This window comes from Miscanthus floridulus, chromosome 2 (genome assembly GCF_019320115.1).
Source record: "Miscanthus floridulus cultivar M001 chromosome 2, ASM1932011v1, whole genome shotgun sequence".
NCBI lineage: Eukaryota > Viridiplantae > Streptophyta > Magnoliopsida > Poales > Poaceae > Miscanthus > Miscanthus floridulus.
The window spans coordinates 152,631,536-152,701,606 of NC_089581.1; the positions used below are offsets into that span (position 1 = coordinate 152,631,536).

General features: G+C 47.3%; 5 protein-coding genes across 5 annotated transcripts; 2 read left to right on the forward strand and 3 right to left on the reverse strand.

The window, feature by feature from the left end:
- Positions 1-4,659: 4,659 nt before the first annotated feature.
- On the reverse strand, positions 4,660-8,344 carry LOC136533242 (probable sugar phosphate/phosphate translocator At3g11320). The gene is made up of 4 exons (XM_066525810.1): positions 7,520-8,344; positions 6,230-6,333; positions 5,885-6,113; positions 4,660-5,223 (listed from the first exon to the last, which is right to left on the reverse strand). The coding sequence occupies exons 1-4, from the start codon at positions 8,009-8,011 to the stop codon at positions 5,071-5,073; spliced, it is 978 nt and encodes a 325-aa protein (XP_066381907.1). The 5' UTR covers positions 8,012-8,344; the 3' UTR covers positions 4,660-5,070.
- A 2,281-nt stretch (positions 8,345-10,625) lies between these two features.
- Positions 10,626-15,212, reverse strand: LOC136533222 (arogenate dehydratase 2-like). The gene is made up of 12 exons (XM_066525795.1): positions 14,798-15,212; positions 14,643-14,704; positions 14,435-14,527; positions 13,555-13,755; positions 13,377-13,460; positions 13,102-13,197; positions 12,941-13,018; positions 12,763-12,852; positions 12,620-12,675; positions 12,408-12,489; positions 12,258-12,344; positions 10,626-10,998 (listed from the first exon to the last, which is right to left on the reverse strand). The coding sequence occupies exons 1-11, from the start codon at positions 15,081-15,083 to the stop codon at positions 12,285-12,287; spliced, it is 1,188 nt and encodes a 395-aa protein (XP_066381892.1). The 5' UTR covers positions 15,084-15,212; the 3' UTR covers positions 10,626-10,998; positions 12,258-12,284.
- Positions 15,213-17,576: 2,364 nt separating this feature from the next.
- LOC136533231 (mitogen-activated protein kinase 5) lies at positions 17,577-21,047 on the forward strand. The gene is made up of 6 exons (XM_066525805.1): positions 17,577-17,921; positions 18,268-18,397; positions 18,522-18,659; positions 18,775-19,107; positions 19,193-19,379; positions 20,351-21,047. The coding sequence occupies exons 1-6, from the start codon at positions 17,755-17,757 to the stop codon at positions 20,521-20,523; spliced, it is 1,128 nt and encodes a 375-aa protein (XP_066381902.1). The 5' UTR covers positions 17,577-17,754; the 3' UTR covers positions 20,524-21,047.
- A 3,297-nt stretch (positions 21,048-24,344) lies between these two features.
- On the reverse strand, positions 24,345-27,706 carry LOC136533252 (L-ascorbate peroxidase 1, cytosolic). Its single transcript, XM_066525816.1, has 9 exons — positions 27,492-27,706; positions 27,209-27,383; positions 27,043-27,108; positions 25,473-25,521; positions 25,242-25,327; positions 25,080-25,159; positions 24,815-24,917; positions 24,686-24,744; positions 24,345-24,610 (listed from the first exon to the last, which is right to left on the reverse strand). The coding sequence occupies exons 1-9, from the start codon at positions 27,608-27,610 to the stop codon at positions 24,595-24,597; spliced, it is 753 nt and encodes a 250-aa protein (XP_066381913.1). The 5' UTR covers positions 27,611-27,706; the 3' UTR covers positions 24,345-24,594.
- Positions 27,707-32,358: 4,652 nt separating this feature from the next.
- LOC136540151 (uncharacterized) lies at positions 32,359-50,838 on the forward strand. The gene is made up of 5 exons (XM_066532146.1): positions 32,359-32,693; positions 38,414-38,560; positions 42,181-43,378; positions 49,222-49,368; positions 50,413-50,838. Exons 3-5 carry the CDS (start codon positions 42,181-42,183, stop codon positions 50,472-50,474), a joined length of 1,407 nt encoding a protein of 468 aa, XP_066388243.1. The 5' UTR covers positions 32,359-32,693; positions 38,414-38,560; the 3' UTR covers positions 50,475-50,838.
- The last annotated feature ends 19,233 nt before the right edge of the window (positions 50,839-70,071 follow it).

Below are 70,071 nucleotides of genomic sequence, written 5' to 3' on the forward strand. Positions count from 1 at the left end.
AAGTTGAAGGTCTTGACTTTGGAGAAACATATGCCCTGGTTGCTAAATTGGAAGCAATTAGAATCTTGCTAGCCTATGCTTGTGCTCACAACATCAAGCTCTATCAAATGAATGTTAAGAGTGCATTTCTCCATGGCTACATCAATGAAGAAGTATATGTTGAACAACCTCCCTGTTTTGAAGATAATAAGAAACCCAACCATGTATACAAGTTGAAGAAAGCTTTGTGTGGCTTGAAGCAAGCACCTAGGGCATGGTATGAGAGATTGATGGGTTTCCTACTCTCTAAAGGGTTCACAATGAGCAAGGTTGACACCACTCTTTTTATTAAGAAGATTGGAAAAGATCTATTTGTATTACAAATCTATATTGATGACATCATATTTGGATCAACCAATCAAGATTTTTGTGATGAGTTTAGAAAGATGATGGCTAATGAGTTTGAGATGTCCATGATTGAAGAGTTGAGTTACTTCCTTGGTCTTCAAATCAAGCAATTGAAGAATGGTACATTTGTGAGTCAAGGCAAGTACATCAAGGACATGATCAAGAAGTTTGACATGAGTGATAGCAAATTCATTAGCACACCAATGGGAACAAATGGTAACTTAGAAAGTGATGCTAGTAGCAACATGGTGGATCAAAAATTATATCGGTCTATGATTAGAAGCCTACTCTATGTGACCACATCAAGGCCGGATGTCATGTTTAGTGTATGTATGTGTGCAAAATTTCAAGCCTCATCAAGAGAAAGTCATTTGAAGGCTACAAAGAGAATATTGAGGTACTTGAAGCTTACACCAAATGTTGGTTTGTGGTATCCTAAAGGAGCAAAGTTTGAGCTAGTTGGTTACTCTGACTCGGATTATGCGGAATGCAATATTGAAAGGAAGAGCACTTCGGGCACATGTCAATTGTTGGGAAGATCACTTATTTTATGGTTATCAAAAAAGTAAAATAGTGTTGCATTATCAACCGCCGAAGCCGAATACATATTCGCCGGTAGTTGTTGTGCACAAATACTTTGGATAAAGGCCACTTTGAATGATTTTGGAATCAAGTTTAAAAAGTGCCATTGCTATGTGACAACGAGAGTGCAATCGAGTTGACCAACAATCTGGTTCAACATGCAAGAACAAAGCATAATGATGTCCGCCACCATTTCATAAGAGATCGTCAACAAAAAGGAGACATTTGCATTGAGAGTGTAGGCACCGAAGATCAACTTGCCGATATATTCACCAAGTCATTGGATGAGAAAAGGTTTTGCAAGCTAAGGAATGAGTTGAACATATTGGATTTCTCAAATATGTGTTGATGCACCCCCCACTTATATAACATGCCTCTCCTTCGAGCAATCTAAGGTAAAAATTGATTGGCATGACATACATCCTTGCTAAGAACATATTTAGTGCATCTAGTCATCTCTCCATTTTATTAGGCCCATTCATGAAAATCAAATGATTTTGATGTTTATATGGTATCCCTATGGCTTTTATGCTTGACTTGATCTAGTGGTAGCATATAACATGTTTATGGGCTTGTAAACCTAGTGTTTGATCTAGAAAATAAGCTCTAAGTGTTTAACTTAACATGGTACAAGATAACCCTTATTTAGAGGTGTGAAGAAGCTTGTTCTTGGATCAAACCGAGTTAAATATCTTTGGCAAATGATCTAGATTGGACCAAATTTGAGAAAATGATCCTCACCCCATTGATTGACATTGATAATCTCAACCTATCTATAATTTAAGTCTTTATGGTCATTGATGACAAAGGGGGAGAGAAACAAAGATATAAGTAATAGGAGGAGAATTAACAAAAATATTAGTATATGGGGAGAAAGACAAAAGATATAATAGTGTACTAAGATGGTGAAAAGACAACAAATGGAAGAATTTGACATAGGGGGAGAGATATGACAAAGGAATAGAATCAATTAAAATTTTGAGCATACAAGTAGGGGGAGCAAGCTCATGAACTTGTATGATGCATTTGAATGTGCATTTCATATATTTACTTACATGACACAAGTTTTAAATTTTAATACTCATGCTTGTGTGGTGTATGCTAGTTGTAAGATTGAATGATGAAATGAATTCACTAGATAACTTTCATTTCCAAGTGTTTCCAAGTGGTATAGAGCTAACCATGGTGCTAAGGATGGTATAATGGTGCACTCCGATTGGTATCATGCTTCAAAGGTCCATCTTTTATACCTTAGCATCATTTGGTAGACATTGTCTCCTATATTTCCTATCTAAGCATATGTGCAAGCTACAATCCAAACTCTTAGCACATATGTAGGGGGAGCAATTGCTACCATATGGAGTTCATGAAACTTGTCCATATCCTTTTACATATGGTAAATATGCTTGGGCAAGCAACATGGATTCAATTGAATTTCAATTCATATCTTTGTGAAAGGGTTGCCATCAATTACCAAAAAGGGAGAGATTGAAAGCTCTAGTTTGGTTTTGATGAATTGATGAAACTCTAAGTGCTAACCTAGTTTATCAAGTGATTATGAGATAGGTAGCACACTCCAAGTAGTAAAGCAAATAAAGATAATAAAATGATGATGATGATCCTATGGTGATGATCAAGTGCTTGGACTTGGAAAGAAGAAAGAGAAAAATAAAAAGCTCAAGGCAAAGGTATAAATTGTAGGAGCTATTTTGTTTTGGTGGTCAAGACATTTAGAGAGTGTGATCACATTTACGATTGATAGCCGTACTATTAAGAGGGGTGAAACTCGTATCGAAATGCGGTTATCAAAGTGCCACTAGATGCTCTAACTCATTGCATATGCATTTAGGATCTAGTGGAATGCTAACACCCTTGAAAATGTTTGTGAAAATATGCTAACACATGTGCACAAGGTGATACACTTGGTGGTCGACACATTTAAGCAAGGGTGAAGAAGTTAGAGATGAAAAGGAGTTAGTCTTGCTGGTCACTGAGTGACCGGACGCTGATCTCAGAGGGACCGACGCGTCCGGTCAAGTGTGACAGCATAGATGCTAGCGTCGATCATCGACCGGACGCTGGGTCTTGGACTGACCGGACGCTGTGAACAGTTTAAGTACGAAGGTTGCACAAGTCATTATGATCACCTGCGGTTATTGTGGAAGCTGCCCTGATCATATAGACGAAAATAGTATATCCGTGTGATATGATATGCGTATTTCATTTACTGTCTGCTTAATTTGCAATTCAGCTACTTAAAACTAAAAGTCTGTGTACTTTATGTCATTGTCCTTTCATGAGAATCAATGTGAGATTCAGAGTTAGTTTTGTATCAAGTAGCAGTGGTAGACTTTTTCGGACATACTAGTGGAAATACAAATATCCTACTATTAATTTACTTTCAACTGAGTGTGGTGGTTGTTTGTCCGTAAATGCAAGACCAATCTTTTAACAGGTATGGAATTCAGATGTCTCAAATGTGACATGAGTTGCATCCCTGTCATTATTTGTGGTCAAGGAAGGTGAATGCAGGAGTTGCAGAATGGTTGCTAAGTCAGGGTCATGTATCTGGAGACAGTGATGCCCATGGCTAACCCTGGTAACGGACCATATTTCTCAGATATTGTTGGTGTCATATTGGCAGTCATTTGATGAGGCAAAATAGCTGTCAACAAAAGCCAGCTAATCGAGCTTCAGTGTCACGGTAGCCTGTTCGCTTGTTGGTTTCAGCCAGGGCTTATCAGCCAGCCAACAGTGTTTTTCTCTCACAACAAACCAGCACCAGCCGGGCTTATCAGCCCAGAAACCAACCAGCGATCATGTTATATAGGTCCTGGAACCTGGATCAAAGTCTGGTACAGGTGGTCTTCAGAACAAAAGAAAATGGAAGTTACAATAGCAGACGAACAGAAGAGGCAATTTCCCAAGAGCTAAACGTATTAACCAATGCTGGCAGTGTGAGCCGCAGTTCCTCTTTCATTTCCTTGGACTGCTTGAACAATTTTCACAACAATACATAAGCCGATACCGTGCATTATCAGAAAAAACAAGAAACGTAAATACATGGGGAACGAGTTGCACGGCTTCCAATGGAGCAAAAATTGTAATGTCCAAATATGGTACAGTTGGTAGTGTTCAGTGTTCACGCTGGAAACCTTCTAATCATGCAATTACGATACTCACACAGGAGAAGAAACAGTGCGAATCTTTGCTGCAAGGAGCTTATGAAGATAGCATCAAGACCAGAAAGGATTTTTTTTTTTTGAACATGTAGACCAGAAAGGATTTTGAGCAGCTAGAAGTGGAGAATCCAGTAAGGCATGGTTGTTTAAGCAAGCGAACAGGTGGAGGGAGGGACCAGAGCTCAAAATGGTTGAGGAGATTTTGAGTTGAGGAAAAAACTGGGACGAAGCAGTGAAGTCCGACCCTTGACTTGATCTTAGGCAATGCGGGTGGAAGGTTTATGAGTACTGTTAGGGCTCATTGTTTCGTTCTTGAGAATGTAATCGGTTCAATGCTTTTTGTTGCTGGTGTCTGGATGATATAAGCGGTACAGTCTTGTTTTTCTACGACTGAGGATACTCACCATCAACAGCCTGCACAGTTGGATGCAAATTTGAACCAACAATATAGACATCACATTGGCAGTCATTTGATGAGGCAACATAGCTGTCACCAAAGGCCAGGTAATCGAGCTTAAATCCAGTGTCACAATATATTAATTAGGACCTGGAACCTGGATCAAAGTCTTGGTACAGGTGGTCTTCAGAACAAAAGAAAATGGAAGTTACAATAGCAGATGAATAGAAGAGGCAATTTCCCAAGAGCTAAACGTATTAACCAATGCTGGCAGTGTGAGCCACAGTTCTCTAACACAAAAAAATTATATTCTATCCATCAACGCCATTAAACAAAATGCCTCCCACATCCCAAGGTAATACTACAGGTATTATTGGACTTCTATCCTCGATGTCCAATTGCTGAGGCAGTATGGCTTAGGATATGTTGTGATCGCCACCGAATTAATTTCTCATCATATATTAGCTCTAGGTGCTGACAGGACAAAGAAATGATTGCCATATTTACTGTCTTCTAGGGTGTTCATGGCTTGTTGCTGCGCTTTTTGGATTCGCTGTAAAGAATAACACCAATAACCGTGAGAGTGTAACCGAGCATTCCTGTTATGGACACAGGATTCTTGAATATCATGATCGAGACGACAACTGCCACAGCACCCTTTGCATTTCCGAGAACCTGGAGAGACATGGATGTCAATAATTGAAGGATTTAAGTCAAATTCTTAAAACAGACAAGGTATGGTAAGATGGCAAACAAACTACTATCATATCAAGTGGTCAATAAACCAAGATATGGCAATCTCATGAGTCATGATTATGCATCTAAAGGAGAAAGATGTGTAGAAAGCTTTACACTTAAGACAGCAAGGTATATATGTTACTTTTTCCAAACCTGTAGGTAAATATGTTACTTTTTTTCAAACCGATTACAGAACATTTTACATTCAATTCTGACATGCCTCTGATCGATAAAATTTCCAATTTCAATAAAAAACATCAAAGGTGTTTCCTATTAGTGCAGCAAATCTATATTGTAGTCAATCACAGACCCCATTTGTGTATGTTTAAAATTAAAAGTCACTGTTACATACTTCAAAGTTCAAACCATACACTTGTACAGGACAAGAGCAGCGTGTTTCTAGCTCAGCAAAATACAGTGGGTTAGAAAGGTCGAATATTAGTGGACACTTGGAATGAAGTAGTAGATCTTAATAGTTAATACCATTATCCAACACATCTTAAATATAGTGCGCATAACAGAAAAAACAAGAAAAGCCAAGTGTTAAACTACATCATGCACACAAAACTGAATTGATGGGTCAGAAAGCACGTGGTACCTGTAGAGTCAGTGCGCTAGTATGCTTTGTCACCAAGAAATTGGTCAAATTGACAAAATATGCCAAGCAAGAATTGAACAATAGCAACCAAACAATCGTGAAATCCTTCTTTGCAAGCTGAATTGTAATGCCGACAACATTATCCTCCATAAAGATAGTTGCAGGAAGCAAGAAAATAACAGCAATTGGGGCCATGTACAATAGCAGATTCATAGAATTAAGCTTCTCCCTGCAAGACATCAGAACAGAGAAACACTCAGCATCCACACAAATGCAAAGTAGTAAATGAATCCAAGGTAATGTGTACAGAGTACTGAATACATATAAAAGGGAAGACAAAGTTACCCCTCAGAAGACAGAAGAATTCCTTGCAATACTGTCTTCAACGCCCTTGCTGCAGTTGCTCCTATGCACATGATGAAGCCAAACAGATGAAAGCTCGGCTCACCCTGTAAGTTCGATTTGCATGCTCCATATCAGTTAGTATTAGAAACTTAAGAGGTCCAACAACAACTTTAGTCAGTAGGCATTCAAAGCTCTAGGTTCTCCACTTGAATGACATCAGGGATATATGCTAGTTGATGTGAAACAAATACCTCCTAAAGATTCCTCATAGCAGCCATGAATAGCAACAACTTGTTAGATGAGATGCTACACGTTAACATAAGATTCCCACACCCCACTATTATTGGTAAACGCCTCCAGTGGTCATTGGACACTTTGCTAGCCTAGTATGTCTTATATATTGCACAATAGAGCTATAACACAGTGCTGTGTATAGTCTTATCATAAAAAACACAGTGCTGTGTATAGTATGCATAATAATGCAAGAGAATCAACTTATTAATGGCACAATTAACGGCCCCATGCATGTTCAACGAATGTATAGAAAATCAATCATGTCAGTTTCTAAAGGTAAGCCAATACTTTGATATTAAAGAATGGATATTTTACAATTCAATTTCAAAATATGGATTACTTTCTAGAAAACAAATTTGAAAGTTTTACTTGCAAATCCACAGTTTCCAGAGAAGGTTTTTGCAGAGAAAGATAGCTATCGCTGTTAAATGATTGGTTAACTAACTGGATCCTGCGATGAAGTTTGGTTAACTAGCTGATCACATAGATAGTGAGCAGCTGTTATGCCAGTTGATCACTTGGCCCTATCAGATAGCCAACGTCTGAGGTGACATGTATAGGCAGCGTGACACGCTGTGAATGGTTTCCATCGGATAATCCCAAAATTCTATTCCCAACGAAGGGATGGGCATCCAATGAAGTGAGGGGCCAGATGCCGGGTGATTTGCAAAAATGGGACTCGAAACATCGGTTGTTTGCAGATTTGACACTGGACCCACATTCATATGCACAGATGGACCCAATTGTCTTCCACCCGAATGTCATCATAAGGAGTCAATCTTTCTGAGTGTCATTTTTGCATTTTTTTCCCAGATGCCTGGCAGCCATTTTAGTCCAATTACAGCTAGATGACAGATCCACCTGTTGTCTTCAGCTCCGTCCCACTCCTCCCGAGTTCCGAGCTAGCCAAACCCGGATTCCGCTCAGATCCAATCCCGACTCCAACAGATCTACTGAGAAAACAGAGACGGAGGCGGAGCACAGGCAGTAACTTACGCCGCTGGCGATGATGACTCCAGTGACGACGGGCACGAGGGTGAGGTAGGTGACCCACGACTCGCGCTTGACGGTCATGATGTAGGCGAAGATGGCGGTGAAGAAGGGCGTGGTGGCGCCGACCGCCTGGTTGAAGGAGACGGGGAGGTACCGGAGCGAGACGTTCCCGGAGACGACGGAGCCGCAGAAGACGAGGCTGAGCGCGGCGATCTTGGCGAGCTGGACGCGGGAGCGCACGAGCTGCATGGGCACGACGCGCAGCCAGGCGATGGCGGCGTAGGAGAGCAGGGCGCAGGCGGACATGTGGCACATGGTGAGGAAGATTGGGTACTTGAAGCCGTAGTTGCTGAGGAGGTACTTGTTGAGCAGGAGCACGCCGATGTTGGAGGAGTACCAGGCGGTGACCAGCCCCACTGTGAAGAGGCGGCCGTTCCCCGCCGCGGGACCCCCCGCGCCGCCGGGGGACGGCGAGGCGCCGCCCTTGGCCATCATGGCTCCTCGGTCGTCGCCGCCGCCGCTGCCGGCCGCACACGAACTCGCGCGCGCGCGGGCGCGCGGGGAGATCTGGGGAGGAGGTGGGAATGGGGGTGCGGGCGGTGGGTTGGGCGGGTCGCGGTTGAATTGGTGGTGGCGGGTTTGGCTTGGGCTTGGCTTTGGCACGGGAGGGAGGCGTCTGCGTGACTGCGTCAGCCTGCGTTTATGGGAGCGGGGAGGAGACGCCCCCGTCGTGTCCGCCTGTCGGTGGAGACAACGGAGGGGAGATGATCTTTTCCGCCTTCTCTTTCCGATGTGCTTTTTTCGTTAATCCAGAATTCCAGACCAGAGCTTGGTTTTCTGTTTCTTTTATTTATTAATCATTTCATTTATATTCGCCGGGGACTCGAGCATTTAGCTGTTTCTTTTCTTTCAGACTGGCAATGCAACCATACCATTATCTATGGATTGAGCTAGCCAGTCACCGTAGAGATAACGTTGTGGATATAAATTCATTTTCAGATTGTACCTTATATAGATGGGCTAGAATTTTATTTCCAATCTATGCATGAATTTGTCAACCTAATAAGTGGAGACTAAGATAAACGCCCTATAAGTCTGGAGCATATTATGTATCATGAATCATATATTTCCTCGTCTCTTTCTTCTACTATACTATACGTAAGATCACTTCAAATTTGTGCGTTGAAGCTTGTTTTTGGCAAAAATAGTCGCCACCAATACTAGGATAAGTACAAGCATCTAAATTTAATACCAGTAGCCTCCTAGCGATCATTATTATTCCTAACGAACTGCTACGACTACAAGATGTACGAGTGCGTTTGGTCAGAACTCAGAAGTTTGGCAAGGAGGCGCAAATTGGCAGACATTGGAAATTCGTTCGGCAGCCGAGCATGACAGCACCGGCTCACGAACCCAACCCAACTCCGCACCCCGCTGATCGGGTCTTGTTTGCACAAATTACGCTTTGCTCAGTACTATACCAACCTGCCTAATTCGTGGACCCTGCCGACTCGGTCACCCGGTTCGGTGACACGGATACGGTTGCCTCGCCTCGTCCCGCACGAGCAGAGCAACGCGCCAAATTTTGCTGGAGCAGAAGACAAAACGCTACGCCGAATACGACCCGACGTCCCGACGACCCCACGACGAGGCGACGGTGCGCCGTGTCGCGTCACTCGCGGTTTCCGCGTGCCAGACATCTGGAGGGAGGAAAGCCAGGAAGGTGCCTTGCTCCACTCGTCTCATGCGAGTTAACACTCAACAGCGACGTACTGACGTGTGCGAGACACCGAGGCCGTTCCACTTGTTACTATACTGTAGTGACCTGCGGTGATAGGCTGCCACATTCGTCGTTCCGATTTCCAACTGTACATGACAAGGAGAAACAGCAAGAAATTATGGGTAAAGACCGGTCAGATTTCGGCATCATAAAAAGCGATACATAAAAAGCTTAAGCGATGAGAAGAGGCCCGGGTGAGTACCGAGAAGAGGCATATACCTAGTGCTCCCTGTTCCGGAGGAATGGGTTCTCTTCTTCCTACTCAACGCCTTTTTTCTGTGTGAAGTGGACAAGTGGGGTCAGCTCCAGGCTCGGATCAACCTCATCAATCAAAGCGAGCGAGAGGGAAAAGGCTAAATATGCTTTCATCTCACGATAATCAGCCGGGAAAGAGAGCACGAACTGCACGCAAACGGGAACCCATCATGGGAGACCATTTCCTCACGAGATCCAACGAAACCAGGTCATCAGGCCACGTGCACCAGCCCGTGCTCGAACTGCCGAACCTTTGGCCGAGCTTCTTCCGACTCTAAGCTTCGGATCTGCACGTTCTCTTTATATTCGGTGCCGTGCTGTGCTGTGCTGATGCCTCGTCATTGAACGACATGTCACACGCGGGCACCGGCCGACACTAGAATACAGTCACTAGGAAACCGGTAAGTCCTGACATACGGAGCATATTCTTTGACCTCCTGTAAAAATAACCAACCGGGAATCAACCGCACATGGTACATCATGGGCAGGAGCATGACAATATACTAAGCGAGGAGCACATGTGGTATGCTCGAATGTTTCTTCCAGAAAAATGCCTCCGGAGGAATATTCTCCGCTCTGCATCAACACTAGATAATTACTACAGCACTAGTTACATTACATAAGTAGCAGCCGCTAAGTTGCAGTTAGCTAGACAGCTACTCGGCAGCTTGAACAATCGAATTTGACCTGGCACAAATCACGGCAATCAAAGAGCACCAAATTCCGTTTAATCAACAGAAAAATCGGCAGCTTGAACAACCGAATTTGACCTGGCACAAATCACGGCAATCAAGGAGCACCAAATTCCGTTTCATCAACAGAAAAAATATAAGGAGCACCAAATTATTTTCTTCTACACAAGGAAAGTTTGCCAGGTTTGGCCACGTTGACCACCACCAGATGCATAGAGCACGTCATGACACAGCAAATAAGATTTTTGAGGAACGTCCGAATGGACATGGAAACATCAGTTATTATACTGTCCTAAAAAAGACAAATGTTCTTAGACACTGTCCCATTATTCCACTGTAACTGTATTTTAACAACCTGCATGACACAGATACTCCAACATGAAAACATATAAACCTTATTTAAGTATTTCCGAATATTCAACCCTTTGGTCTCCCATTATTATCGAACAAAAAAAAACTTTGGTCTCCATAGTTTAAAAGTGCTTTTCAAGCTCCCACATAATAGGATATTGAAGAAGACTAGACTGCTATTTCAGGTATCCTCGTTGCATCGGAAGTCAGAAGAACCATTACCAGCAAAACATCAAATTTTCTTCCAAGATAACAACCAATGTAAGCCTCAAATCCACCCTTCTCTACCGCTCTAATGTAGATCCTTTTTCTCTGTAAAAGTTAGCATCAGCTTAATACAGTTCCTTCACTTTTCAATCTGCTCAGGAAACCAACTCTAACCATTTCGCCCATTCCTGCTAATCCTGGATCAGAAGACATTTGAGAACTAATTAGATCCTTGAGAAAATAAATAAATAATGTACTAACTACTATTGGTTTAGAAGGGAAATTACTAGTATGTCATACAACTTTCCATATCCATAATTTTCTAGTACTTTATCCTACAAATACTAGTCATTCACTTCTTCTAGTTAGTTTCCTAATAGTTTAATAGAAGTTTTTATAGGATTCTTTCAGTAAACTCAAAATGACTATGTATAAGAAAGCAAAGATGGCAAGTCCTCTAAGATGTGAATTTGACGGTGGCAACTAAAAGTCGTCTGCACAACAATCCTCTTTTTATCGCTCACGTAGTCCATCGACAGCAACCAGGACCATCAAGTCAGCCCAGTTCGCTCAATATCAGCCCATGATGCCCTGCCTGCTCCTTTTTCATCCTCACATTGCTCGAGTCTCCATCCTTCAATTGCCAAGGTTTCGAGATCCACCGCTTGACTCCTGGATTCTTTTTCTCTATGCGATTCTTCTTCATTGGTTAGAACATTCGGTTTTATGCCTAGAACAACCCATTTTTTAACGTGGAATGATATTTTGTTGATTAGAACAATCCAATTTAATACCTAAAACAATTCATCTTTTACATGGAACAACTTTTTTTTTTGGTTAGAACAATTTGATTTCATACCTGAAAGTCTGGAACAATTTTCTTTTCAATGTGTAACAATTTTATAGTTGTTCAGAAGAATTTGATTCTGGAACAGTTCTTTTCAATGTGGAACAATGTTTTTATTGGTTAGAAGAATTGAATTCTATGTGCAACAATTCTCGCTTTCAATGTGGATTTTTTTAACTGGTTAGAACAATTTGACCTTATACCAAAATTTTGCTATGGACCGAGGCACACAAGTCCGCCGATGGCACCGAGAAGGAAACTGGGGTGCAACGTTGTTGTGTTGCTAGTGTCAGTGGGGATGATAGGAAGGAACATGTGAAGAATGTTTGGCATGGGAGTTCAGTATTCAACTTCTACTCAACCCAAGCAAACTCAGGAAAAGATATGCACCCACAAATGTCTTCGAAGGTGCACCAAATCAAACTGTGCATTACATTTTATAACAGAATAGGCACATCACTCAAGTGAGTTGCCTAACTCCAACCGCATTTAAGTAGTCTTATATAATGACATTTTGCCCATTTAAACTGAAAAGGAATGTTCTTCGTTCCTGCACCATACCATATAGTAACAAAGCGCCAAAAGTAGACACTGATATTCATTACTCACCAGCATGTAATCTGCAGTACTTTCTATCTAAGGTTCATTCACATCTGTAGGATAGCTTCCGAGGACTCTTAAAAAGGTTGCAAACTCCTGAAATAAAGCAACATGAGCACAGTTTACAATCACCAGATTGTACTAACAAAGAAAGAGCACCTTCAGATTTCCAAGAGCATTCTGGGTCTTTGGATCAGCCATTGATGCTTCAAGGTCAACGTAAAAGAGGTAATCAAAGTTCCTGATGCAATCCAGAATCGAATGGGTAAGGAAGATATAAACACTTGAACAGCAAAGTAATGCTCATATTAATGTAAAACTGCAGCAAGTGAAATTGAATAACTTAGAAGGCCACAGGTTTAGCATCTAACTTTAAGAGTGAGGAACAGTCTCGAAGAGGCCTTTCTTTGTGTGGACGACTTTCGATCTGCGCATCCATTAAAAAACAGAGCAAATATAGTGAATCATTTCTACACAATGCATGAAACTGACAAGACAAAGTAGTTGGGTAGACCTTTGTGAGGTTTATTTCCCTCATTGCGAATACAGCAAGCGCCTTGAAGAGCTGTCCAGGTCCTTCTTCTAGTGAAAAGACTATGCTTGTCTGAAAAATTGACCATACAACTGATCAGCTGCAGTAACGATGAGGACAAGGTGTGACAATGGAAAAGAGTTTGCACAAAGATGGGTACCTTAAATGGTTTATCAGTGCGAGGTATGATGGGTTCTCGAGCTAGCATCATAAAACGGGTGACATTATCTTTGTCATCCTAAAGAAATTGACAGGCTAATGTTCAGAACAAAGAACAGAACGTTTTATCTATTTTACTATTTTAGCATGAAGTCGCTGTACCTGAATATTCTCAGCAAGAACATCCAATCCATAGAGTTTAGCAGCCAATGAACTAGCAATAGCACCAGTGTCCTGGAGCATATGTTCTGCAACAATCTAGGAAAGAAAAGTCATGCCATTGCTATGGTTAAAAACAGAGAGTTAACAAAATGGATAACTGAAGTCACAATCTATCCAAAAATAACAAAAGAAAAAGAGTTGCTAAAAGAGCGAAGAAAAAAAGATATCTGAATTAGAAGGTGAATGCTCTAGTTGAACAAAAAACCTCAGTCTACCTTTGCTGCACCAGCAGTGTCATCAACAGCCTCTCTATGCTCAATTCCTAGTCCTGTTAATGTGTGCTCACATTGCGCAAGAGCCTATCAATTAAAAAAATGATATGGTTGTAAGATTACCTCCGATGAAAATAAACAGTAATGAGAGAAGTAAAGACAGATCAACCAAGCAGTTGACCTGGGGATGACTCATAGCACTTTTAAGGTTTTCAATCTTCACGCCAGGATTGGCTAACAAGCAATGGCGAACCGCAAGGCGAACTTCTCCAACAATGTGCAAACTATGCCGAAGCAAAAGATCATAGTTCCGATGTATGCTACCTCCCAATGAATTCTCAAGTGGCAGTACTGCCCTATCAGCTACCCAGTTTTCAACAGCCTGTCAAAGAAGAACATGAGAAAAAAAATTGTCACATCGATTCGCTAACTAGAGAAGTGTGTTTTTAAGACAAAAAACATAAACCTCTCTGAAAAATAGTTTTAGAAGAGAAATAAAGATTATGTTCTCTTCTATTAATGCAATGATACGAAGCTCACCTGTGTTTTTGAGAAAAAAAATATTACCCTACTGCTACCCGATAGGCGATAGGCGATAGGCGATAGCCGAAAAGAGGTGCTTCCCTTATAGTCAAAAAATATTCTAGGAAATTGACGTGACAAGTAAATTAGCCTAATCTATCTCAATTCTCAAAGAACACAACTACACAAGAGCAGATGTATGACATTTTGACATTTCTGCAAGTAAAATTAAATCCGTATGAACAATACCTCCCCACCCCCTCCCCCCAAAAAAACGGCATGAACAACATTCACTGGCTAGAACTTGTTTTTCCTAACAGAACACATTGTATGCATATTATGTGCTAGTGATTGATTATTTCTACAGATTAGTGTGTCAAACAAAAGCAATATGGAGCCAGTCCAATTCAGTGTCGGTACTTCTCAACATATTTCATCAAACAAAACATTTAACCATTTGTAATTAGATATCCTTCCAAAATGGCAACATGAGTCAAGTAAAGTAACTATGGTGTGCTCAACAGGAAACACCCTGCTACCTGAAATGCAGTGTCAAAGTGCTCACAGGGCACAGTCTCACAATTCGGGTACGCCTTCTTTGCTGCCGCTTCGCTGTACGCCCCAGCGCAACCCTGAATTAAACACCATAACCAAATTCCCATAAAATTATCCGAAACACACAACACAAGCACAGTCGTAAGGAAACTGAAACAACAACCCGTGAGACGCGTTTCGTCGAGCACCTACCTGGTAAGCAACCTTGAGCCCCTTCCCGTCCGCCTCCATGACGTCCGCGCTAGTGAGTGGCCCTTAACACAGGAAAAAAAAAGAGCAGAGCACAGATTAGCACCAGGTGATCCGAAATTAGCTAACGCAAGGGCCGCCGCGAACGCATGACTTACGAGGCAGCCAGTGGGGATCGCGGGCGCCGGGGACGGTGGGGGCGGAGACAGGCGCGGGCGGGCGACGCAACCCGTTCACGTCCACAGACTCGACGCCGTCTGACACCGTTAACCCAGGCGGCGATGCGGGAGAGATGGAGATGGAATTAGGGTTGGGGTTGTCACCGTCGGCGGCGCTGCATTTGAGGGAAAGGCGGCGGGGTGGCGAGAACGGGGTGGCGTTGGCGTTGGCGGAGCGGGCTCGGACGGGGAGGAAGGGGATCCGGAGGCAGGCCGTGGGCGCCATTGCCGCCGCCGCGCGAAGGGCGCGAGGGTCTTGATGACACCCCCACCTGTTCCGCAGTTCACACGAGACGAGAGGACGCGGAGCAGAGTCGTGCAGATTTTTCCACCCTTTGCCGGGACGAAGATGTTTTCGTTCTCGGGTTCTCACGCCGACAGCATCCGGTCCGGACCGGAGGCTGCCGGCTGCGTGTACCGTGTACGTAACAACCGACCGAGCATGGGAGAAGTGGGCTGTCCATCAATGTGGCCCACAAGAAAATGGTTACAGGCTTTAGGCTTACAGCCCAGAATGTTCTCAACACGAGCCAGTCAGTCTAGCCCATCACAGCAATTCAGGCTTGTCCTAGCTTTGCAGCCCATTCACATGTGCTGGCTTTGCTCAAAAAAAAAAAAAAAAAAAATCACATGTGCTGGCCTCGTCGTCATCACGGCAAACAATGCTGCACCTATCGCCAACTCTTGTCAGCTCGTCGATTCCAAAAGAAAAATGATACCTATCCCCCACGTCTTGATTTCGAAATCATATGGAACGAATGATACCTGCCAAAAGAAAAATGCGAAACGATAGATAGGATGTCCGAAACTTCAGTAATCTGTCTCTCCCACACAGAAAGATTGAGACCTGCAAAATAATAGGAACCGGAGATACTTTGCTCAACTCGCGCATCACGCGGCGATGCTTCCTGGCAGAATAATAGAAAGATCATGGCCTCGGTTTCTAAGCCCCCCTTGTCCAATCGCCCGGGCAACACTGTACTGCTAGCAGTACACATCAGTTAGTTGTTGGGGGGTTCCTCATCCATTCGGCTATTTTTCTGCCCAAAAAAATGGCACTTGCACCCTCAGCTTGTACAGTAAATAAGTGTTCAATCCTGCATCGAGCCGCCAAAGCCTCTACCTTGTCTTATGCAAGGGGCTCCTGATTAACGGTAAGCGTATCCTGTTCGGCACTAATTAAGGAATATCAAGCTTGTCGATCAACATTTTGGCTCACATCGTGAAACTGGTGGTTGCGAGTAGCAGTTCATTTCCAATCAATGTTATCGATGTGATCCTGATATCTAATTTAATCGTCATGATTGAGTGTGTAATTATTCTGATTTCTGAAAGCGCGTAGCAGCTTAGATGGATTCGACGAATCAGAGCACGGCCTTTCCGACCATTTTCACCATTGGATGACAGAGTGGATATGTCATGTCTGTCGCTTCAAACCATTTTTTGTAGGTGCCGTGGAGACGGGCACCTCCACTCTTTCTCTGAACTGTTCCGACCACTCGATCGAGCTCTCCACTGTCCCACGACAACAGCATACAGCTGTGCTGATACGATCGTGAATTATTACGGTTGACTGGTTTGGTGTGAGAGAAAAATACTGTTCTGATTGAAAATTTATGATCATTTATGACCCAGCCAATAGCTGATAGTTGACATCGCCCTCTCGGTGATCACATCCATTTCTCCGTGAGAAAAGATAATGGCGCTGGTCACGACTCACGACAATGGTTAATTCCAGGAAGTTTCAATCCATGTGTGTCTGTACCCGTTTTCTATGAGTCTAGTCTTTCTCTTCCTCACTCTTATTTTCATCTCCGTGCTTTCTCATTGGTATTTCCACAACTTCGTACGATCGTATCAACGTACGTACATACACGCGCTACGCAAGAAGAAAAGCCATACTAATCGCTCATGACGGGGCGCCCGAGAGACGGGTCCGGCCGTCCGGGACCCACCCCCCCACCGAGCGAGAGCCCCGGCCGAGTTCAACGACCCGCTGCGTGGACTCGGGGGTCGGGAGTCGACACGCAGGATTTCCGAGTCCCCCCATTCCATTTCCACGCGTCGCCATTGTGGACGACGACGCGGGCGGTCAACAGCCACCGCGCCGGGCACGGCCGGCCACGCATGCAGGGTTGCAGACCGCATCATCCAGCTCGGGCCCAACGGCCAACACCACTCTCCCCGTCCCCGTTCAATCCAGCGCCCGCGCCAGCAAAACAACGCGTCGGCGGCTATGGGCCAATTGCCCATCCGGCAATCCCTGCCGCCCGCCCGCCGCGCGCCGAGCCCCCTGAGTCCCTGACACGGTGGCCCACTGTCGCAGCAGAGCGCCCCTGCCCCCAACCAGCCGAACCGCGTGCCACGCCGGTTATCCGATCGGGTTGGTGCGCGTCCTCGTTTGACCGGTTAAACGCCCTGCCCGCCGTCGGATCCGAGCAGCTCTCCCATCAGCGCCGTCCGTCGCAGAGCAGTGGGCCGTGGCCGTGCCGTGCGTCACGCTCCCGCTCTCCCATCAGCCTTTATTGATCGTATTATGTTTATTAGTCATTAATTAATGTTTTTTTCTTATAATAAAATAGCGTCAGCTGACTTATAAGCCAGCCCAAGCTTCTCGTTACCATCCTCAGCTGGAGTCCGGCCCGGTCGGGTGCTGAGCATTAGCGGCAGGCACCAGGCAGCGAACAGCAGCCCCCCACCTTTTTATAAAAACCCTCGCCTGCGCTTCCTCTTTTGACAAATCGGTCGCGAGGGGAGAAAGATAAAGTCAAATTGCCGGATTTGCTTTGCTGCTTGCACCTGTGACCTTGTCAGGAGTGAGAGCCGGTCTTCCTCTTCTCCGTCGTCGAGGGGAATAAGCCAGTCAGCCAAGGCTTCTTCCCCGGGGGAAGACGACGATGAGCGGAGGAGGCATGGACGGAGCTCCGGTCGCCGAGTTCCGGCCGACGGTGACGCACGGCGGCCGGTTCCTGCAGTACAGCATCTTCGGCAACCTGTTCGAGATCACGCACAAGTACCAGCCCCCCATCATGCCCATCGGCCGCGGCGCCTACGGGATCGTCTGGTACGTTCTGTTCGAGCTTGAGCCATGGCTGATTGCTTGCGAACTGCAAAAGATGATTGCCAAGTGTTAGGATTACTACTAGTAGTTTAATGGATGATGGTCATGGATTGATTGGACTTGGACCAGCAATAGATTCTTCTTATTTTAAATCTGTATAGATAGAGTATAGCAGTTGAGCTAGCGGTTTGGTTAATTTAGCTATCTACTAGTAGTGCAGTGGTTGGTGAGTTCTCGAATCGAATGAACACCCTAGCTACCTCACCTTTTAGGAAAGTATTTTTATGAAATTATTACGGGTGGTTGATTATAATTCTGAAGAAAAAAAAACTGTACGGTTCGCGCGCAGCTCGGTGATGAACTTTGAGACGAGAGAGATGGTGGCAATCAAGAAGATCGCCAACGCCTTCGACAACCACATGGACGCCAAGCGCACGCTCCGGGAGATCAAGCTGCTGAGGCACCTCGACCACGAGAACGTAAGCCAGCACACATGGCCGGTTTAATTGGCGTTTCACTTAAGCGCAGCATGCTCTGAATCTGACGCCGATTGCTGCTCCCATTTGGGTTTGGGGGATGACTGACTGACACATGGATGAACAGATCGTAGGCATCAGGGACGTGATCCCGCCGCCGATCCCGCAGGCGTTCAGCGACGTGTACATCGGCACGGAGCTCATGGACACGGACCTCCACCACATCATCCGCTCCAACCAGGAGCTCTCGGAGGAGCACTGCCAGGTAAGTGATCATTAGCAGAAGAAACATGGCGTCGCCATCAGCTTTGCCGCCTGTGATAGATCCGGCCGACGACTGGCTAATATGATCTCGGTACGTGTCGTCTCGCCGGGCGCAGTACTTCCTGTACCAGATCCTTCGCGGGCTCAAGTACATCCACTCCGCCAACGTGATCCACCGCGACCTCAAGCCCAGCAACCTGCTGCTGAACGCCAACTGCGACCTCAAGATCTGCGACTTCGGGCTGGCGCGCCCCTCCTCCGAGAGCGACATGATGACGGAGTACGTGGTGACCCGGTGGTACCGCGCCCCAGAGCTGCTGCTCAACTCCACCGACTACTCCTCCGCCATCGACGTCTGGTCCGTCGGCTGCATCTTCATGGAGCTCATCAACCGCCAGCCGCTCTTCCCCGGCCGCGACCACATGCACCAGATGCGCCTCATCACCGAGGTACCGCCATCCGATTCCTTTGGCTGCGTTCCTTTCCTAGTAGGAACAAGTGCGTGACGCCTTCTGGTCATCGCCGGCCGGGCAGGTGATCGGGACGCCGACGGACGATGAGCTCGGGTTCATCCGGAACGAGGACGCGCGGAAGTACATGCGCCACCTCCCGCAGTTCCCGCGGCGGCCGTTAGCGAGCCTGTTCCCGAAGGTGCAGTCCGTCGCGGCGCTGGACCTCATCGAGCGGATGCTCACCTTCAACCCGCTGCAGAGGATCACAGGTCAGTCCAGTGGGCCTACAACTACCAGCTTGTTTTTAATTTCTTTTGACCATGTGCAACCGGTGCGTGCGGCTGCTGAATCCTCGACTCCGCACGTGTGCTTTTCCTGTCCTCGTGCCGTGTTGACGGTTGACTATCGTATTAACGTCGGTAGTCACTAGTTCTAGCATGTGGGGGCAGTCGCGATGCCGTGTACGTAGTAGTGTACATTTCCAGAGAGGAGTTGAGTAGACCTGCCAGTATGGCGCCACACCTTCGTCGGTCTAAAAAAGAGGCATGCCATGCGCTTGGTTTGTCCGCCCAATTCTGGGTGTTGGACTGGTCTGGTCAGGAGTATATGCAAAATCTTTTTTTTTTGTCTCAGGTAGAAACTTTTACTCACTGATCGTTATCCCAATCCCCATCGTTATCCAAACATGGCTTAACTTCGTGACACTTTATTAAAACAAAAATTACACTCTCTGTAACTACTTGTTTCTCCTTCTGCATTTCTAAATTCTTATTGTGCATCCAGGTCACCAAAGTTGTACTCGCTGTGGAGCTTTCTCCATATGCATACAAAATCTTGGTGTTACTACCTCCTACCTTTGCATTCTTTTGGGGGCTGTTGCTTTGACCCATCCTGGGCTTTGTAGCCTCCTCCATATCGCTTTTGCCGAAGTGACGATGACGGCTATTGTACATACAAAACTAAACATGTTTTATAAGATGGGGAAAAACAAAGGCTACAGATAATCTTAAATATTGGATTCCTCTACTGGCAGGCAGCTGTCTTGACTAGCGGAGTTTACTTCAGAGACTCCCCTTCCCCTAAACGTTTCATAGATTAGCAGAGTTTTTATTTATTTCTTATCCTTCGTTGGTTTTAGACTATTATATAACAGTATATAGTTATACAATGACTGTAAGAGCTCAGGAATGACTGCTTTCATTCTCTCAGATTTCTCACCCGAATCTGTTTTGCCATGCAGTTGAAGAGGCGCTGGAGCACCCGTACCTGGAGCGATTACACGACATCGCCGACGAGCCCATCTGCACGGAGCCATTCTCGTTCGACTTCGAGCAGCAGGCTCTATCAGAAGACCAAATGAAGCAGCTGATATTCGACGAGGCCATCGAAATGAACCCCAATTTCCGATATTAGATTGGATATATATCTAGACGTATGGTTCCTCTTTTATGCACAATGTTTGTACATAGGCGTAAGTAAGATTGAAGAGCCGGGGCTGCGGCCCCTCCAGTTTCCTAAAAAAAAGAAAGATTGAAGAGCTGGGGTAGACTGAACATTGCATTTGTTTGTTTGTTGATGTTCGAGCCCACCACCCTCTCTGTAAGGCTGTGTACTCTGTTGCCGCAGGATTCAGGCGTTTCTGTAATGAGTTGTACCAAGAATAAGAGGTTTGGACTATGGGTCATGTTTCTCGGGCATACAGAATCACAATTTTGTCTGCCAAGCAGCTAGAGCAGCTTCTTACCGAGTCATGCAGCTGTTCAGATTCAGAGCACAGGTCTTGTTTGTAGTAGTAGCTAACTTTTGCAAGCAGTAATCTAATACGGCCGAACTACTCGTCAGTTCCAAACTATAAGTCCCTATAAATTTATTCTAAGTTATAAACACTTGTCCATCTTTAAACAAAATTATAGGAAATAATATTAATATTAATGTCCCTTATAAATGTTTCGAAATGGATGTTATTCTCTATTTGATTAGTGATGCTATATGAAAATAAGTGCAGTTTGAAAAAGGGGATGCTATATGAAAAGAAGTGCAGTTTGAAAAAGGAAACGGAATGGTCAAACCGGAACGGCTAGAGGAACGAATTTACAATAATACAATATCAAATAAATGCAAAAAATTATTTCATGGTGTATCTAATCTAATGACTTTAGTTTGATATTTTACAACTTTGGATATTTTTTATAAATTTGATCAAACCTAAAAAAGTTTGATGTAAAACAAAACTAAAACACCTTACAAATTACAACCCAGGGAGCAGTAACTCAAATTGTTTTGTCGCGTGATGAGACTCAAATTTCAAAAAATAGAAAATCCTTCAATACGATGTCGGATGAAGATAATTTTTATATGTAAATTGTAGACCTCGATGAGATCTACAACTTTATAGTTTTAATTTTTTTCATTTGAGGACAGTAAGATGCTCGAAAAAATAATATAAAATTTCAGCACCATATTTTGTCGCGTGATGAGACTCAAATTTCAAAAAATAGAAAACCCTTCAATACGATGTTGGATGAAGATAATTTTTATATGTAAATTGTAGACCTCGATGAGATCTACAACTTTGTAGTTTTGAGTTTTTTCATTTGAGGACGTTAAGATGCTCGAAAAAATAATATAAAATTTCGGCGTTCCCAAAAATATCAAAAGTTATTATTCACCCACGAAACCGTCCAGAAGATTGCAAGTTGAACTTTTTCGAGAGTTGGAGGGCCAAAGTTGTCCGGTTTTGAAGTTCGAAGTTGAAATCCGGACTTTGGTGAAAGTTGGAGGGTGTAAATTGGACTTTACCCGCAAAACTATGATGATGCCAGTATCTAGACAACAAACACAACTAAATTGTGAAGTTTAAATAATTTTGTCAGAACTCTAGCTAAATAGCATTGGTAGCCCCACAACAGTAGCCGTTATAGAGATAGCAGCCCTCAACCGCTACAAGCTAGCGGGCCAAAGATAGCATGCTAGAACTCAGCGCCCGCGATTGTTGTTGTTGGGGTGCTATTCACTACGTGGAGAGGATGGTTATAATGACAATGTGAATCATTCCAATGATAATAAAATTCCTAAAATAGTTATTTGAACCATGATAAAAAGGTGATGGGATGATTAATGATATCATTCATATATTGTTTTGATTTGATGTTATGTCATTAAATGCAATAATTAACTAAAATCTTATACATAATTTAAGCAAACATTATATTAATCCTTGGTGTATGCTCTAAATTTTGACTATTTTTTATTCCACTATTAGAATTTAGTCCACTTTAGCTAACACTAATCCATTATGAAGACATTGCCGCACTATTTATTACTCTCTCCGTTCCAAATTATAAGATATTTTGACTTTTTTAGATTCATAATTTTTGCTACACATCTAGATATATATTATGTCTAGATACACAATAAAAGCTATGAATCTAGAAATACTAAGACGTCTTATAATTTGAGACTCGAGGAAGTACCTTGGTTGGAACATGATATAAATTCCACAAACTTAATGAGTTAGAAGAATCACTGGAATATAAATTCCATCAACTTTAATGGGTCAGTTGAATCACTGGCCACCATGTTCTTCACAGCGTTCGCCACTCTGTTACAGATTTACAGCTTATCAACATAATGACTCAGCTGAATCACAGGTCACCTGGTCCTTCACAGCATGTCAGCATGCGTCACTCTATTACAACATGCTGTGCAGTACACCGAGAAAGACGAAAAATCTAAACTAACTAAATTCTAAATCTCATACATAAACAAATTCTTAGGGATCATCGGGTAGGGATCTAGATTCTAGACTCTGTGAAAAAGAACTTGTCAACGTGATAGATAGACTTCGTCTTACAGAAAAGATAAGAAAAAGCGAAGCGGGAAGGGTCACAAGGAGCTTATTTTGGGCTCTGTTCCCGAGGCATAATCAGATAGATAGAGAGGTGTCAGGCTAGCTTTCAAACAATGTCAGCAGAAAACATCTATATAAATTCTCACACGCCCCCATTTTCGTGGTCTTTTTTCTTGAGAGAAACGTCTCTATAGAAACGTTTCTTCGAAGATATAGAATTATTTATTTGCTAAAATTCGTTTTACTAGTTGGCTAGGGCTGAAAAATAAGACAAAATACTGTTCCGGCTGATTGTTGTGAGAGATTTCTGTCTGAAAGAACTGTTCACATGAACAGTCCTTTGCTGGGAAGATGCGTTTATGTCAGTTGTCTCTGAGAGAATAAACACCTCGAGCAGGTAGGAAATTTAAGGAATTGAAAACCAGAATCACTGCAAAACCAGCATCAGGGCGTTTCCAGCCTACAAGCAGAAATGGAGAAACGTTTCACGCATGAAAACCGTGCGCCACAAATGCATTCGGCAGCGTTTCGATCGATTCGCCGATTTGATTCGCCGATTTGATGAGGCAGAAAGGATCCTGCTTTGCCAAACGCACCCGATAATGCACCACCCCCAGCTCCGCCGACACGCGACCTGTGCCCATCGACTACACAACTTTGATCGCAGAGGCAAAGATCGACTACACAACTCTGATTGTTGAAGGAGCTGGCCTCGCTGAAGGTGCCTACCCAGCCGGCAAAGCCGAGACGCGTGATGCAATGGAAGCGGCCGGAAGAAGGTTGGTTTAAGGTCAATACCGACGCAGCTTTTGTTTCAAACACATGCACTGGTAGCGCTGGAGTGGTCATCCGCGATCATTTGAGGCGGGTGCAATCGGCGGCGGCACGGTGGTATGACGACGTGACGATCGAGGCCATGGCGTCAAAGGAAGGGCCGGAGCTAGCGGCAGAGAATGGCTATGATCAAGTATTCCAAGTATTCCCGGAGGTTGATTGGAGCTAGCGACAGAGTTAGGCTTGAGTTTTGTTGATTTTCGAGTTGAGTGTGTAGGGATGCCAACTCGGTAGCCCATTGCTGTGCAAGCATGATGTCAGCGATAGAGCGCTCTCATCTCTTTTTTTTTTTTTTGGCTTACTACATCCTAGATTGGTTGTCGGGAGGTTAATGATTAATGAAAGCTCTGTGATGCTAAAATAAAAACTCTGATCGTTAAGCAAAGCAAGCGTATTAGCCGCCCAGAGAAATATGGAAAATATAACTCCCGTACAGATCGGACTTAAATTGTTCGCCCTACACACACAACCAAAGGATCAGAACACGCAGCGCATGCACAGCCTTTTAAACCACAACCTGTGAACCGAACCAACGGAAACCAAAGCGACGTAACAAGAAAATACTGCAGCCATAAGATCATAGATCTACCAGTTTCAGTTGCATACAGCATCAGAGTCTAGGCTATCGGACAAAGGGTCCCCATTCAACCATAGACAAAGTTCCATGAACAGCCTAAGGGCTCAATAGCGACAAATTTATTACAGAGAAGACACTTGATAATCTGCCGGTTCACACTGATGCAAAAGGTCACACGATTCCATGCAGGCAGCAGTTTGTATCACTCCTGGATAGGGGCCACTTAAGCATCAGCAAACCTGCATTCCAGAAGAGTAAACGATCAGATTTGTTCCACTGACCAAGTACAAATTGTGCAAACAGTGGTTACTCACCCCAGTTCGGAGAGCTTGAGGTGGGCCTCTTTGTAGTCTTCAAAGAATGCCTTCTCATCCTACAAGGCACACAATAATCAGTACTAGTCTCCCTACAGATCTCCTTACTAACAATGACGGAGGGCATACCGCAGCATATTTCTCCACAAGAGGGCGGAAGGCAGGGTCGCTCAGCAGGGCTTTGTCACTTGGGAGCTGAAGAAGGCCCTCCTTGTCACCACTCAGAAGTTCCCTACGGAAATAGTTCAGGAGGTACGGGATAGCTATTAATTTCTAGTATAGCATTCAGCTGCCCAGGAATGACATAACAAAGGTACACAAATTCTAAATATTTCTTAACTGAATGCAGTTGCTTTTCAATAGTCAATAGTAAATAAACAAGACAAGGACTCACTTGAAGTAAGAGTTGTCAAAGACCAAAGGGTTTGTAGTCCAGGCCCCCTCGAAACCAGACCGCTCTTTGTGGCACCTTCCCTAAGAAAACCTCAAAGAAAACTAAATCAGTGCAAGCATACATATTACATTCCTGAAGGAAACAAAGTGGCCAGTAACAAACCAAGGTGTGGCCACCAGAGAGGGCAACAATGTCCTGATCGCTCAAACCCATCTGCTTGCCAAACACTTGCCTCAGGTGGTCAGAACCTGATTAAAAAAAAGCAGCGAGCAAGGAATAAGAGTCGTTCCATGTGTGTCAATAAAAGAGACATCAAAGCCTTGAAGGACACATGGTGAGTATAGCCAATCAATTCAGCATTCATGACAATCATAGTGAAGATTAGAGATCTACCCTTAGTGGCATCAGGAAGGCGGCCCTCCGGTGGGGGCTGTGGCTTGTCCTGAAAAAGACAAGGAAAGATGTAGATACTCAAGTTCTTACAGTGACAAACACTGATGACCAAAAAGGCATGGAACAAATAATACTATCAGCCGGTCATGCCTATCTCTATAGTTATAAGAAATACAAGAGAAAAGGGAAGCGAACAATTTTATCACCAAATGTTAACTAATTGTCACCCAACACATTGTAATGACAAATCAAGGGAAAATAGTATCAGCTTTGGACACCTTGCAGAAAGTTTATGGTCTATGTGTATAATTTGACAACATATCAACAGGGACCATATGTGTGCATAATCTGCATAATGCACATCACCATCAGGATAAAGCAACCAGAACTATCTAGACAGCATGAAAATTAAGTGCATCCAAGGCCTCGTTTAGTTGCTCGCCCAGAATCGGCGCTGCCAAAATTAGGCTCACTGTAGCGTTTTGTTTTTATTTGGTAATAATTGTCCAATCGTTGACTAATTAGGCTCAAAACGTTCGTCTCGCAAAGTACAACCAAACTGTGCAATTAGTTTTTGATTTCGTCAACATTTAGTACTCCATGCATGTACCGTAAGTTTGATGTGACGGAGAATCTTCTTTTTGCATAGTGCGAAAGTTTGGATTTTGGGGTGAACTAAACATGGCCCAAGAACACAAGTGGACCTCCACAACAAAGAGAGAAAGACCTATGATATGGTATTGCATTGCCCAACACATATATGTATAACAGGACAAGGGCAAACTGGCTTGGCAACACTATCATACCTCATCACATGACCTACCTACTCAACACAATATATGCGCAGGATGACAAGAATCCAACAGGTAGTGTGAAATAAGTATATACCTCATCACATGACCTACCTACTCACGACCGATTATTTTTCCCATCTAAGTCCAGCATTTCAACAGTACTTTGCAAAAGGAAGGCTATATGGACATTCTCCAATTGCAAACCAGCAAAAAAGAACCACTGATGTCAGAAACAGCTTCTAAACATAAATTTTGATAAGTTATTAGTGAGAGTCCATACTCATCATACGAAAAAGTAGGAAACAAGCATTATAGTTACTAATATTTCTCCTATCACGTCTACAAGGGACAAGGAATGAATGCGTACAAAACAATCATGAACTATACTGCACACATACTGAAAGATGTGCCTCATATATTTGACGGAACGAACTCTACAGTAAACCGCTAAATTATTTTTGCAGCACATTGACGAACACAACAGGAAACCTAAACTAGTGGCCACGTCAAGCCGAAACAATGAACCCACAGAGCAGAAAGATGCGTGGACACAGATCTCAAAATAAAGGTTACCTGCAGCATGCCAGGAATAAATGGTTTGTAAGAGGTATCTACGAAACAGATGATAAAACGCAAATAGATCGGTGGTACTAGTTGGAGTAAACAACCACGATCTCACTAAACGAGATCGCACCCATCTCCTCGGAGATTTCGAAACAAGAGCTTAAACCCTGGCTAAACCCCAAAGACAGTAAAAAATGGATGAAAAATCTGACCTCCCTGCCGGGGTGGAAGGGGATCTGAGGCCCACCGGTGACCTCCACGGCCACAACTCCCGCAAGCTGCAAAAGGAGCAGAGGGAGAAAGGTACGCTGTCAAAACGCGGATCCGTTCGGGCAGATCGAATCATCCAACCAGATCGATGCGAGATCGGGGACTGACCTGGTAGAAATCGGCGTAAGAGAGGATGGGGAACTCCTCCTTGATGGGCTCGAGCAGCCGCACCGCGATGTCCAGCCCCGCGTTGGCGCCGTGCGCCAGCTCCGCCGGGTTCTTCATCGTGCCGAAGGGACCGCCGGTCCTCGTCGACACGTCGAACGTCCCCGCGGAGTGCCACCTGCGCGATCAAACGAGATCCCTAGATCAGACGACCAGAAAAGTTCCCCAACAGAGATCTAGAAATGCTCGCGCAGGGGCGACGGGAGGTAGGTGGATGGAGGCTTACGCGAGGCGGAGCATGAGGGGGGCGCAGCTCTTCTCGGCGATGAGGGCGCGGAGCTTTTGCCTGGCCTTCTCGACGGCCTCGCTGTACTCGGCGCTCACGGTCGGGTAGTTCTTCGCCATGGCTGCGAGCAGAGAGCTTCGAATCGCAGAATGCGATGGGATACGACGCGGCAGAGGGAGGATCACAACTCACAAGAGATGCTGGGGGCAAATGGCCGCCACGCTCCCCGGAGGTTTATATTGCGACGACCGAGAGGGCGGAGGATTGCTAGGAGAAAGGGAAGCTTCTCGTAGGATGCATTCGTGGCCGTCAATCCAAGCGATCGTGCGGCCGGAAAGGATGTACATTTGGACGTGCATGATTGGTCCGTGTGGCCTGCCCACGCTGCTATTAGGGCTCAACGGATTTCACTAATTTACCCTTGCAAAGTTGCTAGGAGAGGAGAATGCAGTGATGATATTTTGGTCATTTCGTCTGTGGCCCCGCCCTCTGTCTTGCGGATTAAACGGCGACGGTTCACGGCTTCACGGACGCGCGGGCCACGTGAGGCGCGCGGTCGGTGGCCCTGGCCGGCTGAAATAGTGGTCCCGTTCGCTTGTGTGAAAAAAAGAAACCAAAACGCTGTAGCGGCTGGTTTTGTAAAAGAGAAATACTGTAGCGGCTGAAAGATGAACTGTAGCACGTGAGGGGAACAAGCCGAACCAGCCGGCTGGTCTGAAACTTTCAGACCAGCCGAACGCGCCCAGTAACGCCGGCCACTATTCTCGAGCAGAGTGCCACCGGCCTGATCCATCCTATCCCCACGCACTGGCCCTGTTTGGATACTCTAGCTCCGCTAGAGGTTAGAGCTAGTTTCTAGCTTTAGACTAGCCCTAAACTAACTCTAGCTCAAGAGGTGTTTGTATGCAAGGGTTAGATTAACAATAAATGTACTTTTCTAATTATTTGGCTCATTTAAACCATCTTTGCAGCCGGATTTGGTATGGTAGGCTCTTGTGTGGCCTCCTCCCGCACACTGACCTGTGGGCGCTGGAGACCCACTTGGAGGCGCGAAATCCGCCGTCCACACGTTCTACCAAACACAAGCAAATTGCAGCCGCGCAGCGCTATCAGAAACGCCCCCTGCAGCGTCTCAGGCATGGCAGGGGGCCCCGCGAACCGCTGGAAAGCAACTGCAGCCTTCACGGCTCCTGTCTGTCACTCTAGTATGTAGCGGCATGAACCACGCATGCTTACATTGTTCTGGCAGCCCGAGGAGCAGCCCGTACGTGCCCGGCAACGCGAGGTGAAAACTGTGAACCCAGCGGATTTCTGGTCGCTCGGCTAGGACGGCCGGTCACCGCGAAAAAGCGTCGCGAAGGCGTCCGTTGGTGCACTCGGCGTGGGAAGCGATGGGGGGATGGGAGTCGCGAGGATCCGGTGCGGGTGGAGTAATAAAAAAAATAAGAGTTTCCAGTGGACCCCACCAGAACTAGCCCAAATAATCACCTCTTTTGGGGGATAGTTTTTTTTAGGTAGGCTAGTTGTAAATAATCCACTCTAGCTCTCTTGTTTAAATACTTTTGGGCTAGTTGAACTCAAACTAGCACAAACTAGCTTTAGCCCCTGGATCCGAACAGGGCCACTATTCAATGTCCAGCCTCCACCGCGCGCAAGCGGCAATTGGTTGTCCTTGCAATGTTTACTGGCGAATGGTACACCGTGCACCTTGCCGTGAACGTGTTGGAAACGATCAGACGACCAGCAATGGGTCCACCAGACCACTGGCACAGATTCGTTTCTCCAAAGCCATGTTTAGGCCTTGTTTAGATGACACCCAAATTCCAAGTTTTTTCACTCTCTCTCCATCACATCAATTTTTAGCCGCTTGCATGGAGTATTAAATGTAGGTAAAAAAAATAACTAATTACACAGTTTAGTTGGAAATCACGAGATGAATCTTTTGAGCCTAGTTGGTCCACGATTGGACAATATTTGTCAAATAAGACGAAAATGGTACTATTCATCGGGTTGAAATTTTTTCACGATCTAAACGAGGCCTTAGATTGCAAAAAATTTCAAACCGATGAATAGTAGCACTTTCGTCTTATTTGATAAATATTGTCCAATCGTGGACCAACTAAGCTCAAAAGATTCATCTCATGATTTCTAACTAAACTGTGTAATTAGTTATTTTTTTGCATACATTTAATGCTCCATGAAAACGGCTAAAAATTGATGTAATAAAAAAAGAGTGAAAAAACTTAGAATCTAGAGGTGATCTAAACAAGGCCCTCCTTCAGAAGTTTCGGTCCAAGTTTTCATCCCCTCGTGATCCTTTTCTCACGGTCACAAGTCACAGCTCAGAAGCTTATTCTCATTTCTGGTTTGTTTAAATTCAGGGAGTAAAGTTTCATATCAGGTAAATATTATATGGGAATGTTTGATAGTAATAATAAAATAAATTATAGAAGTCCTCAGTAATCTGCGAGACAAATTTATTAAGCCTAATTAATCCATCATCAGCACATGTTTAATGTAACACTACATTGTCGAATCATGGTCTACTTAGGCTTCAAAAATTCGTCTCGTAAATTAGTCGTAATCTGTGCAATTAATTATTTTTAGTCTATATTTAATACTCAATGCATGTGTCAAACATCCGATGTGATAGAGAGTAAATTTTAGCAGAAAAAACTAAACAAGGCCTTAATTTTTTTTATTCCAACAAATGGGACGAGCAAGAAATGCTTGCAACAACTCTTCAGAAGTTTCTTTCCATCTATGCTCGCTGCAACTTCCACCGGCTACCTTCAATTCATTCATACTACAGTAGTCCGTAGTTATTGGCTACAGCAAACAACAAAACTGCAACGGCAGCCAGCAGGAACTGCAGCCGAACGCGCCCCATCTGCTGCAGCGGCCGAGAACCGAAAGCCAAAACCGAAGTGCACGATCAGCCATTGCGGCAGCCAGATTGTTTTGGTGCCCATACATACATCACGACTCTGAAAACCTGGGCAGCCTGATTGTTTTTCCTGAGCAGAACGCGGTGCCCATACATACATCACGTTTGAAAACCCTGGCAGCCTGATCTGAATCTGAACGTTTGGTCGTACAGGCTAGGCAGTTCGTGAAATTTGAGAATTTGGCTACTGTAACACTTTCGTTTTTATTTGGTAATTAGTGTTCAATCATGGACTAATTAGGCTCAAAACGTTCGTCTCACGATTTTCAACCAAACTGTGCAATTAGTTTTTTTCGTCTACATTTAATGCTCCATGCACGTATCACAAGATTCGATGTGATGGCTACTGTAGCATTTTTTTATGAAACTTTTTGGGAACTAAACAAGCACTTATAAGAGCAAGGCTAATAATACAGCTGGCTTGCTGGCGGTAAGGTTCCTTGCAGCCTTCTCTCAGCCCACTCATATAGTAGTTGACTTTTTACAGTTAATACATGACCCACTTGTCTCTCTCATAGACTTTCTTGGTTCTCGTGCCCAAACCAACTGTAAGCTTAGGCCAGTCTCAATGGAGAGTTTCACCTCCCAGTTTCCAACACGTGAAACTTTGATATGAAACGGGTCTCTCCCACAGTGCAAAGTTTCATGGCACGGTTTCATCCCTTATTTTACTATTCATGGGTCCCACCTATCCCTATCATCCCTCTCTTCCCCGCGTGGTCCCGGAGAAGAAAAGTCGCGATGAAACGAAGGAAGGGCCTCAGTGCAGGTTTCACGGCGTTTCCAAAGTTTTGGAAACAGTGCGGATAAGTTTCATGGCCATGAAACGAATCTCTTCTCTCTCCTCCCAGTTTCATGCAAAAACTGACGTGGCACCTTATTAATTGTGCATGAAACCCCCCATGAAACTCCATTGAGACTGGCCTTACAGCCCGTTTCTCCTCTCTCTCCTCCTCTCTTTTCTCCACCTCAACATTTTATCGGCTTACAGCATGTTATTATACTCGCTCTAAGGAACTTTTATTGGCGCAAAGACGGGCGTCTGAACACGAGCCGCGAAGACATCTTTGTGAAAACCTTCGTTCCAGTTTTAGTCAGAAGTATATGACTCGGTGCCGGTGGCGGACCACGGCCACCCAAAGTCCAAAGATGGGTTGAACCGGGCAGATCAGTGTGCAAGCTTAGCTCTCTAAACTGCAGTTAGCGCGTGGAAAACACACGATTGTCCCATCCAGCCTTCGACCTCAGCAATCGCCTCAAATCAATTCATCACAGCCTTTGTAGAAACAAAAAGGTGCAGAGGAAGACGATAAAAAAGTTCGGAATCAGCGAAAGCCATGCTGTACACACGATCGGGCGAGCAACGGAAGCATATTCTTATCCGAGCCGGCTAAAAAAATAGCCCACCCAGTACACCCACCCCACCCGGTCATCCCGGCCACGGCCAACCAGTGCACCCGTACAGGCCGTTCGGTTGGCAGAATTTTAATTAAAACGGACTGAAAAATAGTACTCTAACTTAATTATTATGAAAAAAATAATATTTTAGCTGAAAAAAAAGTCGAACAATTCAGATACGAGGGAAACGGAATGAGGGCCATGGTGCTTGCAGCTGCCAGGAATCCGCACCAACCGCATCAAATGCGCACACGCACCACGACAACGGGTAATGACACCCGCGCGGCGGGATTCGCGCAAAACTGATGGTGATGGTGACTTGGGGTGGGTTTGTTAGGGCTCCAGCTCCGAACAAAACAATTTCAGTTGTATCTTCACTGTAGGAACAGATTTACTTAGAGAGCTAAAATAATTTTTGATCGTTTGATAAAATAGCTTCTCCAAGTTATTAAAAAGGAGAAAATGTCCACAATATTCTTTTTCTTTTTTCTTTTTTTTATCTTTTTTTCTACTATTCTCTTCCCAATCTTATCTGCTACCTTATCTACTCAACCACCGCACAGGCACATCACGTTCGTTCCGAGATCCTCTCCTCTTCCCACGCACCGCCCGCTCGACTCCGGCCCGCCAATTCGTCGCGCGCCGTCGCTCCGTGCTCCCGCGCCGCGAGCCGCCTGCTCCGGCGCTGGTCCGCCGCGCGCCGTCTCCTCTGGCTCCGGCCCGCCGGTCCACCACGCGCCGTCTGCTCTAGCTCCGGCCCGCCGGTCCGCCGCGCGCCGCTGCTCCGTGCCCATGCGCAAGGAGGAAGAAGGCAAGGGTATCCATGGCCAAATCCACACGCGCCTGACAAGCAGCCGGTAAGAGCTGCATTTTCTGGCTCCACCTTCCAAAACCGCAATGTGAGAGCGCGATTTCCGATAGCTCCGTGCGAGGAGCACCTCTCCTAGACCCGTTTGGTAGCCGGAGCTGAAAAACGGCTCCGGGAGCTAACTACAGCCTGTTCAGCTGGCCGAGGGCGCGTTTGGCTGGGCTCTCGCCAGCTCTGCTCCCACATTGTAGCGCAACTGTAGCGTGCAGGAGCTGGAGCCAGAGGAGAAAAAAACGAGCTTCTCCGGCTCCGGCGCTGTCGGTGAGAGGAAATGAGAAGAGAGAAAAACGGCTCCGGTGAACAGTGACGCTACAGGAGATGAATATGGGAGGAGTCAAAGGAGCCGGAGCCGCTCGGAGCCCGGCCAAACGGGCTCTGAGCTAGATCGTGGATTATTTACTACTGACTGGTTTGGTGTGAGAGAAAAATATTATTTCAGCTTATAATCCACGATCGTTTACGGCCTGCCGAATAGGCTGCTGGGAGCCATACCAAACGGCCCCTTCCATGGCAGATTTCGCTCCGCTCCGGCCCGCGCGCCCACAGCCGCACGGCGCGATGGCACGGCATCGACGGAAATTATTTTCGTTTCTTTTCTGGCAATTCCGCTTGGGCGTAGATCCCACGGGGCGCCTTACGTGTCGGCTGCTTTGTGGGTTTCGCGATGACGGCTCGCGCTAGCTGCTAGCTTTGGGCGTGTTTGGTAGGCAGCCTGAAGACAGTCAGGCCCGCAGGCCAGGCCCAGACCAGCCACAGCCTGGCTGACCCGGTGTAAGGCCCCTTGTTTGGTGGCCTGTAACAAACTGATTATATCCAAAGAAGATTGTGTTTAATTCTACAATTAGAAACCAGGTCCAAGGCTAACTACCACTAATTGCTATTCTTAGATCTTGTTTGATCTCCTGCCAGGCCAGCAACCATGGAGAGCAGCCAACACAAATCAACAAATAGGAGATAGATAAGAGTAATGCAACATCACATAACCAACGGACCTCAGACTAATTAGGTAAATAAGCATGAAGTCATAGCTACTCTAACTTTATAAAAGTATCAATAAAGCAAGTCAAAATAACAACATCAGCAGCCTAATCAATAATTAACAGTCCTTAAACAACACAAAGGAGATATGTAACAGAAATGGAAGACAAAAATTAGTAAGACACAGCAGCAGCTTATCCATCATGTAGTTGTCGTCATCACATGCCTAAGTGGGGCAGTCGTAGCTGCCAGTTTTGCCCCCCCTCCCTTCATCCATAGTCTAACCACCAAGATAACAAGTGAGGTGATTAACACCTTCTTCCACCAACCAGCCTTATCATTACCATTAAAAAGAGGAATGATTGGAGCAAAAGCATCATGAGGGACAGGACGCACGCAGCTCCGCCACCCGTGCTCCCGTCGCCTCGGGCGCCCAGTCTTGGGACTCATGGCGGGCGGCTCCAGCTTGTGCCTGAGCTCGTCGACCTGCCGCAACGCCACCGCTTCTTGCTCCATCCGACCTCGCTCCTCTCGGAGAAACCAGGACTTGCGGATCGACATCATCTCTAGGTCCTACGAGACAAGAAGCCGACGTGCTGAGACAACCGTTTTAATGCCAAGGAATCAAAGATAACACCAGAAATGCAGAAAACTTACCTCTACAATGCATGGCAGGTCAACAGTCATGGCCTGATGGACGAGCTCAACCCTCTCTAAGGCCTCCTTGAGCTTCACCTTGGTAAGGGCGAGATTAGACACCATCGACAGTCCTCTCTCCCTGAGCAGGTGCCAAAGCTTCACCTCCTCCTCGTTGCAAAGGATGAATCGAGCCTTTCCCAGCTCGCCGGGGCAAGGCCACACCAGCTCGCGGGTCGCCCTCGACCCGCCGAAAGATCCAGCCATCGTAGTATCAAGCGACAACCGGATCAACACCAACTCCCGGGATGGCGGGATGGCTGGTGGCTCCACCCCGGTGTCTTCCTTGTGGTCGAAGGGGATGTCGACCACCAGGACTCCATGGCTGGTCGGTGGCTGCTCTACCTCCTAAAACATCCTCAATTTTCCTTGAAGGGGAAAATCCACAGAATGAATTTTAATATGATAAAACCAAGAACTGATTCCATCATATTATCATATTTCAGTCGATGTCACAGTCATACATCGTAAGATTACAAGAATATAAGATATTACATCACTGGGGAACACACCTATTATAGAGTTAATCTAGCGGAAGATTTTCGAGTGAAGGCTCTTCCTTCACGGGCATCATCAGAGTTGGCGTAGTGCAGCGTAGAGTCCATCTCTGAACCAAACTTGAGCGTAGGCATGAGACCTCCTAATCCTTCTAAAGTCAGCATCTCTGAGAAGCAAGAAATCTGCACATTGCCAGATGTGTGCAGGCCATGGTCAGCACCGATGAGCTTTAGTGGAAAAGATAAACAAGGGATCTGGCAATCCTAATATTTAGCTGTGGTTTGCATCCTTAGCGCATGAGAAGTAAGTAACAGTAGTAATGTAATAATAATATCCAGTTTTTAACACATTCCCAGCCACACACATCCACATCCATCCATATCCATCCACCAACCCATCCCAACCATAACCACACCACCATCACCACATCTCATCTCACATACTCAGGTCGACAGGCCGACTCCCTGTCGGCACTTGTCTCAACGGCCCGCAGCCCCCAAGGCTCACGACCGGAAAATACCCCAACCCTGGAGGGAGAAAAGAAGGACTCATCTCCTATCTAGTTTAAGCGAAACCTAGAAAAGGTCCATAGCCGACAAAGACGGCATATGTATCGATCGATCAACCATACACTCTGTAGAGGTTTTACATACCCACAAGATTAGCCATCCTCCGAGCCATGTATCTCCTAGGCAGAATTCTGGTCGCTTGCTAGCCTAGAACGATGCCACCCTACCTCTCAGCCCTGGAACATCCCAAGTCTAGTCTGGGACGGCTGATACTGTGAGTCATAGACAGAGCCGGGGCCCTCCGGATGTCAAGAGCCGGGTCCACAAGGCCTCCTAAAGTCTTGGAAGGGTGTGGGGAAAAAACCGCGCACCCCGTACCTCCTTGCACACGTTCGCCTAGCAGTAGTGGCATCGCTCTACCAAGTAGTCCGACCGTCTCGCACCATATAGGGCGAGTGGGATGTAAAGGATTCCCGGTGAATCTGAGTACTAGTAAGTGTAACACCCCTGGTGTTAGTCTTGCCTAATTGCACTTGCATTTCATGATCATGAGCATCATTCATCCATTCATGAGCATATATCATTTGAAACATGTGAAACATGATTATGAAACAAGAGTATCATTTCAATTGTTTTTCATCATTTCAGTACCTTTAGTGCTTGGTTATTATATGACCAATGTGTGGTATAGCTAAATATATTGTTAAACATCTTAGCTATGCTTAGAAAGTCATTAGGAACAATGTTCATGTTGATCATTTTGCCTAATTAAGATTTCAAATCATGGTTTGACTTGTTTTGACCCTAGGACTTTTTGGTTTGACTATTCAAAAAGTACCACTTAGAATGTTTGCATGTCGGAGCAACCTAAAACAAAGTTGTAGCAAATTACATAAGGAACAAAAGTTATTTTGTGACCAAGTCATGAATATGTGCACAACATGCTCTAAATGGTCCCACAAGTCAGAAATTGGGTTGGGTTCAACACTTAGAAATTTCTAAGTATAAACTCCAGTTTTCAGTTTCTTGAACCCGACTTTGGCATGATTTTACTCTCTGTCCTTTGCGAATTAGGTCTTGATCATTTAAGATGAATTATAGATGGTACTTAGAGCTACAACTCTTGTGTAGATGGTATGAGCTAATACTTCACGGTTTAGTAGAAAGAACGTTGTCAAATTGCGTCGTCAGGCTCTGATCGCGGGTCTGATGGTCGTCTTCGTCAGGCCGAGTGGCCGACCGCCGTCAGGCCAAGTGCGCCAAGTGGAGTCCGTACGCCGTCGTAGCCCCCGCAGGTCAGACCGTCGCTGCCACGACATCACCACGCGGCTGTTGGCTCGTCTATTTGCCTCGCCTACGCCGTGTCTCGCCTCGTCAGAACCCGTGGAAGCCGAGCGCAGCGCCTTCTGATTGCCGCCGAGAGCGTTGCGGCCGCCATCTCCCTCGCCACTGCATCCTTGCCGCCTTCAGCTAGCCCACAGCGCTGCCGTAGTTGCCTTTAGCGCGTCCACCTCGCGGTTGAGTCGGTGAGTCTTAGTTGAGCTCGCATTTTTCTTCCCCGCGGCGAAACGCCATTGCCGCCGTGAACTCCGTCGAGCTCCTGTGCGCTTGCTGCTGCGTTTCACCTCGCTACATCTTGCCCACAGTTTTCCCACCATCTCCTGTACCTATTCCTCCCTCTGGTCGAGCCTATCGTGCTGTGTCGTTGGCGCTTACGCCGAGACCGCAGCCGCCATGCTTCGACCTCACCGGAGTTGGGCTCACTGTGGCCGGAGCATTGGGGGCGTCTCCTTTCTCCTTTCTCTTCTTGGATAGCGTCACCATGACCTCGTGAAGCTCATACCGAGCTTGGCCTGGGCAATGGGGACTCACCGTCGCTGGAGTTCCGCAGCGACCTCGCCGCCATCCGCCATTGCCGACGCAGTCATAGCTAGAGAGTGGTAGCGGTCGGGAAAAGGGTATGGGGAGGTGCGTATCGTCGCTAGGAACACGCCTGTGCCTTTGGCCTCGCTGGAGATGTGGTCGCCGGCGAGTTTCGCCGTTGCCGCACCGTCGAGTGAGCCATCCCCTGTTTTTCTGTCGCTGACATGTGGGTCCCGACCGTCAGTGACTCAGACCCAGTAGGATAGCTCATTTGTTCAGTTTTTGAATGTATTTTGTAAAAATTGTATCTCAAGTTTGGTAGATCCAATTTGAGTGAGTCCAATTTTATTAGGATCTGAGTGAAGTCTAGCATCTAAGAAAAATATAACATCAGCACTTATAGTATAATTTTTGTATGAATTAAATAGGAACTTGAAATGCGTTTTTAGACACATGCAAACTTGTTTGAATTTTATCTTGAGTTTCTGCGGTCCAAAAATTATAAAATTTTGTGGGTATGCTGGTCTTGCTTAGTAGAAGCTCTGGCTAAAATTTCAGAGCTAGTGCATGTGTAGTTTTTGAATTATAGATTTTTCCTTTTATCATTGATTAATACTTGTGTGAATTTTCATAATTTTTCTATGGATCCAGTAAAGGTAAAATTTGGTGAGTGCTATTCTTATGATATAGTGATGCTAGGAAAAATAAGAAATCTGTTGCTTGACACTTTTAACTAATGTTTCCTATTTATGCCTTTTTAAGCACTTATGCCTTGTCATTTTTGTGTAGACTATTTTACTTATCCAAATGCCATGAAAATTTTATGGTAGTCTACTTAGAGTAGTACTATACTACTGTAATTTTCTCAGAATTTTATAAGCACCAGAAATATAGATTGCTGTTGTAGCCCTAATTTAAAAGGAAATAAAATAATCATCTTTAATACAAGATTAGTTAATAATAATATCTTTGGTGTATCTTTGAAGCATTTGATAAGGGTGTTGACTTTAACATATTAGTAGTAGAAGAGAATGCAGTAGATGACATGTGCTTGTAGTATAGTTTCTTGGATGATGTTGACTACCTTGCATTTAAACATATCCATTGCATTCATCTCCTTCGATGCACCGTTTGCATAATCACTTATGCGCATTGCATCATACAGGATCACAAACCGAGAACCCAGTCGTCATACCCGAGGAGCCTGAGGAGCAGCTCGAGGTGCAGCAGCAGGAAGTGCCAGAAGCCGACGAGGAGGACGTTGAGGAACTTCCGGAGTGCCCCGATCACCGTCCGAGCTCCTTCGAGAGAGGCAAGCCCCGGAGCATTTTTCTCCCGGTTTGCAATTATTTAATTAAATACTTTACCTTAAATTAATGCATTACGTTCAGGAATTGTTTGCAACCGTTGCTGCATTATACCTTGTTTACCTTTGTTATACTATATCCTTGTAACCCTGGTATCCGCAGTCGAGTCAATGCTTAGCTGGCTTAGACCGGTAGAAGTCGGGTGATTTCCTGTCACCTGCGAGCTATAGGTGGTTACCTGGATCTGCTTGGATGACTATGAAGTCATGGTATAACTAAGTGTTAAATGAAGTTGAGACCGGACGGAGACTTGTAGAGTTTTGGACTGTAGTGTTTCCGTCTGTGTCGATTAAGGACCGGCCGTTGTTGGGCCTCGAGTCATGTTGAACGCATGCCTTACATTTAGCTGGCCGGATAAAGTACCTTCTGACCGCGAAGCTGGGAGATCTTTCAGGCCGAGTAGATTGCCCGCAACGCACTGTGCCGGAGCAGGTGTGGTAGGACACGGGGGCGGGATGATAAGACCAAAGTGCAGTCGGTCGGCCCCCGGGTACATGTGGTTCCTGGCAAACTCGAGATTCCTGGAAAGTTGACTCGGTGATCAATATCTTACTTTAGCGGGTGAGTGAGGTTTGTGTAAGGAATAAATCACCAGCTGGTTAGGAATCGATTCGAATCGCCATTGCTCCTGGACAGTGAGCACTTGACTTGAGTGACTTCATCGTAGTAAATGTTATGGAACACTTGGACAGTTATAATGAATATGATAGTATGGAAGTTGTTTAATGATCATTAGTTATCATTATCTGCTTAATCACATGGTTACTCTAGTATAGGTGCAAATCTAGTCGATAGGTTAATAATAATTAACTGGGCAAAAATGCTTTTCTAAAGGTTCTCGAAATGCTAAAAATGCTTCTTTTTGCAAATGAGTCAGCTACCCTACTATAAAGCCCTTCATAATCCTTGGTGTCATTTATTTTTGGTTATGTCGGGTAAGTCTAGCTGAGTACCTTCTCGTACTCAGGGTTTTATTCCCACTTGTTGCAGATGGGCAAATGTATTACGGCTACTGTATCAACTGCCTTTATCCTGCGATGGGTGATGCTTAGGACCATGGGCATGGTCATTCCTTACGTCTCGTCTGATGCTTTTGTTGGAGATGATCATTCGCTGGCACTATATTTAAACTCCACGTGAGTGCGTGTGTGGTTTGAACAAATGACTTCCGCTACTTTTATTCGAACTGGTTTGTAAATAACTATGTTGAAACTCTAATGTATCTGAGATTGTGAACTTTTATGTAATATGTGATGGTGACCGCTAAACTTATTACGATCTTGGCTGGAATGGAAGTTGGTTTGAAATCCTTCGCGATTTCACGGACTACCGGGTTATACGGGCTTAAGTTTGCTAAATCGTCTGCTCTGGCGGATGATTTTCTTACTTAATTTCGTATAATTGGTCGGTTCTGTTACAGCTGGCATCAGAGCATGGTTTAGCATGTTACTATTCACAAGTGTATTTAAAACAAAAAGGTATTTGAAAAACGTGATTTTAAAACTATAAAGTGTGCCAGTGATCATATCCTTTACGCCCAGTTAAGGACTTTAGGTGGCTTAATTAAGTACTGACTTGGGGTTCTTGCATCATATTTCTCTTTCGTCGCTCATACGGCGTGCTATTGTATGAGTGCCACTTGTTTGAGTGGTAATGAATGGATCATTTGCCTCTACGCCTCGGTAAGTGTGAGTTGTGAGAGCATGATCGGATACACCGCCGATCTAGGATGAATGCTTATATGATGCTGGAGTAATTACATGTTCTACGCATGTTTTACAAAGGTATCCCATGTATGGGTCTTCCGTCTGTGGAGGCGATGCCATCAATAGGACGATGGTTCGGGTAGTTACTACCGTTGTACACGTATCTGGGGATTCGTGTAGAGCGTGTAGATAAAACTTTACTGCTTTTATGCATTCATTGGGAATTGGGCTGAAATGAATCTTCTGCAGGTACATAACAACGCTATCGTGTAGAACGTATTAGTTACGTATTTGAGAGATCGTTGTATGCCACCGAATTCGTCGTTAGAAATTATTTATTTCCTAAGTTTGTGAGAACGTACGGCACGTACATACATCATGTTACTTGTGCATTTCATGCATGTCATGCATTCCTCCCCTTATAAATTGATTATCTCATTTTGATAAAAGATGTATCACCAAAAATATGTTTCCCCGAAGTAATAAAAGAACTTTTGCTACAGATGGCCCGCACAAAGCAGACCGCCCGTAAGTCCACCGAAGGAAGAGCACCCCGACGTCCGTTGGCCCTGAGGGAGCACCGCACCATGGACACCTTCTTGAGCGAGTTTGGCATGCCAACTTTGCTTTGGAGAGTGCTCCATGATGTGGGGTACCTAGAGGGTCAAGAGCCGGTGTACTCTTGGAACGAGAGCCAGTTAGCAGAGGATGGACTCGTGGTGGTGGAGATCACGGTTCCTGCTCTCGGTGATGCTCCAGATTGGGATGGTTGGCATTTGGAGTTTGAGGGTCGCACTCCAGCTGAGGGTGCAGAGGGAGCAGCCTTCCGTGTCATTAGGGACATTATGAGCAGATTTCCTAATGAGCTTGCAACAGCTCTGGCTGGTACTTTTCCTAGGGATGATCCTCGTGATGCCATTTGGGTTCAGCCTCAAGGAAGTGCATTGGTCAGAGGTCCAGCTGAAGGACAGGCTAGCGACAACCAGGCAATGAGTGCTATGTTCATCGCCATCAGAGCATATGAAGGTCTCGAGGGTACCTACTGGACTTTGACTGGCTTGCGTAGTGAGGATAAGCTAAAAGGGAAAAAGCAGAAGAAGAGACAGGCACGTGCTATAGCTAGCTTGCAGGAGCAGTTGGCTGATATGAACTTACAGCGAGATCAGGCGGTTGAGAGAGGTGATAGAGCTATGCAGCGAGTGCATATGTTGACTCAAGCCAACAACAATGCCGACCGCATGATTGGACAGTTGGTTCAGGAAAGGAATGAAGCCTAGAACGCAAGAAACCTTCTGCTGCAGAGGGTCGATGAGCTAGAGGAATACAACGGCAACCTGCACGAGGAGTTTCACGCGCTCTACAATGGGGTTGACCCATATGCTCCATCGAACGCCGCTGGCATGGAAATCGACGACGACAGCCAGGACAAGCCTGTAGTTTCACCTGGGGGTGATGGTGACGTCTCCGATCCCGACGATGGCCCCGAGGAGTAGGCTAGTTGCCTTGCGCTAGTATCTAGGTCCTGTCGCGATGACCTTTCTTTTGTTGGCATGTAACCTATTGTATGTTGCTTCGAACGTATGAGACTTGGCATGTGGTTGGAACTTGATTTTCGAATGCGATATCTGAACGCATAAAAAGTCCAGTGTATGTATGCTGGCAATTTGATTGTATGGACGCGATGTTTGCCGTTGAAGTAATTCGATTAAGTGCTGTTGTTTTTATTGGGATGCGATTGTTGTGCCTCTGTTTTATTGCATGAATTTATTCTCTCCAATAAATTCAGTACGGCATACTTTTTCCTTCACTCGCAATGATTACAGCTTCACTCAATCGTTACTTGTTGCTGAAATATGCAGATGACAAACACTCGTCGAACCACGTATGAAGCCGCTGAGACCGGTGCTAACGGTGCGGGGACCGGTGGTGGTGGTAGTGGAAACCACGGCAACAACAATGAACCTCCCCATGAACCGCATTTGCCACCTCCTCCCCCATTTACCCCCGAGATGTTCCTCGCACAGCTGCTCGGGAGTCAGCGCAACGCGGAACAATCCCAGAAGAACATGGAGGATTTTCTGCGCACCATCGCCAACAACGTTCAACGTGGTAACAATCAAGGTGGTGGCATGGGAGTGAACCAATATAGCAGCTTCAAGGATTTCATGGACACCAGGCCGCCAGTATTCAAGGAAGCAACAGAGCCACTTGACGCTGAGGAATGGATCAACACGATGGAAGATAAATTCCGTGTGTTGAGGATGACTGAGGTTCTAAAAACGGAGTATGCTGCACTTCAATTGCAGGGACCGGCGGGAATGTGGTGGAAGCACCATCGCACCACCTTCCCTCCAAATGCTCAAATTTCTTGGAGAGAGTTTGCTGAGGCCTTCCGTGGAGTCTATATTCCACCAGGGCTGACCGAAATGAAGTTGGGAGAGTTTCTGGCATTGAACCAGGGCACCAAGACCGTGACGCAATACCTGCATGCCTTCAACAACTTGTGTCGCTATGCTCCCGACATGGTTGACATAGATGCTAAAAGGATAGCCAGTTTTAAGAGGGGTCTCAATCCAAAAATGATGAAGCATGTCGGTACCAACAACCACGTCAGATTCAATGACTTCATCAGCGACTGTCTGAAGCAGGAGAAGAATAACAACGCCAGCACCGCAGCCAAGACATGCAAGAGAGCCTTTGAAGGTGGGCCGTCTCAAGCTAGAGCACCTATGGGAGGTCGTCCTCCATATCGCCCATCGGCACCTGGCGCTAGGTTCAGGCCACCTCAGCCAAGAAGTCAGAATTTCCGTGGACCTCAGAAGCCGTACAAGATGGTAGTACAACCCAACAAAGCAGCCGCAACTGCGGTACAAGGCAGTTCCAAGGGAGCTGTGGGATCTGCCGGGATAGTAAGAGGACCCTGCTATAACTGTGATCAACCCAGTCATTTCTCGAGGTTTTGTCCGTACCCGCCCAAGAAGAAGCAGCAGACTTATAATACTAGAGTGCATAGTACAACAGTGGATGAAATTCCAGAGGGAGAGCCCGTCACTAGTGGTAAGTTTCCTATCAACGAAAACCCTGCAGTTGTTCTATTTGATTCTGGATCATCGCATTCTTTTATGAGTCAAGCATTTGCACAGAAACATGAACAACTATGCACAAAATTGGGTTATGGTTATCATATAAGTTCAGCAGGGGCTGATGTTTTGACCAACCGGATGGTTCGAGGGGCAACCCTTGAATTAGGTAGCAGGAAGTTCTGAGTGAACTTGATAGTTATGCCTGGGTTAGTCTTGGATGTCATTATAGGGATGAATTGGATGAAGGATTGGGGAGCAGTCATAGATACTGGAAGTCGAGTACTGACCCTTAAGGATCCACTAGGTGAGGGTACTTTCCAAGTACCATTGCCTCGGAGAATAGACCTTATAAGTATTACATATGCTATGGCAGTTATTCCTATTCATCAGATTCCGGTAGTGTGTGAATTCCCGGATGAGCTACCTGGTCTTCCGCCAGATAGGGAGATTGAGTTTGGAATTGAGTTAGTCCCCGGAATAGCTCCGATTTCAAGGAGACCCTATCGGATGTCTCCAGATGAGTTAGCTGAGCTGAAGAAGCAATTAAAAGATTTGTCAAAAAAGGGGTTTATTCGGCCAAGCAAGTCTAAATGGGGATGTCCCGCTTTATTTGTGAAAAAGAAGAAAGAGGGCACGTTGAGAATGTGCGTAGATTATAGGCCACTCAACACTGTGACCATCAAGAATAAATATCCCTTGCCGCATATTGATGTTCTGTTTGACCAATTATCCAAGGCCAAGGTGTTCTCAAAAATAGATTTGAGATCCGGTTATCATCAGATCAAGATTAGGCCACAGGATATACCAAAAACTGCATTTTCCACCAGATACGGGTTGTATGAGTATCTTGTCATGTCTTTTGACTTGACAAATGCTCCTGCATACTTTATGTTTTTGATGAATACAGTTTTCATGCCAGAATTGGATAAGTTTGTGGTAGTGTTCATCGATGACATTCTGGTGTACTCCGAGAACGAGAAAGATCATGAAGAGCATCTGAGAACTATCTTGACCAGACTTAGAGATCATCAACTGTATGCGAAGTTTAGCAAATGTGAATTCTGGTTGAAGGAAGTTCCTTTCCTTGGTCACATTCTGTCAGAGAATGGAGTTTCAGTCGATCCAAGTAAGGTGCAAGAAGTTATGAATTGGAAAGCACCGACCACAGTTCCTGAGATTAGGAGTTTCTTAGGACTAGCGGGTTATTACCGTCGCTTTATACCAGATTTCTCAAAGATCGCCAAACCGATGACGAGTCTCCTACAGAAGGATCACAAGTTTGTGTGGACAGAGGAGTGTGAAGCAGCTTTCCACACTTTGCGGAAACTGTTGACCACTGCTCCTGTTCTAGCACAACCAGATATCGAGAAACCATTTGATGTGTTTTGCGACGCATCGAAGACTGGATTGGGTTGTGTTCTTATGCAAGAAAGGAGAGTCATAGCTTATGCATCACGTCAATTGAGAAAGCACGAGGTCAACTATCCAACACATGATCTTGAACTTGCTGTAGTTGTGCACGCCCTAAAAATTTGGAGACATTATCTACTTGGTAATGTGTGCAATATTTTCACGGATCACAAGAGTCTTAAGTATATCTTTACCCAACCAGAGTTAAACATGAGACAGCGTAGATGGTTGGAATTGATCAAGGATTACAACTTGAATGTGCAATATCATCCTGGAAAAGCCAATGTAGTGGCAGATGCTTTGAGCAGAAAGTCACATTACTTGAATGTGCAGCCATTACTTGAAGATGGGTTCGATCTAATGCATCCTGCTGTGTTACATAGTATTCAGATTAGTTGCTCTTTGGAAAGTAAGATCATAGAAGGCCAGAAAACCGACAAGGGGATATTCCACATCAAAGAGAAAATAAAAGAGAAGCCGTCTCAACACTTTAGAGTGGATGAACAGGGCGTGTTGTGGTTTGATGACCGTCTTGTGGTTCCCAAGGATCGAGAGCTTAGGAATAAACTCATGGATGAAGCTCACCTTTCTAAGCTATCTATCCATCCCGGAAGTAGTAAGATGTATCAAGAATTAAGATCTCGTTATTGGTGGACCAAAATGAAGAAAGAAATTACAGCATATGTTGTCAGATGTGACACATGTTATCGAGTGAAAGCAATTCACATGAAACCTGCCGGTATGTTGCAACCATTATCAGTCCCTAGTTGGAAGTGGGACGATATAAGCATGGATTTTATCACGGGTTTGCCCACTACTCAAAAAGGACATGATTCGATTTGGGTAATTGTGGACCGTCTTACCAAGACCGCTCATTTCTTGCCGGTCAAAACAGATTATCGACCACCTCAATATGCCGAGAAGTATATCGCAGAAATTGTGAGGTTGCATGGTATACCAAAGACCATAGTATCTGATAGAGGCTCACAGTTCACGGCTCATTTTTGGGAACATTTACACAAAGGCTTAGGAACTAGTTTGATTCGTAGTACCGCTTATCATCCTCAGACAGATGGTCAGACTAAACGAGTGAATGCTGTGTTGGAAGATATGTTAAGAGCCTGTGTATTGTCTTCTAAGGGATCATGGGAGTCATGGTTACCGTTAGCTGAGTTTTCTTATAATAATAGTTATCAAGAAAGCATCAAGATGGCCCCATTCGAAGCTTTATATGGCAGAAAATGTAGAACACCATTGAATTGGGTCGAACCTGGAGATAGAAGGTATTATGGCATTGACTTTGTAGAAGAAGCCGAGAAGAAAGTTCATATTATTCAGCAGAACATGAAAGCTGCCCAATCACGTCAGAAAAGCTATGCAGATAAAAGAAGGAGACCCCTTGCGTTTGAAGTTGGTGACTATGTTTATCTGAAAGTCACGCCAATGAAAAAGAAAAGGTTTGGAGTCCGAAGAAAGCTTGTCGCGAGATTCGTAGGACCATACAAGATCCTAGAACAAAGAGGTCCAGTAGCCTACAAGTTAGAGTTACCTGAGACAATGAGTACCGTTTTCCCAGTTTTCCATGTATCACATCTCAAGAAATGTTTGCATGTTTTGGAGGAAAGAATAGAACCTCGAGGTATCCAACTCAAATCAGATTTGGTGTATCATGAACAACCAGTCCGGGTGTTAGACACTAAGGAACGTGCTACTCGGAATAGTGTGGTGAAAACATACAAGATACAGTGGGATCATCATGATGAGGGAGAAGCAACTTGGGAAACAGGAGAGTATCTACAAAAAGCTTATGAAGAATTTTATAACAAATGGTTCGTAACCCAAATCTCGGGACGAGATTTTTATAAGGGGGGAAGGCTGTAACACCCCTGGTGTTAGTCTTGCCTAATTGCACTTGCATTTCATGATCATGAGCATCATTCATCCATTCATGAGCATATATCATTTGAAACATGTGAAACATGATTATGAAACAAGAGTATCATTTCAATTGTTTTTCATCATTTCAGTACCTTTAGTGCTTGGTTATTATATGACCAATGTGTGGTATAGCTAAATATATTGTTAAACATCTTAGCTATGCTTAGAAAGTCATTAGGAACAATATTCATGTTGATCATTTTGCCTAATTAAGATTTCAAATCATGGTTTGACTTGTTTTGACCCTAGGACTTTTTGGTTTGACTATTCAAAAAGTACCACTTAGAATGTTTGCATGTCGGAGCAACCTAAAACAAAGTTGTAGCAAATTACATAAGGAACAAAAGTTATTTTGTGACCAAGTCATGAATATGTGCACAACATGCTCTAAATGGTCCCACAAGTCAGAAATTGGGTTGGGTTCAACACTTAGAAATTTCTAAGTATAAACTCCAGTTTTCAGTTTCTTGAACCCGACTTTGGCATGATTTTACTCTCTGTCCTTTGCGAATTAGGTCTTGATCATTTAAGACGAATTACAGATGGTACTTAGAGCTACAACTCTTGTGTAGATGGTATGAGCTAATACTTCACGGTTTAGTAGAAAGAACGTTGTCAAATTGCGTCGTCAGGCTCTGATCGCGGGTCTGATGGTCGTCTTCGTCAGGCCGAGTGGCCGACCGCCGTCAGGCCAAGTGCGCCAAGTGGAGTCCGTACGCCGTCGTAGCCCCCGCAGGTCAGACCGTCGCTGCCACGACATCGCCACGCGGCTGTTGGCTCGTCTATTTGCCTCGCCTACGCCGTGTCTCGCCTCGTCAGAACCCGTGGAAGCCGAGCGCAGCGCCTTCTGATTGCCGCCGAGAGCGTTGCGGCCGCCATCTCCCTCGCCACTGCATCCTTGCCGCCTTCAGCTAGCCCACAGCGCTACCGTAGTTGCCTTTAGCGCGTCCACCTCGCGGTTGAGCCGGTGAGTCTTAGTTGAGCTCGCATTTTTCTTCCCCGCGGCGAAACGCCATTGCCGCCGTGAACTCCGTCGAGCTCCTGTGCGCTTGCTGCTGCGTTTCACCTCGCTACATCTTGCCCACAGTTTTCCCACCATCTCCTGTACCTATTCCTCCCTCTGGTCGAGCCTATCGTGCTGTGTCGTTGGCGCTTACGCCGAGACCGCAGCCGCCATGCTTCGACCTCACCGGAGTTGGGCTCACCGTGGCCGGAGCATTGGGGGCGTCTCCTTTCTCCTTTCTCTTCTTGGATAGCGTCACCATGACCTCGTGAAGCTCATACCGAGCTTGGCCTGGGCAATGGGGACTCACCGTCGCTGGAGTTCCGCAGCGACCTCGCCGCCATCCGCCATTGCCGACGCAGTCATAGCTAGAGAGTGGTAGCGGTCGGGAAAAGGGTATGGGGAGGTGCGTATCGTCGCTAGGAACACGCCTGTGCCTTTGGCCTCGCTGGAGATGTGGTCGCCGACGAGTTTCGCCGTTGCTGCACCGTCGAGTGAGCCATCCCCTGTTTTTCTGTCGCTGACATGTGGGTCCCGACCGTCAGTGACTCAGACCCAGTAGGATAGCTCATTTGTTTAGTTTTTGAATGTATTTTGTAAAAATTGTATCTCAAGTTTGGTAGATCCAATTTGAGTGAGTCCAATTTTATTAGGATCTGAGTGAAGTCTAGCATCTAAGAAAAATATAACATCAGCACTTATAGTATAATTTTTGTATGAATTAAATAGGAACTTGAAATGCGTTTTTAGACACATGCAAACTTGTTTGAATTTTATCTTGAGTTTCTGCAGTCCAAAAATTATAAAATTTTGTGGGTATGCTGGTCTTGCTTAGTAGAAGCTCTGGCTAAAATTTCAGAGCTAGTGCATGTGTAGTTTTTGAATTATAGATTTTTCCTTTTATCATTGATTAATACTTGTGTGAATTTTCATAATTTTTCTATGGATCCAGTAAAGGTAAAATTTGGTGAGTGCTATTCTTATGATAGAGTGATGCTAGGAAAAATAAGAAATCTGTTGCTTGACACTTTTAACTAATGTTTCCTATTTATGCCTTTTTAAGCACTTATGCCTTGTCATTTTTGTGTAGACTATTTTACTTATCCAAATGCCATGAAAATTTTATGGTAGTCTACTTAGAGTAGTACTATACTACTGTAATTTTCTCAGAATTTTATAAGCACCAGAAATATAGATTGCTGTTGTAGCCCTAATTTAAAAGGAAATAAAATAATCATCTTTAATACAAGATTAGTTAATAATAATATCTTTGGTGTATCTTTGAAGCATTTGATAAGGGTGTTGACTTTAACATATTAGTAGTAGAAGAGAATGCAGTAGATGACATGTGCTTGTAGTATAGTTTCTTGGATGATGTTGACTACCTTGCATTTAAACATATCCATTGCATTCATCTCCTTCGATGCACCGTTTGCATAATCACTTATGCGCATTGCATCATACAGGATCGCAAACCGAGAACCCAGTCGTCATACCCGAGGAGCCTGAGGAACAGCTCGAGGTGCAGCAGCAGGAAGTGCCAGAAGCCGACGAGGAGGACGTTGAGGAACTTCCGGAGTGCCCCGATCACCGTCCGAGCTCCTTCGAGAGAGGCAAGCCCCGGAGCATTTTTCTCCCGGTTTGCAATTATTAATTAAATACTTTACCTTAAATTAATGCATTACGTTCAGGAATTGTTTGCAACCGTTGCTGCATTATACCTTGTTTACCTTTGTTATACTATATCCTTGTTACCCTGGAATCCGCAGTCGAGTCAATGCTTAGCTGGCTTAGATCGGTAGAAGTCGGGTGATTTCCTGTCACCTGCGAGCTATAGGTGGTTACCTGGATCTGCTTGGATGACTATGAAGTCATGGTATAACTAAGTGTTAAATGAAGTTGAGACCGGACGGAGACTTGCAGAGTTTTGGACTGTAGTGTTTCCGTCTGTGTCGATTAAGGACCGGCCGTTGTTGGGCCTCGAGTCATGTTGAACGCATGCCTTACATTTAGCTGGCCGGATAAAGTACCTTCCGACCGCGAAGCTGGGAGATCTTTCAGGCCGAGTAGATTGCCCGCAACGCACTGTGCCAGAGCAGGTGTGGTAGGACACGGGGGCGGGATGATAAGACCAAAGTGCAGTCGGTCAGCCTCCGGGTACATGTGGTTCCTGGCAAACTCGAGATTCTTGGAAAGTTGACTCGGTGATCAATATCTTACTTTAGCGGGTGAGTGAGGTTTGTGTAAGGAATAAATCACCAGCTGGTTAGGAATCGATTCGAATCGCCATCGCTCCTAGACAGTGAGCACTTGACTTGAGTGACTTCATCGTAGTAAATGTTATGGAACACTTGGACAGTTATAATGAATATGACAGTATGAAAGTTGTTTAATGATCATTGGTTATCATTATCTGCTTAATCACATGGTTACTCTAGTATAGGTGCAAATCTAGTCGACAGGTTAATAATAATTAACTGGGCAAAAATGCTTTTCTAAAGGTTCTCGAAATGCTAAAAATGCTTCTTTTTGCAAATGAGTCAGCTACCCTACTATAAAGCCCTTCATAATCCTTGGTGTCATTTATTTTTGGTTATGTCGGGTAAGTCTAGCTGAGTACCTTCTCGTACTCAGGGTTTTATTCCCACTTGTTGCAGATGTGCAGATGTATTACGGCTACTGTATCAACTGCCTTTATCCTGCGATGGGTGATGCTTAGGACCATGGGCATGGTCATTCCTTACATCTCGTCTGATGCTTTTGTTGGAGATGATCATTCGCTGGCACTATATTTAAACTCCACGTGAGTGCGTGTGTGGTTTGAACAAATGACTTCCGCTACTTTTATTCGAACTGGTTTGTAAATAACTATGTTGAAACTCTGATGTATCTGAGATTGTGAACTTTTATGTAATATGTGATGGTGACCGCTAAACTTATTACGATCTTGGCTGGAATGGAAGTTGGTTTGAAATCCTTCGCGATTTCACGGACTACCGGGTTATACGGGCTTAAGTTTGCTAAATCGTCTGCTCTGGCGGATGATTTTCTTACTTAATTTCGTATAATTGGTCGGTTCTGTTACAGTAAGTCCTTAGGGATTGACCAAACTAGAATGTCTTCATCAGGGTTTCCATTTTACGTGCCACCACAGGACCTCTACCCCAGGCTCCACCTCTCCGAGGTTCACACCCAAGGCCATCTCCAATTACCATTTACCCGCCATAGGTATTCCATATCCAAGTGCCCAGGTAGCACCACATGGCAAGACTCGCCCCAGGCTCGTTGTTATTCCAGCTCGGTCGACACAACCCTCACTCTCCACGCACCCAAGACACACGCAGCACGCTCACACACCACCAAGTCCGGCACCCATAGCCAATCCATTCCCAGGGGGTTCACCACCAGCATCACATCCCTGATATAATACGAAGTGGAGTTAATAATAAGTATAGTGGTGTAATATGCAAGCAAGCAGGCAAGTCAGCATGTAAAAGTGAGCGAATGCGCAAAGCAGGGTGTCGTGGTAGAGTGGGTTGCATTAGGGTAATAATGGCTCAGGTAGTAGCATGCATCAAAGTACTTTCAAAGGAAATAATTATAAAGCGCTAGCAGTTCTAGATATTATGCAATGTCTAATAGGATTCTCTAAAAGAGGGTGCTGCCATGACACCTGCGATGTAGAGGTAGTAGTGGTACAATTCTCCATTCGTTGGTGTTCCATTAGCAGGGTCATCTCCTCCTACGTTGACTCCATTCCGCAGTCCTTGTCGTCGTCCACATTCTCTTAGTCCGATCGTCAGCTACTCTGCAAAGCGACACGCAAGGCAAGAGAGCACTCAACACTCGAAAGGACGACAAGACACAGGAAAATCCAATAACACCAGTGAGGCAATATGAGATACACGGCTTAGCCCTCTCGGTGGTTGTCTGATTTCCTCGGGCCAAGAATCACAAGTGGTGGTTTGCTAAGCACAAGCTTAAGTCATGGCCAAGCCGGTATGGCTTTACGATAAATGGTTTAAGCCAGAGCTTATCCAGAGCAAACACCATGGCTCACGATCTTTTGATCCGATGTCATTGAATTGATGGGGATTGGAAGTCGAGCCCCAAGAAAGAAGAACGACGGGGTTCGGCTCTTATAGCCTTATCCCGCAAGTCACAATTGGACACAAGTAGCAAACAAGAACGATTAACACTACTGTAACTTGGCTCCAATGTACTTTGGCTCGCCCGCTATGGTAGAAAGCAGTAGTGCAAAGAGATTGGACATCAGCGCCCCCCCCCTCGACCCACATGACACAATAACGTCGGGAGCCGAGAAGAGAGTTGCTCAACACGGCAAAAGATGCGGGGGTTAGCTAGGCACATCCATGTCATGTTCTCAGACACATCTTCAGGAAAGATGGTTTTAGACGGTCGATCGGGTCGACACGCATGGGTCTGAGGTATGACATAGACTATAGCTTCGCTAACTAAAAAGAGATAGTCTGGTCTTTGATCCAATCGCCATGGACGAGGTGGGATCGAATAGAGCGGGCTAATAGGGGAATAACAGCAAAGAACGGAAGTCTGCTCCTTTCAACACACACGCCATGATAGAAGACAGGGCATCGGAAGGAGCGACTCACTAAAGAATACAAGTGCGCAAACCACTTATAGGGTACCCGACCTGGGTGCACTGGCACTAAGTCATCTCTCTAATTCATAGTGGTGCGGTTGTCACCATAGAAATCAAAGAAATGCGATGGTCATACAAGGTATGAGCATACGGGGGTTTAAGCACGAAGAGGCAAGTAAAAGCAAAAGAGTGGCGTAGCTCCATGGTCATGGCGAGGCAAACTCGTGGCCACAAGCTACACCAACGAGTTGGCATCCATCGTTCCATGATTGTTATCTCCTAGGTCATCTCCCACAGGACTTGGTCATAGAGGGCTCAAAGCGTGTGGGTGATATCCACATCAATGTTAGTATCGACATCGAATCTATCACGACCATGTTCCAGGGCCGAAGACAGGTGCTAACACTCGTGGTACTACGAAGTCAACTAAAAAGCGACGGGTCGAGTTACACTCGGCATCACGGTCATGGCGAGACGGATCCCACGATCGTAACGTCCGAACGAGGTACGATCCCTCAGCCAGCTCGAAGGCTTGGCACACAGGCAACAACACCAACAACCAGCGATAAGAACCAAACTCGACCGAAAGACGTAGCAACTCGACATGACTACGGAGTAGCACATTCCATAGCTGGGTGATGGATAGATCCTGTAAGACAGTCATGGATAGATAGGTCGTAAGAATAGGGCCCGACAAGGTAGATAAGCGTATATGGAAAGATGCAAGATGGGGCTTTCCATGGTCTCGATAAGACATACGACTAGGGTTCATGGTCCAGAGGTTACGGCTCGTAGTAGGCGGGGTCATGGTGGTCTCGGCAAGCAAGGCCATGTGGTCTTGGCCAGTGAGGCCCTGTGGTCTTGGCCAACGAGGCCATGCGGTCTTGGCAACGGTGGTCTCGACAATGGTGGTCTCAGCAATGGTGGTCTCAGCAATGGTGGTCTCGGCAACAGTGGTCTTGGCAACGGTGGTCTTGGCAATGGTGGTCTCGGCAACGGTGGTCTGGGCAACGGTGGTCTCGGCAACGGTGGTCTTGGCAACGGTGGTCTTGGCAATGGTGGTCTCGGCAATGGTGGTCTTGGCAACGGTGGTCTTAGCAACTGTGGTCTCGACAACAGTGGTCTTGGCAACGGTGGTCTCGGCAACGGTGGTCTTGGCAACGGTGGTCTTGGCAATGGTGGTCTCGGCCAGCAAGACATCGTAAAGACACCACTTGTCATTGGTACGATGCTAGGGATCACACGGTTTCTCAACGGCTCGCCCTCGTTTAATGAGGCTACCGGAATGTCGGGAACGGACCCAATATAATGACGGCACGGTGCTAGGTCATGCGGTGTATACCAGGGCTTTGTCCATGAGTTATGCAATGTGACTACCTCAACAGGCCTTTAGTGCGGGTCCCGGTAGATCTCGACGGCATGTTCTCGTGACTCGGGGTAGCTGGAATAGTGGTGAAACACGGACACAGGGTTCCACGGAACCGTCAGGGCAACCAAAGAAAGGAAACCTGTAGTCCATGATGCGGCGATCAATGCCACGTGGTCCAATTACGGCTTCGGGGCTCACGATGAAGTCATGGTAACTCTTTGCCGCGGCATGGCTAAGAGCGTTGAGTTAGTGGCTTAGTCATAGATCATGGCCGAGGGGTGTTTGGAACCATATGGTGGCATTCCAAGGCATCGTACATGTCTTGCGCGAACAGTGTGAGCATAAGCAAAGAGTGGGCTCTTCAATTTTGAGGGGTCAAAAGTACTTAAGGGTTGGTCCACATCGTAGGGCTCGATTTTAGAAAGATTATGAAACTAGTTTCATAATTTTTCGACATCGTATGAATTTTCTACGAATTTCAGAGATTAAATCCATTCCTGAAAAAGAAAAGGGAGGCCAAGGTTTCTACTGGGCCACCACTGGGCTGCTGCCGGGCTTGGCTTACGCGAAGAGGAAAGGTAGGCTGGCCTTTTTGTCAGCCCAAACCGCAAGGAAGAGAGAGAGGGCCAGCACTGGACCACTGGGTCGATGTTGCAGCTGCTGCAGTCGGCCCAAGAGAGAAGAGAGGGAGCTAGTGCTAGGCATTGGGCCGGCTGGCCTTGGTGCTTTCCCACAAGCCGCTCAGCAAGGCAGGGTCTGGGGCTGGGGCGGCTCGCGACGTGCATGTCCGTGGCCAGGCGAAGGTGCACGGCGACTGCGAGGCGGTGGCCAGGAGCTGTGATCGACGAGGCGGGTGGCAAGGCAAAAGGCGTGGCCTTGACCGTGATTCCTATGCGACAGCGATAGGGCAACGTGTGTGTGCATCCATGGGTGCGTGCACATGTTCACAAGTACTCGCGAGCAGACACCGGGACGGGGCTCATGCGGGAGCGCGCTGCTACGGTCATGGGCGACCAGCGGCGGTGGCCCTATGTCACCGTGCATGACGTGCCTGTGCGAGTGCGCTATTCGCGTGTGTGATGGCGATTGGCCACGCGACGTCGTGGTGTGGCTGTCCGGGCTTGGTGGACGGAGGTGGCGCCGGTGGCTCTTGGCTGCGGTTCAGGGCCAGGTCGAGGCCCAAGTTGGTGATGGTCCGACACAAGGACATTCCGTGGCGGCCATGGTCTCCGAGGGCTCGGCGTCGCTACAGGTTTTAGAACTCGACGCAAAGGCCGGTCAGGCATGGTTACTGAAATGCGTCGAAAGGTGGGGTCTTGGGTTCAGGGAAGGCTCACTGTTCGCTTGTGAAGGCCGTGATGGAGATGAGGTGGATGGCGGCTCGACGTGGTGTTGACGCCGGGGCTTGACGCAGATCTGTGGCTGCGAGGTCTCCGTGCGACGTGGCTTGGTGAGGCCGTGGAGTTTCCGTGGTTGCGCGGCTCGATGATGCGTCCGGCGTTGCAGGCTTGATGGCGAGGTCGCTCGGTGATTGTGCTCGCAGCACGGTGGCAAAGAACGGTGGGGCTCGGTGCAGACCCAGAGCTCTACGACGACGCTGTGGCCCCATGGTGTCCCGGCCATGGCGTCCTGGGACGGGGGAGAAGGCAGAGAGGACGGAGGGGCTCTATGGTGGCGGACAGGAGGGAGATGGCGAGGGAGAGTGCGGCTGAGGGGTTCTTATAGCCCGCAAGCTAGGGTTCCATGAGGGGTCGCCGACGTATGCGCCGCTTGATGGGACGGTCGGTGCACGTGGCGGTCATCCGGAGGCTAGAGCAGGTAGCGGCTTGGAAGGTTCATGAAGAGGAGCGTCAGGGCTTGGTCACGGCAGTCTGGGGCACGGTCAAGGTGACACGTGGGTGGGTGGTCAGGTCCAGATGGCTGGGATGCGGGGCGCGGCCTTGGGTGCATGCGGGCGGCCTCTGCTCGGTGCCGGTGCTCTGCTTCGTCCGAAAAGCAGAGGAAGGGTAGCGACGAAGGGGATGACAGGTGGGTTCGGCTGGCCCACTTGCCAGCGATGTCGCGAGAGGGTGATGACGGCTGGGCTTTCGGCTAGGAGGCCGACCGGGCATGCTGCTGGCGGCTGGGCCAAGGCGCTGGCGGGGCGAGCCGAAGGGAGGAGTGGCGAGCTGGGTTGCGGTGCTGCTGCTGTTGCTGCCCATTGGGCCAGAAGTAGGGAGGGCCATGTTGGGCTGGTGCGGTTGGTTGGACTGATCAGGCCAGTATGGCCTTCACCTTTCTTTCCCAATTCCTTTACTCTTTTCCATTTCATATATTGCTTGATTAATTCCATAATCAAGTGTTTGTATGCTAAACTTAATTAGCTTAGGTGTGGGCCCACTTGGGTAATATCCAAGGGCCACTAGGGTCTATTACGGGTCTCGGAATCCAATGCCAAGGGTTGGCATCGATGGGCATTGATTTACAAGGAAGGTCGATTGACTTTATGAATTAGATCAAGGGATTCGAATGAGGTTCAAAAGCAAGAAGATGAATTGAGAGAGAGGAAAAGGGATTCATAAGATATTCTAGAAGGGATCAAAAGGATTTGCTATGGACTTGTGCTCTCCAACTCAAAATGCTAAACCAACAAAAGAACTCCGGCAAACTCCTACAAGTAATTCTATATGTATGCAACAATTTATTTATAAATTGTTCTTTGTTTGACCTAGCATCTACATGCTTCACATATTGCGGGAAAAAATTTAAAAAGTTCGTATTTTTGGCTTCACCAAAAACCCGGGTTGTTACACCTCCGGCCTGGTCGTGGCTCCTCTAGCCCCCTCTAGCTCTGACTAGGTGAGCGAACCATGCGCTCCTCCACTGAGCGAGACAGGGGGCCCAACTTCCCTCCTCTCCTCCTCCGAAATCGGTGGGGGAGGGACCGCAAGAGTCACCCCCGACCCAGCCTCTGTCGACACCATGGGGATCACCGCCATCACTGTCATCGTCGCCACCGCTACCATCGTACTCACGACTAGTCAGGAAGAAACGACCCTTATTAAGGATGGTCGTGCCACCGCCAACCTGCTTCCCCCACCGCTCGTCGTGCCCCGCTACAGGCTGGGCCTCCACTCTTCTCGTATGGGAGATGGGGAGGTCTCCATACCAGCTGGAGCATGGCCGCTGTAAGAAAAGGCACAAACACAGGTTAGTCACACCCAAAAACTCAACTATGAGGGCAAAGGAAGACATGAATACATACCCAGACGAAAAGCGGTAGAACCTTGAAACCCCAACCGGTTGACGATAAGCCGACCGGACGAGGGTCGCTTAGGGGTCGCAGTACACACACCCTCGAATCGACCGAGGGTAGGGACGGCATGGCCGGTCCCCGTTCGGCTCGTGAACTGTCTTGGCCACTAGCTCATGGCAAGACCACTAGAGCAATCGGTGGGGCATCTCCCCATTAAGGGCCATGCACGTGGGGTGACCCCAAGGGAACGGGCGGACGATCGCACTCCCCCGACTGACAGGCACGCTCTGTCACACTCGGAGCAGGGGGCTAAGAAGCTTACGGTGCCTTCGATGGGCATGGCGACCGCGCTCGCTTCGCCTCTTGTTCGAGGGTGGCGTCTTCACTCACGGTGCGCTTCCTAGACTTAGGAACATTGCCGCGCGTCTCCATACCACGCCCGCCGCCGACGGGCGTAGCCGTGGGCTCATGGCGCTCCACCCCGGTCATGGCTTCACCCGTTTCCATGGGCTCCTCTGACTCGAGGTCTCACCACCATAGACCCACCGGTTGACCTCCTTCTCCTTATCAAACCTCCTCCGAACCTTCTCGGTTTTCTTCTTCTTCTTGGCAAGCATGGCCTCCCTCTAGGTGGCTTGCCAAACCACGCCTTTTGGCCCTCTCGGAAGATGTGATCGGGATTTATAGCCCGCAAGTCCCTTTGAAACGGGCAACTCGAAATCAATCAAAACATCAAAACAAGAAGGAAAATGTCACGGGAAAAAGCATACCAAATCGGACAGCTTCGCGGCATGAAAGGGTTTGGGCATCCCTTCGAGGGAGTCTTCATCCCTCACTGTAGTGCCCGACCAAGATAACTCCAGACTTCATCTTTCGACAACTCCTACGACAATGCGCGGTCGGGATCCATCAGACCAGAGTATTCACACACCGGTCGCGTCCTTTCCCCCAGCGGGGCAACCCGACGGGGGAAGAAGGTGTGGAAGACCTGCAACCCATTGAGGCCATTCTACACAAGGTTCTGAAGCTCTGGCTCAATGATCGCCAGCTTTTTCTATTGATAGGAAGGACCCCAGGTCCAACTTTCCCTCTTTTTCGGCCTCCCCCTCGATAAACATCGGGAACGACACCTCCACCAGGTTCCTAATATAGAACCACTCACCATGCCACCCCTAGTTGGAGTCAGTAGGGGAGTACGCGGGGTAGGGGGCCAACGGCTTCGGCCTCTTTTGTAGTGCAAACCCCCAACCGGTGTGGTTCTACATGGTTTCCACTCGAACAGGGCTCGCCCGACAAAGACTCATCGAAATAGATCCAGATGCGGCTCCATCCCGAGGAAGGCTTTGTAGATGGTGATGAAGTCGGTGATGTGCAGCACCCCAGTTGGGTTGAGGTGCTGCAACTCTAGGCCCTACTCGTTGAGGAGACCACGCAGGAACCAATGTGCGGGGTACCCGAGCCCACGCTCGTGGAAGGCGAGGAAGGAGGCGACCTCATTGGCCTGGGTTCACGAAACAACCTCCCCAGGCGTGGGAGCCCTCCATTGCGCCACCTCCTTCAATGGAAGTAGCCCCTTCAAGGTGAAGTTGGCCAGCACGGCCTCATCGATGTTAGAAGGCCTCCAGTTCGACATCGCACCTCGGATTTTATGAACGAATCTGTGAGTTTTCCCTCTCCCTCACTATGCCCTCCTCTCTCCTAGAAATCACTGTGGCACACGAACAGGCTTGGCAAAAAGATGGAAGGAGAAATGGCAGCGATTGAAGAAAGGTGAAAGAACAGGAGGAAAACCCTCTCCCTTCCCCCTATATAATGTGAAAAGGTGTGTGGCGGGAGGTGGCCCTGGCTGACGGGACGCGGCCTGCCCGATGGGACATCGCCTAGCTCACAGGACGTGGCCTAGGCAGGGCCCACCACTACCGCAACCCACAGCATGGGAAATGAGTCACAACCACACGCAAACGACCCTCTACCTTCCTAGGTAGGGTTTGGAGGGGCCTACCGACGGAAGTTCCATCGAGGAGAGGCTAGCGAGTCACTTGAGTCAATCAGACGGCTGGCGAGAGATAGGTAAGGAGTAGTGGGATGCCCCATGCGGGTTATGTCGACTCCATCATGAACAATGGACTTAGATTCCACTCAGACATATTTGATAGGAGCTCCCCAAACCTGTCACTCGAGCCATCGAGGTAACTTTACCAACCCCCATTTTACTTTTCCATTACATAAGCATTAATTCTCATGCATGCATTCATACATCCAAATCATTGCATATGTAATCCATTGCATATGCAATCATTGCATATGCAATCATTGCATATGCAATCATTGCATCAAAACGCTTCACGTCGCGTCACGAAGCGGTAGTCGTCTCATTCAATATGAGCATCAACCAATCGGGGTTCGAAGGCCGACCCGCGAAGGGCTCGAGGCCACCTCGCGTTAAATAGAGCTAGGGGAGAAAACATAGATGATCCCTAGTGGCCCTCGCCTAGCCCGCTCAAGAGCAGACAGGGTCATCTCAATCTTTTCATTCGATCCTAACCTCGAGTTGTTCCCATAGAATCTCCATCGAGAGGAGGCCATTGGGCCACCTGAGTCGCTCTCCGGAATGACTCGGGCATCTACCGGGAGGCGGGTTAAGGAGAAGTAGAGTGTCACATGAGGGCTATGCTGACCCTATCATGAACAATGGACCCGAATTTCACTCGGACATACCGGTTAGTGAGGTCATCGAAGCCCGCCACTCGAGCCATCTAAAACATCCTCAATTTTCCTTGAGGGGAAAATCCACAGAATGAATTTTAAATATGATAGAACCAAGAACTGATTCCATCATATTATCATATTTCAGTTGATGTCACAGTCATACATCGTAAGATTACAAGAATACAAGATATTACATCACTGGGGAACACACCTATTATAGAGTTAATCTAGCGGAAGACTATCAAGTGAAGGCTCCTCCTTCACGGGTCATCATCAGAGTTGGCGTAGTGCAGCGTAGATTCCATCTCCGAACCAAACTTGAGCATAGGCACGAGACCGCCTAATCCTTCTAAAGTCAGCATCTCTGAGAAGCAGGAAATCTACACACCGCCAGATGTGTGCAGGCCATGGTCAGCACCGATAAGCTTTAGTGGAAAAGATAAATAAGGGATCTGGTGATCCTAATATTTGGTTGTGGTTTGCATCCTTAGCGCATGAGAAGTATGTAACATTAGTAATATACTAATAATATCCAGTTTTTAACACATTCACCACCACATCATCCATATCCATCCCCCAACCATCCATCCCAAACCATCTCCACACCACCACACCATATCTCATCTCACACACTCAGGTCGACAGGCCAACTCCCTCTCGGCCTTGTCTCAACGACCCGTAGCCCCCAAGGCTCACGACCGGAAAATACCCCAAACCCTAGAGGGAGGAAAGAAGGACTCATCTCCTATCTAGTTTAAGCGAAACCCAGGAAAGGTCCATAGCCAGCAAGTCGGCATATGTATCGATCGATCAACCATACACTCTGCAGAGGTTTCACATACCCACAAGATAGCCATCCTCGACGGTGCCCTGTCTAGGTAGATTCTGGCCGCTTGCTAGCCTAGAACGATGCCACCCTACCTCTCAGCCCTAGAACATCCCAAGTCTAGTCTAGGATGGCTGATACTGTGAGTCGTAGACAAAGCCGGGGCCCTCCGGATGTCAAGAGCCGGGTCCATAAGGCCTCCTAAAGTCTCGGAAGGGTGTGGGGGAAAACCACACGCCCCGTACCTCCTTGCACATGTTCACCTAGTAGTAGTGGCATCGCTCTACCAAGTAGTCCGACCGTCCCGCACTATATAGGGCAAGTGGGATGTAAAGGATTCTCGGTGAATCTAAGTACTAGTAAGTCCTTAGGGATTGACCAAGCCAGAATGTCTTCATCAGGGTTTCCATTTTACGTGCCACCACAACACCTCTACCCCGGGCTCTACCTCTCCGAGGTTCACACCCAAGGCCACCTCCAATTACCATTTACCCACCATAGGTATTCCATATCCAAGTGCCCAGGTAGCACCACATGGCAAGACTCGCCCTAGGCTTATCGTTATTCTAGCTCGGTCGACACAACCCTCACTCTCCACGCACCCAAGACACACGCAGCACGCTCACACATCACCAAGTCCGGCACCCATAGCCAAACCATTCCCAGGGGGTTCACCACCAGCATCACATCCCCGACATAATGCGAAGTAGAGTTAATAATAAGTATAGTGGTGTAATATGCAAGCAAGCAGGCAAGTAAGCATATATAAGCGAGCGAATGCATAAGGTAGGGTGACGTGGTAGAGTGGGTTGCATCAGGGTAATAATGGCTCAGGTAGTAGCATGCATCAAAGCACTAGCAAGGAATAATTATAAAGCGCTAGCAGTTCTAGATATTATGCAATATCTAATAGGATTCTCTAAAAGAGGGTGCTGCCATGACACCTGCGATGTCGAGGTAGTAGTGGTACAAATCTTCATTAGTTGGTGTAGTCGATCAGCAAGGTCTCCTCCTCCTAGGGTCCTTTCGTCGATCACGTTCTCCTCCTCCATCAGGTTCCGATCCAACGTTGCCCTCGAGGAAATTACCTCCAAAACACACTCAAGACAAGAGAACAAACAATATTCCAAAAAGGCGACAAGACCCAGAAGGAACACAAAAAGGAAATGACTTGGCCCTTTCGGCTGATGTCCGATCCATGGGCCAAAGAAACAGGAGTGGTTGTTCACTAAGCGCGAGCTTTAAGTCAAGGCCTAGCCTGTACTTCCCGGGCCCATTGTGGTCGACCTGTACGGCTTCAAGATAAATGGCCAAGACCTCAGCCCATCCTAAGCAAACACCATGGCTCGCGGTCTTTCGATCCGAGCGTCATAGAGATTGACGTGAATCAAAAGGAGCGGCTATGCAATTCCGGTCTCTCTCAATCCGTACGCCATTGTAATTGACGAGGACCAAGAAAGGGTGGGGCAAGAGAGAAAGGTATGGCAAAGGTCTACTCCTTCCTATACACACGCCATGGCAAAGGACGAGACATCAGAAAGGAGCGACACACAAAGGACACGAGTGCCCAATCCACTGGTAGGGTACCAGGACCTAGGTGCACTAAATGCACTAAGACACCCTAGGGTTCTTAGCGGTGCGGTTGTCACCGCAAGAACCACAGAAATGCTATGGTCCAATTTGGGTACAAACATACAAGGGTTTAAGCACGAAAGAACCAAAGGAGAAGAACACGAGATTCGCCTTCCTTTGATCCACTTGCCCTAGAAGCCGACGGGAATCAAAGGAGCGCAATAAACACCAAACAAGCAAGGTGCTCAATCTACATCTCACTAGATCGACGAGGATTGAGAACCAAAGAGAGAAGAATGGAATCCGTTCTCTTTCGACCAACTTGTCATGGAACGGACGAAGGTCGAAAGAGCAGAGATATAGTCCCACGATCCAAACCAACTCATAGGGCATCACAACCGTGCAACTAAACGGCGCAAGGCTATTCCCTTGGTTCGCAGCAGTGCGGTTGTCACTGCTTAGATCTGAAGGAATGCTATGGTCAAGGTGGTGCAATCATATAAGGTGGCTAGGATAAACACAGGCGAAAAGAGGTAGAGCCCGATGGTCATGGCGAGGGGACTCGCGACCATGAGCTTATCCTACACGAGTTGGCATCCATCTTCTACAATCATCATATCCTGACTCGTCCACTAAGTTAGGCCATAAGGGCTCATTGTGTGCGAGTGATATCCGCACCAACGTTCAGTCCACAATGGCCAAGTCTTAGAGCCGAATCGGATTACTAATAATTGTAGTACGTCGGAGACATCTAAAAGCAAGGGAGCGAGTTATGCTCGCCATTACGGCCACGGTGGGGCGATCCCATGACCAAAATGGTCGAACGAGGTACGATCCCTCGACCAGCGCGAAGGCACGGTCCTCAGGCAAACAACACCAATACATAGGAACCAATGACATAAACGCAAGGACGAACGGAGTAGCACATATCCATAGCGAGGGGGATGGGTAGACCTGCACAAGGGCATGGTGCAGACAGATATAGATAGATCAAGATCATGTATTGTAAGTGGACGAACGAGTATAAGAGTGAGCAGGAAGGGCTTTCGTCGGTGTCGGGAATGACGTTCGACTAGGATTCGACTTCACGGCAAAGATGTGGAGGGCCATAGGCTATTGTAACTTGTCCCGGAGGGTTGTGGCTTCTTCTGGCCAGCTGAGGCCAGCTACGGCCTGCTGTGGCTAGCTGTGGCTTGCTATGGCTCGCTGTGGCTGGCTGCGGCTGGCTACAAGTGGCTATGGTTGGCCAAGGCTGGCTATGGCTACCTTTGGCTGGCTGTGGCCAGCTACAGCCAGTTGCGGCTGGCTGCATCTTGCTATAGTTGGCCAGACGCGGCTGCGGCTAGCCAAGACGTGGCTAAGGCTTGGTCGAATGACGGCTGTTGTTCACGGACTTAGTTCCAGTGGCTATGGCGTTGGCTCGCACACGCGGCTCAGCATAGGACTGTGCATGGGCATGCAAACGGCCGCGGCGGTGTGGTCCCGAGGCTCATGCGATGTCATGCGGAGGCACGGCCGTGCGTCACCACATGCAAGTGAGCGTGCATAAGTCCACGGCTCGTGGCGTGCGTCCACAAACGACGGGGCGAAGCAAGGCTGGAGCTCTTTGGGATGGTGTGTGTGCGAGCACGAATGGCAGTGGTCGATTGTAGTGGTGGCAAGGCACATGGCAAGCCACTGCGGTGCTTGCGTGTGAGTGCACGCGTGCCCGTGCGGCGAGCGGCCATAAAAGGTTTTGTCTTGGTCTTTGGCTGGCAAGGTGAGGGCAAGTGTCCATGGCTGCGAGGCTCTAGGTCCGTGTGTGGGGGTTAGGCAAGTCCAAGGCACACCTATACGCCTCCCAAGCGGGAAAGCGAGGGTTACACTAGCATCAGCTAAACAGGGACAGTCTAGGTGTTGTGTACGGTCTCCAGGAGTTCGGTCACGGCCGTGCCTAGGACGTGGCGTTCTCGATGTACTCGAGCTCATGGTGGTCACAAAAGGGTGGGCTAGGCCTCACATGAGTGTGTAGCGATGGCAACAGTGCGCTATGGTTGGGCATCCAAGGTCATGGCACGGTGTTTTTCTATGCAACGTAAACATGCTCATGCTAGTGTCATCCGAGGCGTGAGTGCAACAGAATGACACAACGTGTGCGTGTGTGCGATGTGTCCATGAGCGTTGGTATCGTGCGATTGACGAGGTCCCTGCAGAAAAACACGGCTCGAAGGCCGGACACATGGAGGGGTCATCGGTCCTGGGCCGGCAACATGTAGGGCTTTAGGAAGGTCCGGCTTTGGTTTGCAACAGCGGCTCGAAGGCCAGGCAGGCATGGGCAAGGTGGCCTCAGCGATAAAGGTAGGAGCTTGGTTCGTGTAGCTCACCGAGGGCTTGCAGACGATAGGTCGCTCGACGCGGGTTAGGCTCGTTGCCGGCAGCACAGCTACGTCGTCGTAGCCGCTTGGCGAGGTTCGGTTCGAGGCTTGACATAGTAGATGTGGGGGTTGGTCATGGCGTCCGGGCATGCTACGGCCATAGGTGGCCTACCAGAGCACGTCCCGATTGGCAATGGCTTGCTGCGGCCTCCTCTGGCCGGCTACAGCCTGTTGCTGGCCAACTGTGGCTTGCAGGTCATGGCCGCGACTGGCTGTAGGTGGCCAGGGTCGGCTACGGCTGGTCAGGCCGAAGCAGCGGGTGGCCGAAGGGGCGACGGAGTCGGTGAAGGGTGCTACAAGGCCTGCTGCTTCCCTATGAAGTGAAGGAACGTGGCACGAAGGCCAGTCTTAGGCACAAACTCCACTGCGGTGCAAGGAAAGGTGAAAGCTTGGCTTTGGGAGGCTCACCGTCATCAGAGGGTGGAGGCTCAATGGCGACGTGCTGCTGCAGAACAGTGAGGTCTGATGGACTGGGAGGGGCATGACGCCGGCTCAGAGGTGCTGCGTGACGACGGGGCTTGGAGTGGAGGCGCTGGTGGGCGACCATGGTGGAGGAGCAACCAGCAGGGCGCCGATGCTGGTGCCCTCGGCTTCGTGGGTTGTTGGCACGGGCAACTACGTGACCATGGTGGGGAAGCAGTGGCGCGCGACGCGCACGACGCCGTGGTAGAGGCCGGGTCCATGGTGGTGGATGCGCTTGACGTCGGAGTGGAGTGGCTCGGCGAGGCGCGCTGGTGGCGTTGCCGTGTATGCAGGCTCGGGCGACGTTGCGGACGGCGTCGAGGTCGGCGTTCGAGTGGCCATGGCGCTCGACTAGGAGCAGCCACGCAGCGAGGTAGTGGAGGGCCACGGCCAGCGATGGCTGACCAGCGTGGCTATGCAGCAGGGCAGGGCGGAGCAAGGAGGGAGAGGGATGGAGCGGCGGCGGCTATAGGGGGTCCAAGAGAGGCGCCGGCTACTGTGGCTTTTATAGCGTGAGGGTTAGGGCTTCCAGGGGGTGCCGATGATCCTCGGCGTCCGTGCACAGGTAGGGACATGCGGCGCAAATCGAGGAGCGGAGCAGGCGAGGCATAGGTGAGGGGCGCTGACATGCGCGTCGCGCAGCGTGCGAGCGGCGGCGGAGCTAGGAGCTACCCTCGTCTAGGGTTGGCAAGGGGCGCCTAGGGGCAAGGCTGGGCCAAGGCACTAGTGGGTTGCGCGGCTAGCGAGCTGGGCCTGTGGGGTGCGAGATGGGTCGGCGGGGCAAGGAGAGGGGGGCTTGGTTGGGCTCCAGCAGCTTGCTGGGCCGGTGCAAAAAGAAGGGGAAGTGAGGGAGTGCTGGGCCGGGCCAAGGCGTGAGGGGAGAGAAGAGAGAAGGGAATAGATTTTTCAATTTATGTTTAAATGGTTTTGAATTTGGATTTGAGAAGAATTCACCACATCTTGAGAAGGATTTCCAAGGTGAAATATAAGGCGGTGTTCGAGGAATCTTTCGGAGAGATTCATATAAACTCAAGACGAAATTTCCATGAGTGTTCGGATGGGAATTTTTCAGGGGATATTCGGAAAGACTCAAAGGGGAAATTTGGGGGGAAAATTTGGGGGAATCCGCAAGGAGTTTGAATAGGAATTTCAAGAGAGGGGTATTGATGGTACCTGAGATGTGAGCTCCAAGAGGGGGCTCGAGATGATTTCCACTGATGACTAGAGGAGAGGGTCTTTTCCTTTGTTCTCCTACTCCTAGGTCTTATATGTGCGTACCCGCATGTATTAACAACATGCTTACTCATCGTGGTGGTCTACTAGGGGTCTTAGGGTTTAGGGACTCTGGTCCAATGGTCGGCACAAATATAAATGGCAAGTTCGGGTTCTAGTGGGGTTTAGGATTATAGAGAGAGATTCACGGAAGACTCGAAATAATCCCACGAGGATCACAAGGAGGTTGCTATGGGTTGTGCTCTCCAACAATAATCAAGACTCAAACACAGGACAACTCAAAAACTTCGGCAATCACCTACAAACCATCTACATGTATGCAACGTCTTGTTAGCGAGTTCGACTCGTGTTTGACCTAGCAATTACATGTTTCACACGTTGTAGGAAAAATTTTAAAAAAGTTCATATTTTTGGCTTTACCAAAAACTCGGTTTGTTACACCATCAAGGCAAGTGGCGTTAGCTCCACCCCTCCAGTTGCGAAAACCACGGATGGGGTGATGCAGGAAATCATGCGACCGACCCCGACCGGCCCCTAGTGGCTCAGGGGCTCGAGCCGCCATATCCTGACTCAGGAAGCCGACCGACCGCGCAGGTTACGATCAGAACGAACACGGGCGAACACCCCGACCGAAAGAGACACAAGAGTCCACAGCCCAAAAAAGAGTACCAAGGTGCTCACCCTCTGACCGACTCCCCAGTCGGCCATAGGCCCGAGGGCTACACCCATTGGGTGCGCTCGCGCGTACCCAGCAAAAAACGGATTACCAGCGAGTCTCCTCCTCAAGGGTTGGGCGCCTATGTATCCACGGCTCACCTCTGTGGCCTTCGCCAGTACCCTCCTTAGGGGCTGGGTGCCAATATCCCTCCGGCACACCTCCGCGGCCTTTGTCAGTCCTCCCCATAAAGGTTGGGCGCCCGTATCCACTCTGCGCGCCTCAGCGGCCTTTGCTAGTCCTCCACATGGAGGTTGGGCGCCTAAATCCTACTCGGTTACCCTATGTAGTACAACAAACCAAGGGGGAAAACACCAAAGTTTCAATAATAGCCCGCCTCCACGGCATAATGGGCATAGGAATTACAAAGCAAATACAAGCTTTCATTAAGCTAAAACACAAGCCCCTGGCTTTTATAATATCACGCAAAGCGTGTGCGAACAGCCCCTTCATGGCTTCATAGAAGTCCCAAAGGGGCTCTGGGCTCCTGTCGGGTTCATAAACCCAGGGTCCCCAATGGACCCGCTTCCCTACAAAACTTGGCCCAGCAGGTGGCGCAGTGACAGCACACCGCCTAGGTCAGCCCAGATACACAATAACAGACCAAGACCACGATCCGGTCCCCGATTGGCACCTCCGGGCAGGAGACCTGGTCGGAGCCCTGACCGAAAGGCCTGGGCGTGGTGGGACCGTAGTCCGACTCTGACCCCCTTTCTCCGACCAAGGATACGCCGTACCTCTGCTCGCTGCTCTTACCCGACCGATACGGTCGGGGCCTACTGGGAACGACCGACCAAGGACGCTCGCTCGGTGTGGGCCCGGGGAGCAGGCGGAGCAGATAAGGTAAAGCGCTCAAGTCAACCGCAATACCGAGGACCGTACCCTGTCATGCCCTGCACACCTATAGGACGGTGCCATTGGGCCTTGTTAGATGGACACTGTACAGCCTGCCAGACGCGTCAGATACAACAGAGCATGAACAGTAAGGTGGGCGATGGCGGCGTAAACAGTATGACGGGCGACGACGGCCATCCCATACCCGATGGCATAGGCAACAAGACTAGGCAGCGCCCATATGCACTCTCTCTCTCTTTCTGACTTGTAAGGTCATCCCCTTCAACTATAAAAGAGGATACGCTCTCTCCTAAAAGACGAGGACCCGAGGACCTGAGGACTCGACGACTCAATGACTCGACGGTTACACAGGCTACCGAACGCGGTCTCGACAGTCTCAACAGCTCGCAAGCCCAGGCACACAGAGACGCACACAAAGCACACGCTCCGACACTTAGCATACATTTGAGCCCCCGTCACTCTCTTCCACTCAGACTAGAGTCCGACCGGGTCTTTTACACCCCCACTTTATTCCTCACTCGTTTGTAACTCCACAGCAAACTTCGAGCACCTGGGCTCAGGAATAAAGTCATCAATCGACCTCAACTGGACGTAGGGCCTGTTACCTGAACCAGTATAAATCCTATGTCATTAAGTGCTAGGCCACATCCGATCACAACGTATGGTAAAACTATAAATATTTATTTGTTGGCCACATTTTGCACCGACAAGTACAAAAGAAAGCGATGATCCCAATCAAATGGTGGTTGTGGTACCGTGCTTCTGGCCTGGTTGCGTAGCACAATTCTGTACGTATTTTGTTACCTCTGCACTCTGAAGTCTCGGGGTGTTTGGATGTAGAGGCTAAAGTTTAAGAGATGTCATATCGGATGTCCTATAAGGTGTTCGGATACTAATAAAAAAATAAATTACAGAATCCGTCAGTAACCCGCGAGACAAATTTATTAAGCCTAATTAATCCATCATTAGCATATTTTACTGTAGCACCACATTGTTAAATCATAGACTAATTTGAATAATTAGACTTAAAAAATTCATCTCGTAAATTAGTTTCAATCTATGTATTTAATTTTATAATTAGTCTATATTTAATAATATATGTCTATGTTAAACATCGAATGTGACGTGAAGTTTAGAGGAGGAATCAAGCACAGCCGCGAGCAACTTCTGTCGATCACTGACGATGACATAGCTCACGTCACATACGGTACAGGACGTGTGTACGATAATGGAAAGCAGTCTGGCACCGACCGGGCATTCTTGCGGGAAGGAATCAAGGACAAGGAAATGAATTTCTTCTTCGTTCCCAGACAACGGAGAACGGACTACGGAGGACACAGGGGTGTGCGCTGAGTGTACGTGCCTCTCGCTGTCTCGCACCAGCCAAGGTTCACACTCAGCTCAGGCCTTCAGGCAGCGCAAGTTGGGCCCTGGACTGCCCTCTTTAGAAAAAGGTATAATCACCTCTGCTAAGTATTTCCTCTTATGTTTGTGTTAGGGCACAGGCGTCATTAGCGAGTGACGTAGGTGAGCTCGCGCGTCCACTAAGATGCAGACGGAAAACGAAGCTTTGTCAGATCATCTGTTGGGCGTTGGTGTGTTTTAATTTGTTTGGGATGGTCTGTAATCTAGCGAAGAAATGTGTGAAATCATCGCGGCGGAAGTGGAGTACCCTCATCTGCATTGAAGGTGATGCCTGTGATGGGGGATCGGAGTCAGCGGTGCTCAGGATTTAGGAATGCAAAAAGACTAGTCCACACGAGTCGGCAATAATCTTGCTAGTATAAACCTACTATCTCTCGCAATGATGCTGCCCAACTGCTGCTAGGAAGATGGATCGAGGAACACTGCCACTGGTCGGTACAGCCATCTATCGCGCGCAGAACTGGAACTAGCTAGGGAGATACTGAACCGAACGAGCATCGCAGACAACAAGAACAAGAAAGAGAAGATCACACGGTGCAACAAAATTGAGCATTCATTCATAGATCCAGCAGAGTGCGTCCCTGTCAGCCAACCAAGAATTATTGCACAACACACACACACACACACACACACACACACACACACACACACACACACACAGGTTACAGAACCAGAGGAAGGAACCCCTCGATCGCCGATCAACTACTCCATATTTCCACCACCAACATCACATGCACATATCTTACACAACATTGCATACGGATGGAAAGGCTCCAGGAAACCGGCAGCCTAGCAGAAAGACACCAGACCAGCTTACTAAGCAACAAGCACGTACCATCATGGGTCAGCCAGCAGCGCCGGCGGCGCCGGCAGCATCTCC

What these genes read in the sequence shown, in the direction of transcription:
- LOC136533242 (XM_066525810.1), bottom strand. Translation starts at nt 8,011, where the DNA reads ATGATGGCCAAGGGCGGCGCCTCGCCGTCCCCCGGCGGCGCGGGGGGT. An exon ending in ATTCTTCTGTCTTCTGAGGG is followed by an intron (nt 6,114 to 6,229) that starts GTAACTTTGTCT and finishes GATGTCTTGCAG; the next exon opens with GGAGAAGCTTAATTCTATGA. An exon ending in CTAGCGCACTGACTCTACAG is followed by an intron (nt 5,224 to 5,884) that starts GTACCACGTGCT and finishes ATGTCTCTCCAG; the next exon opens with GTTCTCGGAAATGCAAAGGG.
- LOC136533222 (XM_066525795.1), bottom strand. Translation starts at nt 15,083, where the DNA reads ATGGCGCCCACGGCCTGCCTCCGGATCCCCTTCCTCCCCGTCCGAGCC. An exon ending in GCACTGATAAACCATTTAAG is followed by an intron (nt 12,853 to 12,940) that starts GTACCCATCTTT and finishes TCAATTTTTCAG; the next exon opens with ACAAGCATAGTCTTTTCACT. An exon ending in ATGCTCTTGGAAATCTGAAG is followed by an intron (nt 12,345 to 12,407) that starts GTGCTCTTTCTT and finishes GCTTTATTTCAG; the next exon opens with GAGTTTGCAACCTTTTTAAG.
- LOC136533231 (XM_066525805.1), top strand. Translation starts at nt 17,755, where the DNA reads ATGAGCGGAGGAGGCATGGACGGAGCTCCGGTCGCCGAGTTCCGGCCG. An exon ending in AGATGCGCCTCATCACCGAG is followed by an intron (nt 19,108 to 19,192) that starts GTACCGCCATCC and finishes CCGGCCGGGCAG; the next exon opens with GTGATCGGGACGCCGACGGA. An exon ending in CCCGCTGCAGAGGATCACAG is followed by an intron (nt 19,380 to 20,350) that starts GTCAGTCCAGTG and finishes TTTGCCATGCAG; the next exon opens with TTGAAGAGGCGCTGGAGCAC.
- LOC136533252 (XM_066525816.1), bottom strand. Translation starts at nt 27,610, where the DNA reads ATGGCGAAGAACTACCCGACCGTGAGCGCCGAGTACAGCGAGGCCGTC. An exon ending in CCTTCCTGATGCCACTAAGG is followed by an intron (nt 25,328 to 25,472) that starts GTAGATCTCTAA and finishes TTTTTTAATCAG; the next exon opens with GTTCTGACCACCTGAGGCAA. An exon ending in TTGTGGAGAAATATGCTGCG is followed by an intron (nt 24,745 to 24,814) that starts GTATGCCCTCCG and finishes TGTGCCTTGTAG; the next exon opens with GATGAGAAGGCATTCTTTGA.
- LOC136540151 (XM_066532146.1), top strand. Translation starts at nt 42,181, where the DNA reads ATGACAAACACTCGTCGAACCACGTATGAAGCCGCTGAGACCGGTGCT. An exon ending in GGGAGAGCCCGTCACTAGTG is followed by an intron (nt 43,379 to 49,221) that starts GTAAGTTTCCTA and finishes TGCATCATACAG; the next exon opens with GATCGCAAACCGAGAACCCA. An exon ending in TCCGAGCTCCTTCGAGAGAG is followed by an intron (nt 49,369 to 50,412) that starts GCAAGCCCCGGA and finishes CACTTGTTGCAG; the next exon opens with ATGTGCAGATGTATTACGGC.